The sequence below is a fragment of the Nicotiana sylvestris genome, chromosome 9 (assembly GCF_000393655.2).
Source record: "Nicotiana sylvestris chromosome 9, ASM39365v2, whole genome shotgun sequence".
NCBI lineage: Eukaryota > Viridiplantae > Streptophyta > Magnoliopsida > Solanales > Solanaceae > Nicotiana > Nicotiana sylvestris.
In genome coordinates, this window is record NC_091065.1 from 20699213 (window position 1) to 20771301 (window position 72089).

Below are 72089 nucleotides of genomic sequence, written 5' to 3' on the forward strand. Positions count from 1 at the left end.
TTTCATCGATTCGGGATTAAAATTGGTGACTTGGGACACCTTAAATCTCCCAAGTGGCGACTCTGAAATAAATAAACCAATCCCGTTTCGATTGTCCTTTAATTGGAAAAAACTCCCTTGTGCCCCCGCGGGCGCGGAAAAAGGAGGTGTGACACACTAGATACTAGAAGTGCATAATAAGGCTCTTGAGGCCTAGGAAGAGTTAAAATACCACTGGATACTGGAAGAGCTGAATGAACGAGGCGATTCACATAATCCCTACCATGACGAACTGCAACTGGAGCACGGGCACCATAATAATGGCCCGACTCTCGAGACCTCTTGGCCTCCCTCTCCTCCCTCTCCCTAGCATGCATACCCTCTATCCTCCTAGCAGTGCTCACCACCTACTGATAAGAAATATCCATCTCCAACTCACGAGACATGCTAGACCTGATGTTGGGAATAAGCCCATTAATAAACTGACGAACCCTCTCGCGAATAGTAGAAACCAAGGCTGAGGCATGTCTAGCCAAACTAGTGTGACGGACAACATACTACGAGACAGTCATAGTACCTTGGAGCAAATGCTAAACTCTACGCTCCATGCGTCCCTAAGGCTCTAAGGAACAAACTCTCTCAGGAACATTTCTGAAAACTGAGTCCAAGTCAGTGAAGCTGCCTCATCCGGACTGTCTAACTCATAGGTATGCCACCACTCATAGGCGGCTCCTCGAAGATGGAAGGCAGTGAAAGAAACCCTACTCGATCTTGATATACCCATAGTGCGAAATATACAGTGACACCCCTCCAGAAATCCCAAGGCATCGTCTCATGCTAACCCACTGAATACAGGAGGATTGTACTTCTTGAACCACTCAAGCATCCGCTGCTCATCCTCTGAAACCGCTGCCCTGTCCTCGGGCTGATCTGGGACTACAGGCTGTACAAGAATAATATCTGGGACCTGATCAACATGCACTCCTGCTCAGGAGTGCGGGCAGCGGGAGTTTGTGCTCTTCCCCCGGCCTGAGATGTGGCTGCAGCAAGGGGAAGCAACCCTGCCTAAGCCAGAGTGGTGTACATGCTCATGAACTACACAAGAGTCTCCTGGAGAGCTGGAGTAGTAGTAGCAGTAGGCGTATCAGGTGCCTGGACTCCGGTTGGAACTGCTGCTAGTACCTTGGTGGCAGCTCGTGCAGGTGCTCTGGCTGCACCACGTGCGCATCCTTGGCCTCTACCCCAGCCCTGACCTTTGATGGCTGTAGTAGGGGGTGTGGGTGTCTGATCATCTCGGGTATCACGTGTCCTCACCATCTGTGAGAGAATAGAAGACAAAAGTTTAGAGTTGTGATATCAAAAATCTCGCACGACAAGGAAATCAAATGAAGTGGAATTTTCCTAACAGTTACATAGTCTCTCGTGGATAAGTACAGACGTCTCCGTACCGATCTGCGAGACTCTAATAAACCGACTTGTGATTCATGACTCCTATGAACCTAGAGCTCTGATACCAACTTGTCACGACCCCAGTTCGCCCTTCGTGAACTATCGTGATGATACCTAGTCTCTACGACTAGATAAGCCTAACAAATGTGGAAATAAACAATTTGCAGAAGAAATAATTAAAAACCAAATAACAAAATGAAACGGTGTTTAAGATGCCGCTCGGCATATAAAATACAAACTCTCGAAACTAACAACATTTCCCAAAACCCAGAATCTCATGAAATCACAAGCTTTTGGATGTCTACAAGTATCTAACTCCAGAATATCTAATAAAAGAAAATACACAAGGGCTAATACTTAAAGAGAGAATAGAAAGGGACTCCTCAGTCTGCGGACGCAGAAGATATACCTCGAAGTTTCTGGAAAAGTCGCCTCGCCTCAAGGGTGATAGGACTGAGTCGAAGTACCTGGATCTGCATATGAAAAACATTCGCATAAAGGGCATGAGTACACCACAGCGGTACTCAGTAAGTGTTAAGCCTAACCTTGGTCGGGTAGTGATGTGGAAAGTCAGGGCCGTACTAAGGTTAAATGAAATACAAGGATTAACAGTGTAGAACAAAACAGTATAAATAAGTGCAACAATAAAAGTAACACAAGATAGAAAGAACAACAACAATTACTATAGAGGCAAAGTAAACATAGAAGGAAATACAGCTCAACAAAGAGATAACAACCGGGGATCTCCCAAGATACCGTCCTGTAGTCCCAAATATAAATATCCAGTGGATCTCCTGGGATACCGTCCTGTAGTCCAACTTATAATGCAAGGGGATCTCCCGGAATACCGATATGTAGTCCCAAATGTAAATACTCAGTACAGGGGGAATCTACCGAGTGCAGTCCCTAGTTCCAATGTAAATGTGCAGGGGGGATCTCCCGGAATACCGTTCCGTAGTCCCAAAGTAAACATACAGGTGGATCTCTCGGGATACCGTCCGTAGTCCCAAAGTAAAGACACAACAACAACAAGAAGAATACACAGTTCAATTCAAATTCCATACCAAGGTAAAATAGGCGTTTCTAGCCTAGCATGATGCATGTAATCCACATAAGGTAGTTTGAGCAAGTAAGGCAATTAAGTCAATTAGACATGCTTCCTTAAGCTAACAATAGGCTTAAATTGCAAGTAGTATAAATTGGAAAAAGAAACATAATTGTAATTACTTAATGAAAACTGGATTTTCAATAATTAGCACAAGTACGCACTTGTCAGCTCACGTACAAGGCATTTCAAATATCAATAATACCAAATCTTAAGGGGAGTTCCCCCACACAAGGTTAGGCAAGCCACATACCTCGAACCGGCTCAAAATTCAACCCGAAACCACGTTCTTGCCACAAGTATTTGACTCCAAATAGCCCAAATCTATTCAATCCAATTGCATAATATAAAGAACACTTCAAGTAACTGATTTTACAAATAAATTCGAAGCTAATACGCAAAATTAGGAAATGACCAAAATCCCCCTCGGGCCCACGTCTCGGAATCGGGTAAAATTTACATTTTCAGAATCCTCATACTCTCACGAGCCTAACCAAACCAAAATTATCCAATTCCAATGTCAAATCCCCAATCAACACTCGAAGTTTAGGTCTAAGAACTTTCCTCCAATTTTCCACCATAAATTCGAAATTAAAGGATGGATTTAAGTGTAGATTCATGGAAATTAGTCTAAATCGAGTAGGAATTACTTACCCAAATTGCCCAGGTGAAAATCTCTTCAAAAATCGCAATTTCCCGAGCTCCCAAGTCCAAAATATGAATTATGACTTAAACCTTCAATTTTGGGTTTTTAAAATCTGCCCAGGTATGTATTCACTGCGATCGCGGAAGTCCAGCCGCGATCACGAAGAGCAAAAACCACGTGCCTCATATTTACTCTACGTGAACGCGGAAACTCGTACGGAAATGCGATGCTTTAGTTCTCTCAGACCTACGCGATCGCAGTTGATCACGCGATCGCGTAGAGAAACACTTAAATTCACTACCGCCTTATTTCTTCTACGCGAACGCGGCCTAGCCCACGCGTTCGCGATTCAGCACTACCCATAACTTCACGTTCGCATTCATCTTCACGCAAATGCGAAAAGCAAAAATTTCCCTGTCCCAGATTAGCCTATACGATCGCGATGAAGGGAAGTTTGCAACAGAAAAACCAGAAAATATGATCTTTCTCCAAGTCCAAAATTGGTTCGTTAAGCATCCGAAACACACACTAGGCACCCGGGACTTCAACCAAACATGCCAACAAATCCTAAAACATCATTCAAACTTGTTCCAACCTTCGGAATGCTCAAAACAACATCAAAACGCCAATTTAACATATGATTCAAGCCTAAGAACTCCAAAATCTCTCAAATTACGCTTTCGATCAAAATGTCTGTCAAACCTCGTCCGAATGACCTAAAATTTTGCACACACGTCACATTCAACACTATGGAGCTACTCCAACTTCTGAAATTCTATTTCGACCCTTAGATCAAAATCTCACTATCGAACCGGAAACTTAAAAAATTCAACTTTCAGCATTTCAAGCCTAAATAAGCTACGGACCTCCAAAACACAATCCGAACACGCCCCTAAGCCCGAAATCACCCAACGGAGCTAACGGAACCGATGGAATTCCATTTTGGGGTCATCTTCAAATTGCTCCGACTATTGTCCAAATTCTAAAGCTTAAGATCTCATTTAGGGACTAAGTGTCCCAAAACACGTCGAAACTAAAAACCAAACATCCCGGTGAATCAAAATAGCAAAAACAAACACGGGGAAAGTAGTTAATAGGGGATTGGGGTGTAAATGTTTAAAACAACCAACCGGGTCGTTACAGTGTCCCAACTCACTGGTTTATTTTTAAATCCCAAATTGAGGAGAATGTTGACTTTACTTAAAAGTCTGCGAAACCAGAAATGCGAAGTAAGGAATTCTATTAACCCGGGAGAAGGTGTTAGGCATTATCAGGTTCTATGATTCTAGCACGGTCGCTGAACTATTAATAATTGGCCTAATTATTTGATTTATTACATGTTTTAAACCTATTATGCATTTTTAAATTTATAACCGTTTTTTTAGGATTTATAGAATTATTTTTTGAACAAGTTACGATTAGCGTACACTTGCCGTTTTAGAACACATTGCAAACCGCGCTACATGAAATGCACCCATGATTTACAATATGTTTATTTTATTATTTTTCAAAGTTGTAACGATCGGGTCACATGAAATGCACACCCGAATTTGGGAATTAAGTATCACGACTATGCCACGGAAACCGTACCCATAGTCTTGATGATTTATTATCTAAACGGGCCTAAAGCAAACTACGAATGTTTAAGATATTTTTCTACACTAGTTTTTACATTAATGTAAGGGCCATAGATTATGCGATTTGTTTGTGGATGGCATGCCTCAATTTATTTCAAAGGATCGTATTCAACTAAAACAAACTACGGATGTTCATATTTAAAACTAATTTGAAGTTCAATATAAGGCTACTAATTATATACATGCTTGGGGTATATATGTTGGACCTTTAATCATTCTTGATAAGGGAATTTGGGCCAGCAGTAGCCCATTGGGTTATTCGGTCAGGGACAAATGAACGTTGAAGCTGCATAAGGCTCAGAATTTGGCACAGAAGTGAGGAACTCAAAAGCCTTTACCAAATCCGATTTTTTAAACCATGGCTGGATCATATTGGTCTCACATTAGGCGGACCACTCGCAAATATTTACTGGCTGGGCCTATCTACTTTTGCATTTTAAGACAAGCTCACATAATAAACACGTTTTGTCAAAAGTTATAAATCAATTCACTTTTATCAAAGGAGAATCAAAATACAAATCCAATTTTTGAGAGTATGCTACGCATGATTTGCAAGACATGAAAAAGGAATGTGTTTATACTATTATTCACAAGGAAAATTTATAACTAGGGGGTCAAACTGCTGAGTTTAACGCTCATGCCCATTCGCCTGGGCCCAGACTTGCTCAGGTGATTCCCAGATTGGGCCTCGTTGCAAGTCTGCCCAACTTGTATTACAGAAAATAGGTTTCTAGCTTTTAAAGATCTGGCCCATAGCCTTGGCCATTGCACCATTATGCTTACACTACGAAAATTTAATAGAAACATAATCACTTAAATCATTCCTAACAATAGTAGTTTTAATTGCAATATATAAAATCAGAAAACTAATTAACTACAGTGCATCAGGCAAAAACAAAACTTTTCATAATCAGAAAAAATTACATTATGGCCTATTAATACATAAACTACTACATTAGCAACTAATCTATTACATTAGAATCTTATGAGAAAAATACAACAGCTGACTCTATCACAACTTCTGGGAAGAAACTAACAGCCCAATGAACATCCACTCCCTTTGGATATAGTTGATCCATCAAGCTTAGTTCACTGATATGAGGCCCTCAATTCAGTACAACGACAACAAGCAAATCCAGCTTTTGAGCTTTGACACATGCTGATTTGGCCAATTAGTGGCCAAATCCACAAGTTACAGCCTATAGGCCACATGACCTCAAACAAACATTACGCTTGAATTATTTGTGAGCAGAAGAGGGATGAACAACAACTTCAATATTCACAGTTTCAGAATCAGTGTTAACAATGAAGAACATTTAACTGAAGAGGCATCTTCAAAAAAAGTTACTTTTAAGAGGAAAACTAAAATGCATCAAAGTATTTAACCAAACCGATCACACCAGATTATTTCAAACTTAAACTCACAGAATAGAGACTAATCATATCCATATCAATGCAATCAACAATTAACATGAGAATACACTCATTTATCACATATAATTTGCAGCTTTAGTCTTATATCATTTAAACAAAGCATTACACGGAGAAAAGCTGAGGTCAGTACCTTGAACAAAACAACAACAAAAACAAGCAACAAACAAATGAAGAGCTGGCTGAAACTTTGAAGAGTGAGCAGCAAACAGAACCAAACAACAGCAGTAAGGAAAATAGCCCAGAAAAACCAAGAATCAACACTCAATCTTCCAGAAAATCAGAGTACTCGAAGAACTAACCTAGAAATCTAGCTAGAAAAACTGAAGTTTTAAGGCCAGAAAAGTTTCAAAGGTTTTTTCTTTTGTATTCTGAAATTTTTTGTCAAAATGTGCTGATTAAAATCTGTGGAATGAAGGAATAGCTTTCCTTTTATAGGGGATCCCCAAAATAGAATCAAAATAACATATTCTAACCTAAATTACCTAAGGGTCAGATAGTACAACATCTTTTGACAGTTGTATGTCCTTTTCTCACCCAATTTCACCATCTTTTGCTAAAAATGGGGGCAAATGTCCAAAATACTAGAACCGTCTGATATTAACCCTATGTAAAATCCAATTTTACCCTTTTATTTACTGACTATTCCAATTCTAACCAATTCTGATCCTATTCTGATTTTAAAGACCTTTAGGAAACCTCATAAGCATTGTTTCAAGTGTTCTTTTAATTCCAAAATCAGTCTTTAGCTTAAGGGCATTCAGGGTTTAAATAAAAAAAGTCTATATATAATTAGTAAATTAAACAGGCTCGCATAATTAACCTAAAACAAAACAAGATTCAAACAACTAACACAACTAAAAAGTAAACAAACCAGAATTATAATGAAACTGCAAAGAAACCCTAGAAACTAACCTACTCAGTTGCCAAGTTAAACAATTTAATCAACTAATTTTTCTAACAACTAACCAAAAATAGACTGAACAGCTCATTAATCAACTTAAGTAACATTATTCTAATTAACTTGAACTAAAAACGAAGCATAAAATAAAACAAACATAAGACAGAAATATGAAAGAAATAGAAAAATCATGCTATTTATCAAACCTAAAAGTTAACCCTAATTAAACTAAGTTTATGTAATTGAAATTAAACTTCAGATGGTGAAATCCTAACATGCTTTGATTAATCTAATAAACAGATGCAAAATAAACAAACAAAACAGTCATGAACAAAAGAAAAGAACTAAAATTGCAAACCTAAAACATGCGGCTAAAAAGAAGAAAGAAGATGAAAGAGACGAAATCAAAAGAAAAATAATGAAAAAGGTTTTACCAAGGACTTGCTTCACATTTGGACCAGTCAAGAATTCGGACAGGCTTCAACGGGGCGAGATGAACTTGGACGACCATTAATCAATTGTTCTCACCAAGAACAATCGACTAATGGAAGTCTTAGGTTCAAGCAAACCAGAAATTGACCAAAAAAATCAAAAAAGGGAAAAAGTTAGGGTTTTGTGATTCCATGGTGTTAATTTGGCACTGTTTGAGGATGCTCCGCTGCCGTAAAGCGATTTTCGGGCGGCGAAGATGGGCGGAGCCGGGAGGGAGTCCTAGGACGGCTAGGGTTTTCTCTGATTTGGGGTGAGAGACGAAGTGAAAGGGGGTCTATGGGGGGGATTTAGTTCGAACAGTATTATACAAAAGGGGCGATCAATTCCCAGCTGTTAGATTCATAGTGATCAACGGCTGAGATTAAGGAGGGGCAATACGGGGTCGTTTTGGGGCTAAGGAGATTGGACCGGTTTTATGGGATTGGGCTGGGTCTGGACTAGGCAGATTAGGACATTAAATTTGGCCCAATTTCAAATTAATCCCTTCTTCCAATTTCTTTTTCTTATTTTCCTTTTTTTATTTGTTTTATTTTTCTTTTCTTTAATTAAAATCCTAAATTAATCTAATTTGTAAAATTAAACTAATTATCTATCTATAATATTTACAAAAAATTAGATGATCCTAAATTAAAAGAGAAAACTACTAATCTAATATTAAAAGCTAAAATGTAAAAATGAGCAATATATTTTGTGATTTTATTTGAATAATACAATTAATTAATCCTAAACTATAAACACAAAGTTTAGTATGCAATACATGATGTTTTTGACATTTTTAGAGGCATTTTCATGATTTTAATAAAAATTAAACGTGCACAAAAATGTGAACAATTAATAAAATCCTACAAAAATCCTATAAAATTGCAAACAATTTGGAAAAAATCTTTGTAGGAGCATTTCTAATAGGGCAAAAATTACATGCTCACAACTGCCCCTCTTTGCTCGAAAATACGAAGAGTTTTTGGGCAAAGATAAAATGATCAATTATGAGCGATTTTTGCCCGTCTGGATACTCCCTAGGAAGCATTTTTTGGGAAAAGTCTGACCGAACCTTGCTTCGGAGGTTGCCTACATATCTTTGGCTATAAAGGAATCAGGTCAGTGTAGTTCTGAAATTTTTGGTAGCTAGACTACCGAGAAACTATGATTTCAGTGTTGTTGCTGCTGTGTCTGCTTGCTGAGCTCCTTATTACACCAAAATGAAAGATAAAAAGCTAAACTAGCTAAGCCTTCCTGCAGACTCTGATCTGAATCTTGATGCTCGTTAGCTGCAACCGCTGATTCATTCTTCTTCATTTTTCCGGATCAAGGCGGGACATGCAAAGCTTGTGACTTCAATCATATCTTGAGTAGTCCGCATTCATTCTTCTTCATTTTTCCGGATCAAGGTGGGACATGCAAAGCTTGTGACTTCAATCATATCTTGAGTAGTCCGCATCTTTTTTTCGCTTCTACATTTAGAGTTCAACTTCTTTTCTTGTTTTTCTTTTCTTTTATTTGGATTGAGACTTCTTCTTTTGGTCATCTCAAACCTTGTGCCTTATGGTAAAAACCTGTTCAGGAACCAAAACAAACAAACGAACAAAATTTTTCTGCCCCAGTTTTCACTAGGAAAATTTCGTGAACATTGCAACAAAAATCTAAACTATTTCTTTATTGAAAGCAATAAAAATCAGGATTGTGTATCCTTGTGAAAAAGAGATTAGGGAGTGGAACCGTATATCTAAAATGAAATTAAATTTGGGATCGGAGGCCCTAAGTTGGAAAGATTACCAGGTTATGCTGGCATCAACTAAGGAATGAGACCCTACATTTGAAAAGATTACCAGGTTATGCTGGCATCAGTCAGGGAGTGGGACCCTATGTCAAAAAAGATTACCAAGTTATGCTGGAAAAATCATCGGATTATGTCGGAAAGGTCTTCGGGTTATGCCGGAAAAGTCATCGAGTTATGGCGGAAAGGTCCTCGGGTTATGCCGGGGAAGTCATCGGGTTATGCCGGAAAGGTCCTCGGGTTATGCCGGGGAAGTCATTGGGTTATGTTGGAAAGGTCCTCGGGGTATGCCGGGAAAGTCCTCGGGTTATGCCGGGATCAACTAGGGGGTAAGATCCTATGTTGGAAAGATTACCAGGTTATGTTGGCATCGACTAGGGAATGGGACCCTATGTTGGAAAAGGCATAGCTAGAGACTGGAACCCTATGCTACCATGATTTTGATATTTTCTTCATCTTCTCTTCATTTTATTTTTGGTATTTTTTTATTTAAAAAAATGAAATGAAATGCAGGAAAGAATCTTGGAAGAGACTTCCCTTTTGGATTGATTATTGTTGCAGGGCTGTTTCCAAACCTTGTGCAATTTCTTTTGGTTGCACCTGCTTCCTGCAAGGTCGCTTTGGATTGCACCTGTTTTCCTGTTTTTCAAACAAAGAACAATTTGTCAGTTTGAAATGGTGGTTGGTTTTGTGGCCTTTATTGTTTCAATCACTTGATCTCGGCCCAGCTCTTTCAATAAAATCTCCATTGCTTGCTGGCTTTCTGGAAATTGGCTTCATTTCTACACCCGGGAACCTTGACTTTTCCCAAGTTCCACTAATCAGTGTGGGGCTTAGCCTTTTCCACCTTATTTTGCCTTTGTGGTCACTTGACTTTAATTTCTTTTCTTTTCAAGAGTTTTTAACTTTAGAGCATCGGCCATCATGGCCAGTCGAGGTTGACTTGATGTACCTGTTGAGGCCGGGTGCTTTCTTGAATATTAACTTTTGTCAGACAAAACCCTGTAAAACCAATCTTGCCATCTTTTCTTTATATTAGTTTCGGAGGAGAGTTAGACCGAAAGGGATTTAAAGAAAAGTGAACAACGGACATGATAATGAATTTAAACGAGAAGTGTCCCTTTCGGGTAAAGGAAAGAAGGACTTATCTAGAGTGCATGCAGACTTCAATAGACATGACATTCTTCTTGGACTAGATACCTGATCTGTGCAAACTATCCAAATCTCATAAACCCATCATAACTTATATCTCAAAATCGAGAAACCTTGCCTGGACTATATCAATGCTGAAGGTTGTAAGGGATCCCTTTTTCGATTAGTGGCGCCCTTTGCGGGTTTTCACCAACCGACCTCTCTCATTTGTCTTCTCACCATTTCCTTGTAGTTCTCTTTGAGAGTTTTCACTAACAAGACTCTTAATTTCAATTTCTCTGCTCACCATCGCCTTACGGTGCCCGTGTGAGTTTTTACCAATAAGACTCTCTCATTTAACTGTATCAGATCCAAGTAACCTCATCCTCCAATTTTTAACATCTTTACTGATTGATCGGAAGGGCTTGAACAGGATTTTGGGGTAAAAATAATTTGGATTGAATTTCAACTTTGGAACCTTTCAGGCGAACCATTACCGAACCATTATAACATCTGCCCCAGTTTCAACTTTTGGGGAAATGTGGATTTTTCTTTTGGTGTGACTGGACCCCAGAGAGAGGATACCTACGTATCCTTTTGGAATCAAGTCGAACGTAGTTCAGGAAAACTTTGTTTTTGATTTTTTATTTTACAATATTTTCGGGTTCCAAAGAGGGTAATCAAAGAAAGGTACCCAGCTCAAAGGGTTCGCAAAGGGTTAACAGTGTTTGGGTAGCAAGAATGAAAGCATTCGTCATCCCAATCGGAGAACATCTGTACTGTAGAAGGGTTAAACATAATGCCTTTTGACCGCGTCTGCATTGACAGCTATTTCGAGGTCGTTTCCTTCAATGTCTCCTAAGTACAACGCCCCTTTCGGCAACAATTTCCTTATGATGTACGGACCTTTCGAGTTTGGAGCGAACTTTCCTTTTGCTTCTTTATGATGCGGGAGAATACGTCTCAAGACGAGTTGCCCAACTTCAAAATTTCTAGGTTGCACTTTCTTGTTGTAGGCGCGGGCCATTCTTTGTTGATACAACTGCCCATGGCAAACTACAGCCATCCGCTTGTCATCAATCGGGGTTAATTGTTCTAGACGAGTCTTGACCCATTCATTTTCCTTAATCTCAACTTCAACAATGATTCGAAGAGATGGAATTTCAACTTCTGCGGCTATTACGGCTTTAGTGCCATAAACCAATAGATAGGGTGTTGCCCCAACTAAGGTGCGCACAGTGGTACGATATCCCAACAATGCAAAAGGCAACTTTTCATGCCATTGTCTAGAACTTTGAATCATTTTCCTGAGGATCTTCTTGATGTTTTTGTTCGCTGCTTCAACAACACCATTAGCTTTGGGGATGCGTGATCTTAAATTGTTCGCATATCTCCCTCATGAAATGACTGTTCAAATTTGCAGCATTATCCGTAATGATAGTTTTAGGAATACCAAAATGGCACACAATGTTGGAATGCACGAAGTCCACCACTGCTTTCTTGCTAAACGCTTTGAGAGTGACTGCGTCAACCCACTTTGTGAAGTAGTCAATGGCAACTAAAATGAATCTGTGCCCATTTGAAGCTTTCGGCTCGATTGGCCCAATGGCATCCATACCCCAAGCAACGAACGGCCACGGTGCTGACATAGGATGTAGTTCTGAAGGCAGTGCATGAATCAAGTCACCGTGTACTGGACACTAATGACACTTTTGGACAAAACTGAAGCAATCCTTTTCCATGATCATCCAGTAATAACCTGTTAGAAGGATTTTCTTTGCAAGGAAATATCCATTCATATGGGGTCCACAGACACCTATGTGCACTTCATTCATGATTCTTCCGGCCTCTTGGGCATCCACGCATCTTAAAAGGTTCAGATCTGGAGTCATTTTATACAGGACTGCTCCGCTCAAGAAGAAATTACTGGCGAGCCTTCTAATGGTTCTTTTTTGGTCTCCACTAGCTTGTTCGGGATATTCATTTGTTTTCAGGAATCTTTTGAAATCATGATACCATGGCTGAGCATCTGGTTCCATCTCAATTGTACTACAGTAACCATGCCTTTCTCGGATTTGGATTTCCAATGGGTCAATGTGGACATTGCCCAGATACGGGAGCATCGAGGCCAAAGTAGCTAGTGCATCGGCTAACTCATTGGGAAATCAAGGAATGTACCTGAACTTGACGGATTTGAACCGCTTGCTAAGATCTTCCACATGTTGCCTATATGGAATAAGCTTGATATCCCGTGTTTCCCATTCACATTGAGCTTGTCGAATGATCAAGTCAGAATCTCCCATGATTAACAATTCTTCCACATCCTGATCGATTGCCATGTTCATGCCCATAATGCAGGCTTTATATTCGGCAGTGTTGTTCGTACAAAAGACCGAAGCCGAGCCGTGGCTGGATAGTGCTGACTAATGGGCAAAATTAAAATTGACCCAATCCCGACACCTTTTGCATTCACAACTCCGTCAAAGAACATTTTCCAAGCATTGGTGTCTTCTGGAATCACTTAAACTGAATTTACTTCCTCATCCAGAAAGTAGGTACTCAAAGGATGATATACATCATCAATTGGATTCTCAGCTAGCTGATCTGCCAAGGCTTGAGCTTTCATTGCCATGTGGGTGACGTAGACTATGTCAAACTCGGTGAGCAGGATTTTCCATTTCGCAAACCTTCCTGTGGGCATCGGCTTTTGGAATATGTACTTCAATGAATCCAATCTGGTGATGAGATAGGTGGTATAAGCAAACAAGTAATGCCTGAGCTTCTGAGCGACCCAAGTTAGGGCGCAACAAGTTCTTTCCAACAAAGTGTACTTGGCTTCATAACTAGTGAACTTCTTGCTCAAATAGTATATGGCTTGTTATTTCTTCCCGGTCACATCATATTATCCAAGAACACATCCAAAGGAATTCTCCAGCACTATCAAGTACAGGAACAAAGGCCTTCCAGGCTCGAGTGGAACCAACACTGGAGGATTCGACAGATATTCTTTGATTTTGTCGAAAGCGTCCTGACACTCATCTGTCCATCTAATCACTACATCTTTCTTCAACAACTTAATATGGGCTCACACGTTGTAGTCAGCTGCGCAATGAATCTGCTGATGTAATTCAACCTTCCAATAGGCTCATAACCTCTTTCTTAGTTCTCGGAGGGGGCAAATCTCGAATAAACTTTATCTTTGTTAGATCTAGCTCGATGCCCCTCTGACTGACTATAAACCACAAAAGTTTTCCAGATGGAACTCCGAATGCACATTTAGCTGGATTTAATTTCAAATCATACTTACATAGACGCACAAAGAACTTCTTCAGATCCCGCACATGGTCATCTTGGGTTCTTGATTTAATGATCACATCATCCACATACACCTCAATTTCCTGGTGCATTATATCGTGAAAGATGGCAGTCATAGCTCTCATGTAAGTTGTCTCAGTGTTCTTCAAACCAAATGGCATGACCCTGTAACAGTAATTACCCCAAGGTGTGGTGAAAGCCATCTTTTTGCGTCTTCTTCTTCCATCAGAACCTAATGATACCCAGCATAACAATCCATGAAAGGCTGTATCTCATGTTTGCCACAGTTGTCAACAAGGATGTGGATGTTTGGCAATGGAAAGTTGTCCTTGGGGCTTGCTTTGTTCAAATCTCGATAATCAACATACACTCGGGTTTTCCCATCTTTCTTTGGCACCGAGACCATATTAGCCAATCATGTGGTGTATCGGACCACTCGGATCACACCCGCTTTCAACTGTTTGGTGACCTCTTCTTTGATCTTGTCACTAATGTTTGTTTTGAACTTTCTCGGTTTTTGTTGGACAGGGGGGGGATAATCGGGGTAAGTTGGCAATTTGTGCACCATTAAATCAACACTCAGTCTTGGCATATCATCATAGGACCATGCAAACACATCTTTGAATTTGAACAAAAGTTGGATTAATGCATACCTAGTTCTTTCATCAGTGTGGATGCTTATCATGGTTTCTTGGACCTCTTCCGAACTACCCAAATTAACTGGCTCAATTTCATTTAAGTTTGGCTTAGGCTTATTCTCAAATTGTTCCAGTTCTCAATTTATTTGCCTAAAAGTCTTACCTTCATCATATTCTGGTTCTTGATTCATTATTTCAAAGTTAGACAGCGTGTTAGGATCTAGGCATGAAGTCCGCAAGCATGTCATGTTATTTAAGTCCGCATTATAAGATCTGTAAAGAGAGATAAGAAAAAAATAACAAAAATTAGAAAGAATAAAGAGAGATATTCATAGATGATGAAATATTGATTTCATTCATTGAATTTAAAGATAGAAGGGTTTACATAGGAATTTAAAAGACAGTAAACTAAAAACGTTCGAGTTACACCCTGAAATAACTCAGAATGCAGAAAAATGGCAAGACTGAACTACCGGGATTCCCACCTGACTGGGACTGGAGTAGCCTTCAAATTTTGAAGCTTGGCATTTAGCCCCATATATTACACCTCAACAGTGCTTGAGCCTTCACCCGGCTGGACTATGTGAGCCTCGTATAACATCTACCTCATTGCTTCACAGATGTCTTCAATTTCTTCAGCCATGAAGGCCTCTTTTTCTTCTTCTATGTAGCTTGGATTAACAAAGGTTTTGGCGAGATATGGGACCGGCTGAGGCAGAACACACCCATCGTTCTTACATTTATTAGCCCATTTTACGTCGGCTTCTGTAGCTCGGAAACCGACACCAAAGAAGTTCTCACTTGCAGTCAAGGTGATGGGCTCTACAATGCCTTGCAAAGATGCCCCTAGCCCTTTCCCGGGCTTGTAGTCATGCTTGATCATCTCACTAGAGACCATGATTGACGCATTTGACAAGAAAGGTTGAGGACACGGGGTTCCTTCCTCACACTGGTCCGCGACCACAATCTCAAAATCTTGGTAGACTATGTGCTCGCTACCTTCTCTAGACTCCAGACATGGGACTGATGGGTCCCTGTAGATTGATTTCTCATCCTCTCCGTAGACCACGATTTCTTGGTATTCATGTTCACACTTAACCATTTGGTGGAGAGTAGAAGGTATGGCCCCTGCCGTATGGATCCAAGGCCTTCTTAGGAGAAAATTGTAGGAGGTGTCCATGTCCAAAACCTGAAATGTTACTTCAAAATCCATAGGGCCGATGGTTAGGATCAAATCAATCTCTCTTATCGCGTCCATTTTGACTCCATCAAAAGCACGTACATAAACATTGTTGGGTCTGATCCTTTCAGTCCTAATTTCCATTCTCTGTAAGGTCGAGAGAGAGCAGATGTCAACCCTAGATCCTCCATCCAACATAACGCTTTTCACGTAGTATCATTCACATTTAACGCTCAAATGAAGAGCTTTGTTGTGGGAAGCCCCTTCTAGTGGCAAGTCATTTCAATTGAAGGAGATCCAGTTGACTTCAAAAAAATCATTCCGCCATTCTTTCCAATTGTTCAATGTTTTCTTGACTGGAACATATGCTTCATTAAGCGTCTTTAACAACACTTTCTGATGCTCATTCCAGCTTATCAGCAGGGACAAAAGTGAGACCTGAGAGGGGGACTTCCTGAGTTGATTGATCATAGTGTAGTCTGATGTTTTCATCTTTTGAAAGAATTCCTCTGCCTCTTCAGCACTGACTGGCCTTTTAAGCGAAAAACGCTCCTTTTGGTCTTATTCAATTCTTCCAAATTGAGGTACTTTCCAGACGGGTTTGTTTCATTCACTTCCCCCGTGATTTCTTTTCCCTTGTACATCACTACTGCTTTGTTGTAGTTTCAGGGGACGTTAGTGGGGTCCTTCATGGGCTTCTATGGTATGCGGCTGATAACCATAGGCTTAGTCATCTTGGGTGAAATTATCGGCCCCCGCGCCACATATGTCCCCTTCGGTACGTACATCATTGGTACCTTCAGTGTAACCTTGTTTTTCTCGAACCTTTTGGGAGAACTCAACCTAAACTATTCTTTTCTGGGGCCCTGGGAACATAAAGAACGACATCTTTAGGAGGTACTTCCCCTGTCTTTGCTTCCACAACCTTTTCTATGCTTTGAGGAGTGGAGTTGCTCTTCTTCTCATCCTTAGCTTGATTTGTTGCCACTTTGGGCTTCTTTTCAACATCAACAATGGCAATGATAGCTTTCAACGCTGGGTCGAACTCGCTGTCCTAAAAAATTATCTCAATAACTGGCTTATTGTTGTGAGCTAGCAATGGGTTATTGGTTACTTTGGGGGACCTCCCCATCCCTTAACACTACCCGATTTTACTCTATTAGATTTTTGACCACCCTTTTAAGGGTCCAGCAATCCTCAGTGTCGTACCCTTCTGCCCCTAAATGATAAGCACATCGGGTATCAGGTCGGTAGGAGGGTGACTCTGGGTTTTATCTGTTTGGAGGTACGGGCTGCAGTAAACCCATTTGGACCAACTTTGGGAAGAGGATGGAATATGATTCACCGATGGGTGTGAAGTTAGTTTTTCTGGGTGGTTCACGGGCACGGGCGTTATATGGAAAATTATTCTCCAGTGGACGGGGATTATATAGACCTTGGTGAGGAGGGTTATTTCTAGGAGGTGGAGCTCGGTTCTGGTTATAGTGTTGTTGCGGCCGAGCATATGGCTGGGCATTCATCACTGCATAAGGCTGATGAGTCATGGCATAAGTCACATCTTGGTGAGGGTAGTAATGTTTTGGGGTGCTGGAAGAAGAACCAAAGTAACCTCGTGGTTGACGGGGGTTTCTCAGACTTGAGACCATCATTATTGCTTCTTCTTTCTTTTTCCTATTTGCTGCACCACCGACCTACTCTGGATTTCTTGAGAGGTGGCTCTTATAGCCGACTGGCTCAGGATGCGACACGTTTTCAAACCATTCTCTACCATTTCCCCAATTCTTATGGCTTATGCAAACGACTTACCCATAACAGACATCATGTTCTGGAAGTAATCAGCCTCTTGGGCTTGCAAGAAGACACTGACCATCTTGGTCTCATCCATTGGGGGTTTCACTTTGCCAGCTTGTTCACGCCACTTGATGGCATACTCCCGGAAGCTCTCTAAAGACTTCTTTTAGAAATTGGATAAAGTGTTTCGATCTAGAACTATGTCCACGTTGTACTAGAACTGTCTGACATAGTCTCGGGCCAAGTCATCCCATATGTGCCAGCGGGAGATGTCTTGATCAATATACCATTCGGATGCGATTCCGGCTAAACTCTCCCCAAAGTAGGCCATCAAGAGTTCTTCTTTTTCGCCCGCTACCCTTAACTGGTTGCAATACCTTTTTAGGTGGGCTATGGGGTCTCCATGTCCATCATACTTTTTAAACTTGGGAGTCTTGAAACCGATGGACAGATGAACATGCAGAAACATGCACAAGTCAACATAGGAGACACTTTTCTAGCCACTCAGGCCTTGTATGATCTTGACACTTTGTTCTATGCTCTTTATTTTCCGAGTCAACATAGGATTCTTTACAGTTCTCTCTTGTCTCGTGTAAACTCATACTGAAGTTGTTGAGGGTAGGTGTTTGGGTGACATGAGCCGTGTTCGATGGGAATGGTGGTGTTTGGAAAGTAAAGGATGACGGCTCAAAACTTGGCCTGGGCAATATTGGTTGTACCGTAACCGAGGTTGGTGGTACGGTGAATATGTTAGAAGACACTCCCGAAACCAGTGCCTGGGGGCGAACTTCAGAAGGTGTTCCGGCGAAATGGGCTGACATAGTGGGGTATCTGAATGGGATGGTCGTGTAATTTATAGGTATGTTGGAGGTCCCACTTGTTCTGGGAATTAGTTAAAGAAAACCAGGTATTGCACTAGGCGACTCTCTACCGTTAGACCAAGCACCCCACATTTCCAACATGCGGAAGCGCAGTGCCTTATTTTCTTCAGCAGCTGCTGACTCTGACATCGGGATAACTGACAACGAGTTGTCCTCTGAGGGGGAAATTGTTGGTAGATGACTATCTGACGTCATTTCGACACTTCCTTTAGACCTTGTAAAGTAAGGGTGCGAAGTTAGGTTACCACAAAACCAACCACCTTAAAAAATAGAACTTGTTCTCAACATCATACACAACAAACCGGTTAGTTTGAGACAATTAACACATAAGGAATCGCACGTCTGGGGAATGTAATGCACCTAAACAGTCAAATGTTATTCTACATGTTTTGCAACGGTTGCATGTTTCATCCCGGCTTTTGTGACCTCCTAGATCTTTGAATCTTTTCTTTTCTTTTGTGCTTTTCATTATTTGCTCTCTTTTCTTAGCACTCTCTTTTTTGCAATGTTTTCTCTCTTATTCTTGTTTTCTTTTATTTTCTCTCTTATTCAAATTATCTATAGCTATGATCGGATCCAATAGGGATTGCCTACGTATGGTGACGCCGCGTGAATCAGATCATTACGTAGTTCAAGGGATAAATGCGAAATAAAAGAAAGACGCAATTTTTGGTTTTTTTCAAATTTTCATTAAAATAAAAACTTCTATTACAATGACTCCATCATACATACCTAAGAACTGAAAAACTAAAAGAGACTTAGAATAGACTGTAAAAGGAAACTGAAATATAGACTCGAAAAGAAAAATTAGGAATACATAAGTGCTTCCAAAACTACTCTAGGGGCCCGCGGGACATCAGTCGGTCTCGATGCGGGCCTACGTTCAAGATCTCCTTGGAGGTGATCCAGGTCGTCCATTATCTGGCGAACAAAAGTTATCACTACGGCGAAGAAAGTGGACCTAGTCATATCCTCACACTCATGGCATTTCATGACAATATAGTCAGCAATTCCTCTAATCCTTTCTCTAATGATGCCTTTCTATTGGAGCAGGCACCTAATTTGTTGAGATCTAGCTTCCAGAACTTGGGCGTCATGATGGCTATGCTCCTGCAATTGTTGCATGTCCTCTTCCAGTCGAGACATCAATGCACAACAATGCTACCTCTCTGCCTTAAAGTTCTTTGTCTATTTAGCCATTTCATTCTCCAGGGTAGCTAGCTTTTCCTTTAGATTTGCGACTTCTCTATCATATTTTCCTTTTAATTGCTGAACAAACTTTGTCCGTCCTTCTGCGTTCTTTGCCAATTTTTCCCGGGCTCTTGCCAATCTACCTTTGGACTTTTCCAAATCATCCCCATACTCACATACTTTCCGCCTAAGACTGTTTATAAGTCTTTCATCTACTTGCCTCCTTCCTGGGTTTTCATATCGGCTCCTAAGATTTCTGTTAAGGCCAGCATAGCCTGCTATCTCCTCAAGTGTAGGGGTTAACTCAAAATCAGAGAAATGGAACACATTGTGTGTCGGGTCCCAAAAAGGTATTAAGGCTTCAATTATGTCCAACCTTGGTTTAATCTTCAAAAGACAAATGAGCCCGCCAAAGCTTTTATCGCAGCACCTCTGCTGAACTCCCCTAAGTCATTCCACCACATATGGAGTCCTATCGGGATTTCCTTTAGAACTTTAAAAGGTTCATTTTCAATAGTGCTCATCCTGCATATTTATTTAAAGTGATCGGTTCAAAAAATATGATTTATTTTGACCCAAAAAGGAAGATTATTTTTTTTTTCAAAATTGCAACTAAAACAACTGGCTCAAAACAAAATGCCTTTGCAAATACGACCCTTCAGCACTTCAGGAAATAAGATTTAGGGTTGTGTTTGCTAATTGGTCAAAAATTTGAAAAAAGACCATAGGTGGCTATTCTTGCAAAAACAGCCTTCCGGCGGCCTGTTGGGACATTTTGTCTATTTAGACAAAAACGGCATCACCTAACTTTACTTACGACAAAAACGACAGTTTCATATTTTTGGGTTTTTTTTCCAAAAATGGGGTTGGACCTGATGAGGGTTGCCTATGTATCCCACATCCGGTGAGAATCAAACGTGCGTAGTTCGGGAAGTTTTGACGCAACAGAAAAACATGAAATTTTTTTTGAAACAATTTTCCCTTTTTCTCTTTCTTTTTCTCCCTTCTTTTTTCAAAATTTCGGCAGAGGTTCGGTATATTTTGGACACCAGATTTTTCAAAGGCGGGTAATTATCTCTCGCCTACCTCAATTTGATTTTTTCAACTTTTCCCCCTTATTCTAGAAGAAGGTCAACATACAATCCGAAGCAAATAAGTGTACAAGTAGCAAGTAAAATGCATGAAGATGGTATATTGATTTCGAGTGTACCTGTCCTAGAGGGACTCAACCCCTGTGTTGAGTCCCCAAAGTCAAATGCACGTGATGCAAACAAGCGTTCCTACTAGGGATCCGACATGAGGCTATGTTATTCTAAGTTTGAAACCTGAGTGTATTTTTCTAGACCTGGCTTACCCGAACGGACAACTCGAGTCGGGGGAGGGGGCAGCATAGCGGGAATATAGAAGCTTCACCGGCTTTGCAACTTGTCCGAACCTCGTTCTAAAATTAGGATATGACTCTAACAGAAAAGAAATCACACAAAGTGCACACTTCCCAGATGATTTAGAAGACTCAGAGAGAAGAAGGGTTTCGTAACAGTTTATATACAATCTAAACAATATCAAAGCGGTAAAAAAATGACATTTAACACATTAGGCTCAAACATGTAAAATCAGATAATAAATAAAAGCCAACTATAACAGTTATTTTAAGCTCGAATTCTGAACCCTGAACCAGAAGTTCTAGGTTCTTATCCCCAGCGGAGTCGCCAGAGCTGTCACACCTCCTTTTTATACCCGCATGGGGGGATATAAGGGAGTTTTTTCAATTAAAGTGACATAAATCGAAATGAGATTATTTATTTAATTTTTCAGAATCGCCACTTGAAATAGTTTATTTGGTGTCCAAGTCACCGGTTTATTTTTAAATCCTAAATTGAGGAGAATTTTGACTTTATTTAAAAGTCTGCAAAACCAGAAATTCTAAGTTAAGAATTTTGTTAACCTGGGAGAAGATGTTAGGCATTCCTGGGTTCCGTGGTCCTAGCACGGTCGCTTAACTATTAATAATTGGCCTAATTATCTGATTTATTACATGTTTTAAACCTATTGTGCATTTTTAACTTAATAACTGCTTTTAATTATTTTAACCGCTTTTTTAGGATTTATAGAATTATTTCTTGAACAAGTTATGATTGTCGTACACTTGCTGTTTTGAAACACATTGCAAACCGTGTTACATGAAATACACCCGTGATTTACAACATGTTTATTTTATTATTGTTCAAAGTTGTTACAATCGGGTCACATGAAATGCACACCCAAATTTGGGAATTAAGTATCACGACTATGCCACGGAAACCGTACCCATAGTCACGATAATTTATTATCAAAACGCGCTTAAAGCAAATTAGGAATGTTCAAGGTATTTTTCTACACTAGTTTTTGCATTAATGAGAGGGCGATAGATTATGAGATTTGTTTGTGGATGGCACGCCTCAATTTATTTCAAAGGATCATATTCAACTAAAACAAACTACGGATGTTCATATTTAAAACTAATTTGAAGTTCAATATAAGGCTACTATTTATATACATGCTTGGGGTATATGCGTTGGACCTTTAATCATTCTAGATAAGGGAATTTGGGTTAGCAGTAGCCCATTGGGTTATTCGGTCAGGGACAAATGATCGTTGAAGCTGCATAAGGCTTAGAATTTGGGCCAAAAGTGAGGAACTCAAAGGCCTTTATCAAATCCGATTTTTTAAACCATGGCTGGATCAAATTGGGCTCACGTTAGGCGGGCCTAGTCGCGAATATTTACTGGCTGGGCCTATCTACCTTTGCATTTAAAGCCAAACTAACATAATATATACATTTTGTCAGAAGTTATAAACCAATTCACTTTTATGAAAGGAGAATCAGAATACAATTCCAATTTTTGAGAGTATGTTGCGCATGATTGCAAGACATGAAAAAGGAATGTGTTTATACTATTATTCACAAGGGAAGTTTATAACTAGGGGGTCAAACTGCTGAGTTTAACGCCCAGGCCCGTTCGCCTGGGCCTAGAATTGCTCAGGTGATTCCCAGATTGGCCTCGTTGCAAGTCTAGCCCAACATGTATTACAGAAAACAAGTTTCCAGCTTTTAAAGATCTGGCCCATAGCCTTGGCCATTGCACCATTATGCTTAAACTACGAAAATCTAATAGCAACATAATCACTTAAACCATTCCTAACAGTAGTAGTTTTAATTGCAATATCTAAAATCAGAAAAATAATTAACTACAGTGCATCAGGCAAAAACAAAACTTTCCAAAATAAAAAAAATTACATTATGGCCTATTAATACATAAATTACTATATTAGCAACTAATCTATTACATTAGAATCTTATGAGAAAAATACAATAGCTGACTCTGTCACAACTTCTGGGAAGAAACTAATAGCCCAATGAACATCCACTCCCTTTGGATATATTTGAACCATCAAGCTTAGTCCACTGATATGAGGCCCTCAATTTCAGTACAACAACAACAAGCAAATCCAGTTTTTGGGCTTTCACACATGCTGATTTGGCCAATTAGTGGCCAAATCCATTAGTTACAGCCTATAGGCCACATGACCTCAAACAAACATTACACTAGAATTATTTGTGAGTAGAAGAAGGATGAACAACAACTTCAATAATCATAGTTTCAAAATCAGTGTTAACAATGAAGAACATTTAACTTAAGAGGCATCTTCAAACAAAGTTACTTTTAAGAGAAAATTACAATGCATTAATGTATTTAACCAAACTGATCACACCAAATTATTTCAAACTTAAACTCACATAATAGAAACTAATCAGATCCATATCAATACAATCAACAATTAACATAAGAACACACTTATTTATCAGCAACAAACCAACAAATGAAGAGCTGGCTGAAACTTTGAAGAGTGAATAGAAAACAGAATCAAACAACAACAGTAAGGAAAACAACCCAGAAAATCAAGAATCAACACTCAAACTTCCAGAAAATTAGAGTCCTCGAAGAACTAACCTAGAAATCTAGCTAGAAAAACTGAAGTTTTAAGGCCAGAAAAGTTTCAAAGGTTTTCTTTTGTATTCTGAAATTTTTTGTCAAAATGTGCTGATTAATCTCTGTAGAATGAAGGAATAACTTTCCTTTTATAGGGTATCCCCAAAATAACATCAAAAGAGCATATTCTAACCTAAATTCCCTAAGGGTCAGATAGTTCATCATCTTTTGACAGTTGTATGTCCTTTTCTCATCCAATTTAAGCATCTTTTGCTAAAAATGGGGGCAGCTATCCAAAATATTAGAACTTTCTGATATTTACCCTATGTAAAATCCAGTTTTACCCTTTTATTTACTGATTATTCCAATTCTGATCCTATTCTGATTTTAAAGACCTTTAGGGAACCTCCTAAGTATTGTTTCAAGTGTTATTTTAATTTCAAATCAGTCTTAAGCTTAAGGGCATTCAGGGTTTAAACCAAAAAAGTCTATATCTAATTAGTAAAATAAACAGGCTCGCATAATTAACCTAAAACAAAACAAGATTCAAACAACTAACACAACTAAAAAGTAAACAAACCAAAATTATAATGAAACTGCAAAGAAACCCTAGAAACTAACCTACTCAGTTGGCAAGTTAAACAATTTAATCAACTAATTTTTCTAACAACTAACCAAAAATGGACTAAACAGCTCGTTAATCAACATGAGTAACATTATCCTAATTAACATTATTCTAATTAACTTGAACAAAATTCGGAGCATAAAATAAAACAAACATAAGACAGAAATATGAAAGAAACAGAAAAATCATGTTATTTATCAAACCTAAAAATTAACCTGAATTAAACTAAGTTTATGCAATTGAAATTAAACTTCAGATGATGAAATCCTAACATGATTTGATTAATCTAATAAACAAATGCAAAATACACAAACAAAACAATCGTGAACAAAAGAAAAGAAAAATCTAAAATTGCAAACCTATAACATGCGGCTAAAAAGAAGAAAGAAGATGAAAGAGACGAAATCAAAAGAAAAAGAATAGAAAAGGGTTTATCAAGACCAGTCAAGAATTCAGACAGGCTTCAACGGGGCGAGATGAACTTGGACAACTATTAATCGACTGTTCTCACTAAGAACAGTCGACTAATGGAAGTTTTAGGTTCAAGCAAACCAGAAATTGACCAAAAAATCAAAAAAAGGGAAAAAGTTAGGGTTTTGTGGATCATAGATTTAAGATTCGAGGAGTTCTGGATTTGTTTGAAAGAAATGGTTTGGATATATAGGAAGAGGAGGGTGACGTGATTCTATGGTGTTAATTTGGGGTTATTTGGCGATGCTCTGCCACCATAAAGCGATTTTCGGGCGGCCGAGATGGGCTGAGCCGGTGAGGGAGTCCTAGGACGGCTAGGATTTTCTCTGGTTTGGGGTGAGAGAAGAAGTGAGAGGGGGTTAGGGGGGCTTTAGTTCGAACAGTATTATACAAATGGGGCAATCAGTTCCCAGCCGTTAGATTCATGGTGATCAACGGATGGGATTAAGGAGGGGCAATACGGGGTCGTTTTGGGCTAAGGAGATTGGACCGGGCTTTATGGGATTGGGATGGGTCTGGACCAAGCGGATTAGGACATTAAATTTGGCCCAATTTCAAATTAATCCCTTCTTCCAATTTCTTTTTCTTATTTTCCTTTTTCTTTGTTTTCTTTTTCTTTTCTTTAATTAAAATCCTAAATTAATCTAATTTATAAAATTAAACTAATTATCTATTTATAATATTTACAAAAATTAGTTGATCCTAAATTAAAATAAAAAATTACTAATCTAAAATTAAAAGCTACAATGTAAAAATGAGCAATATTTTTTGTGATTTTATTTGAATAATGCAATTAATTAACTAGTTAGGCCTAAACTATGAGCACAAAGTCTAATATGCAATGCCTGATATTTTTTGACATTTTTAGGGGCATTTTCAGGATTTTAATAAAAATTAAACGTGCACAAAAATGTAAACAATTAATATAATCCTACAAAAATCCTATAAAATTGCAAACAATTTGGAAAAAATCTATTTTCTTTAATTTTGTAGGAGCATTTCTAATAGGGCAAAAATCACATGCTCACAACTAGAACACTTTTAACTTGAATTTTATTTAACTAAATAGAAATTACAAGGGCATCATCTGCGGTTGATATATGCCTTCCGCTTCTTTGTCATTGAACGATAGGATGCCCTCGGGCACATAACTTCGAGTCCGTTTTTCTCTTGTGATCGACACCTTGGTGCGTTTAAATATAGGCTCTTATGGAACATCGACACCGCCAACGACCATATGAATTACATGTTGGGGTTCTTCCTGCTCATTTTTTTTGTTTGCATCTCTTTCCCTGAAGTGGTTAGCTCGATTACTGAGAAACTCTCGAAGATGACCCTCGTTAAACAATCGAACTACTTCCCCCCTTAGCTGCCTACAGTCTTCAGTCCTATGACCATGTGTGCCAAGATATTTACACATTAAGTTTGGATTCCTTTGAGAAGGATTGGTTTGTATAGGCCTGGGCCACCTGGTTTCTTTGATTCTTCCAATAGCTGACATGATCCCTAATGCATCTACGCTGAAATTATACTCCGACAACCGAGGTACTTCCGCGGGGTCGATGTGTTTATCAAAACCATGCTTACTCATAAGTCCCCGAGGATTCACTCCTCGATCGTTTCTCTGATCGTTCCGAGGAGGATTGCACCCCGAATCATTCTTTCTTCGTTCCGAGACATATGGCTGATACTGTTCCCTATTTGATCTCGGTTCCCTGTCTGTATCCCTCGAGGCTTTAACCGCCAATCTATTTGGATGAACTGAGCCCAGGGGCTCTCAGATGGTCGTCCTCGACCTTGATCTTCGACTAATAACGATTATGTACATCTGCCCAAGTCACAGCAGGATACTCAACCAAATTTTGTTTCAACTGTCGTGATGCGATTGAAATCCGCTCATTTAATCCCTGCATAAAAGCTCGTACTGCCCAATCATCCATGACCGGTGGTAATTCCATTCGTTCCATTTGAAATCGGGATACGAACTCCCTAAGCATCGCATCATTCCTCTGTCTTATCTTAAAAATGTCTGATTTCCTTGTCGCAACCTTTATGGCCCCGGCATGTGCTTTTACGAAAGCGTATGCTAACATAGAAAATGAATCGATAGAGTTCGGTGACATGTTGTGATACCAAATCATGGCTCCATTTGACAAAGTTTCACTAAATTTTCCAACAATACTGACTCGATCTCATCATCATTTAAGTCGTTTCCTTTAATCCCACAAGTGTATGAGGTAATATGCTCATTAGGATCGGTTGTCCCATTGTATTTGGGTATATCGGGCATACGGAACTTTTTAGGAATGGGCTTCGGAGCCGCACTCGGAGGGAATGGCTTTTGTATGAATTTCTTGGCATCCAAACCTTTCAAGATCGGGTTCCCCCAGTATTTGATCAACACGGGAGTTATAAGTCTCCACTTTTTTGTCATTATCCTCAAACTTTTTCTCCCCGGACTCGATTCTCTTAATGAGTTCCTCGAGCATCCTTATAATTGTGAGATCAGTCCCCGAGCCATTACCGTTTGATATTTCTGGCACCGGCTCAGTACGTCGAGTGTTTTCTGGTTCGACTATACTTAGAGTTTTGTGTTGACTTTGAAGTTGAGCGATAGCAACCTGCTGAGCTTGTAGCATCTCGAATATTACTTGGAGGTTGACTCCCCCATCTCCTGTACCTTATGTTCCTTGGCCACCAGATCGGGCTTCCATGCATGTACTTCCTCCGGTGTTTGCACCTAAATCCGCATTCAAATCAATGTGTGAACTAACATCGACTGTCAAACTCACAAAACACACCCATACACGGCGATGATGGTCTTGGATTTCATGGGGAAAACAACAATGTAGGGGTCGATGTACCACCGATTAACCCTGGGAAAGTACCGATTGCAGAACCAGTCGATGATAGTTCGCACATTTCTTTGAATACGGACTTAGGTGTAGACCTCAAAGGAAGTATACATAGGGAAGTCCGATCTAGCGAATAAGGAACACAGGGTGTAGGAGACGGGGGAGTTAGGCTCCAGGTAATATTCGAGATGCTACAAGCTCAGCAGGTTGCTATCGCTCAACTGCAAAGTCAACATAAAACTCCGAGTGTGGTCGAACTAGAAATCACTCGCCGTACTGAGTTGGTGCCAAAAAGGTCGAACAATAATGGATTGGGGACTAATCTTGCAATTATGAAGATGCTCACCAAAAAAAATCAAGCCGAGAGAAAACAAAATCGAAGATAATGACAAGAAAGTGGAAACATACAACTCCCGAGCGATCCTAATGAACACATCACTTCGTACACATGCAGGATTAAAGGAAATGACTTAAATGATGATGAGATCGAGTCGGTTTTGTTGAAAAAATTTGGGAAAACTTTGTCAAAAGGAGCAATGATTTGGTATCACAATTTGCCACCTAATTTCATCGACTCGTTTGCTATGTTAGCAGACGCCTTCGTAAAGGTGCACGTCGGGGCCATAAAGGTCACAACAAGGAAATTGGACATTTTTAAGATAAGACAGAGAGGTGATGAAATGATAAGGGAGTTCATACCCCGAATTCAAATGGAGCGAATTGAATTACCACCGATCACAGATGATTGGGCCATTCAAGCTTTCACCGGGGGGTTGAACGAGTAGAGTTCGATAGCATCATGACAGTTGAAGCAAAATCTGATCGAGTATCTAGCTGTAACCTGGGTAGTTGTGCATAATCGTTATCAATCGAAGATCAGGGTCAAGGACGACCAGTTAGGAGCCCCCTCAAGTTCAATTCATCCAAACAGATTGGAGTTAAAGCCCTGAGGGATACCGACAGTTCAACCATATATCAATCGAAGAAATAATGGTTCGAGGCGCAATCCTCCTAGGAAATATAGAAGGCAAAATTTTTGAGGACTTATGAGTAAGAATGGTTTTGATAAACTTACCGATCCCGCGGAAGTGCCTCGGTTGTCGAAGTATAATTTTAGTGTCGATGCATCGGGGATCGTATCGGCTATAGGAAGGATAAAAGACACTAGGTGGCCCAGACCTATATAAACCGATCCTTCTCAAAGAAACCCAAACTTGATGTGTAAATATCATAGCACACATGGCCATAGGACCGAAGACTGCAGACAGCTGAGGGAGGAGGTAGCTCGATTGTTCAACGAGGGCCACCTTTGAGAGTTCCTTAGTGATCGAGCTAAAAATCACATCAGAGAAAGAGATGCTAATAGAAAGAATGAGCAGGAAGAACCGCAACATGTAATTCATATGATCGTTGGCGGGGTCGATGTTCCGCAAGGGCCTATATTCAAACATACCAATATTCGATCACTAGAGAAAAGCAAACTCGGAGTTATGTGCCCGAAGGCATCCTATCGTTCAATGACGAAGAAGCGGAGGGCATTTCTCAGCCGCACAATGATGCCATGGTAATTTCTATTTTGTCAAATAAAATTCAACATAAACATTTTCTAGTGGATCCAGGTAGCTCAGCAAACATAAACAGATCAAGGGTCGTAGAGCAGCTCGGCCTGCAGGACCAAATTGTGCCTACATCTCGAGTCCTAAACGGATTCAACATGGTAAGTGAAACAACGAAGGGGGAGATAACCTACTAGTAAATGTGGCAGGGACCATCCAAGATACAAAATTCCATGTTATCGATCCACAACATGAGGGCACTACTATCGACCATTCATCAAATAATAAAATTCCCGACAATGGGTTGTGTTAAAACAGTTTACGGGGAACAACACGCTACAAAGGAAATGTTTGCAGTCAATGAGGTGACATCGATATCAGCACTTTCAACCTCAGAAAAATCGAGCACCAAAGATAAACAGATGGTCAAATAGCAATCACCGTCCCCAGCCTCAACCGAATCAGAGAAACAGGTAATCAAAGAAGAAGATTAGGATTTCCCTACTCCTCAAACTTTCATCGTTCCCAAAGAATCGGATGCAACCACATCAGCGGTCGAGGAGCTAGAACAGGTTATACTAATCGAGTACATGCCCGAGCAAAAGGTATACCTAGGAAAGGGGTTAACCCCCAAACTCAGGAAAAAACTCATTCAATTTCTCATCGATAACATGGATTGTTTTTCTTGGTCCTATTTAGACATGACAGGGATCCCACCGAAAATAACAACACACCGGCAAAGCCTTGGCTCCAGATTAAAACTGGTGAAGCAAAAGAGTAGGTCGTAGTCCGAGGTGAAGCATGTATTCTTAAAGGATGAGGTAACTAAACTTCTTAAAATAGGGTCCATTCGGGAGGTAAATACCCCGAATGGTTAGCCAATGTAGTTGTAGTCCCTGAAAAAAGGGAACAAACTTAGAATGTGCGTAGATTACAAGGATTTAAACAAGGCATGCCCTAAAGACTCTTTTCCAATACCTAACATCGATCGTATGATCGATGCCACGGCTGGCCACGAGATCCTTAGCTTTCTCGACGCCTATTCCGGGTACAATCAAATTTAGATGAACCCGGAAGACTAGGAGAAGACCTCGTTTATCACCAAGTATGGAACATGATGTTACAATGTGATGCCCTTTGGGCTAAAAAATGCAGGAGCTACTTACCAACGCCTAGTAAATAAGATGTTTGAAGAACAAATAGGTAAGTCAATGGAAGTTTATATTGATGACATGCTAGTTAAGTCCCTATGCGCAGAGGACCATTTGACTCATTTGCATGAAACATTCGAAATCTTGAGGAAATACAACATGAAACTTAACCCCGAAAAATGTGCCTTCGGGGTCGGCTCGAGTAAATTCCTCGGCTTTTTGGTGTCAAATCGAGGAATCGAAATCAACCCCGATAAGATTAAGGACAATAAGGATATCGCTGTCGTAGACAGTGTGAAAGCCGTACAAAGGCTAACCGAACGGATAGCTTCCTTGGGCCGATTCATTTCGAGGTCATCAGATCGAAGCCACAGGTTCTTTTCCTAACTCAAAAAGAAAAATAATTTCGCATGGACCCCGGAATGTCAGCAAGCATTGGAGGAATTAAAGTGATACTTATCGAGCACACCTCTGCTCCATACTCCGAAGGCAGAAGAGAAGTTGTACTTATACTTGGCAGTGTCCGAAATAGCGGTAAGTAGTGTACTAGTTTGAGAAGAGCAAGATATATAGTTTCCTGTTTATTACGTAAGTCGGACCTTAGGGGATGCTGAAACTAGGTATCCACACTTAGAGAAATTGGCACTTGCATTAATAAGCGCATCTAGAAAGTTGAAGTCATATTTATAATGTCACCCCATATGTGTGATAACCACTTATCCTCTCCGAAATGTTTTGCACAAGCTCGAGTTATCGATCTGGTTGGCTAAATGTGCCTCGAACTTGGCGGGTACGTTATCGAATATCAACCACGAATGACCATCAAGTCTCAAATCTTAGCAGATATCGTGGTCGATTTTATGCCAACCCTCGTACCCGAAGTGGAAAAGGAACTTCTACTAAAATCGGGTACATTGGGGATATGGACCCTTTTCACGAACGGTGGCTCGAATGTGAGAGGGCCTGAGCTTGGCATTGTTTTGAAGCCACCCACAGGTAACACTATTAGATAATCTATCAAAACTTCTAGGTTGACTAATAATGAGGCTGAGTATGAGGCCATGATTGCAGGTCTCGAGCTGGCTAAAAGCTTGGGGGAAGAAGTCATTGAAGCCAAGTGCGATTCTTTATTGGTGGTGAACCAAGTAAACAAAAGCTTCGAAGTTTGAGAGGATAGGATGCAAAGGTATTTGGACAAGCTACAGGTAACTTTGCACCACTTCAAGGAGTGGGCTCTAGAAACAGTGAGGCCGATGCACTTGCAAACTTGGGATCATCAGTCGAGGAAGATGATATCATCACGGGGAATGTCATCCAATTATCAAGATCTGTGGTCGAGGAGGGTCATGCCAAGATAAATTCTTACAAGTCTAACTTGGGATTGGAGGAATAAATATATCGAATACTTGAAAAATGAAAAGCTCCTATCGGACCATAAAGAGTCGAGGGTGCTACGAACCAAGGCTGCTCGGTTCACATTGGATGAAGATGGAAGATTATATAGAAGGACGTTCGATGGACCTTTGGCGGTATGTTTAGGGCCAAGAGATACCGATTATGTTTTACGAGAGATCCACAAAGGCACTTGTGGAAACCACTCCGGCGCCAAGTCTTTGATTCGCAAAATTGTTAGGGCAGGGTATTACTGGGATAACATGGAAAAAGACACTAAGGAGTTTCTTCGAAAATGTGATAAATGTCAAAGATTTGCACCGATGATTCATCAGCCCAGAGAGTAACTTCATTCAGTCATATCCCCATGGTCATTCATGAAATGGGGAATGGACATCGTCGCCCTCTACCAACGGCCCCGGGTAAAGTTAAATTCATTTTGTTTATGACTGACTACTTTTCTAAATGGTGGAAGCACAAGCCTTCGAGAAGGTTAGAGAGAAATAAGTTATAGACTTCATCTGGGATCACATCATGTGTCAATTCAGGATACCTGCCAAAATCGTAAACGACAATGGAAAGCAGTTCATCGGCAAAAAGGTAACAGAATTCCTCGAAGCACACAAAATAAAAAGGATTTTATCAACTCCATATCATCCGAGCGGAAACGGACAGGTCGAATCGACAAACAAGACTATCATTCAAAACTTAAAGAAAAGGTTGAGCAATGCTAAAGGGGAAATGGAGAGAAGTTCTACCTGAGGTTCTTAGGGCATATCGAAAGACATCAAAGTCCAGTTGTTCTCTTTAGTGTATGGCTCCAAGGCCTTAATTCCAGTCCGGGAACTCAGCGCCAGGTTTCGACATGCATCGGAGGAATCAAATCACGAGGCTATGAATACTAGCCTCGAGCTATTAGATGAAAAACGAGAAGCTGCACTTGTTCGGAAGTCTACACAGAAGCAAAAAATCGAGAGATATTATAATAGAAGAACCAACCTTCGCCACTATGGGATCAGAGACTTAGTTCTAAGTAAAGTCACCCTCAATACTCGAGACCTGAATAAAGGGAAAGTAGGCCCAATTTGGGAAGGACCATATCGAGTCATCGGAGTCATCGGAAAAGGATCTTACAAACTTGGCACGATGGAAGGCGAACAATTGCCAAACAATTGAAATGTATCACTACTCAAATGATATTATTTGAGGTATTATCTTCTCCCTTTTTCCATTTGTATTTGATACTAACTTATTGCAGGTGTTCGATCGAAGACGTTTAGAGAACCCTTCTACATGAAGATCTTAGTTTTTTTTTAGATCTTAGGTTTTAAAGCACGTGTTCACTCTTTTTTCCTTAGATCGGGTTTTATCCCAAATGGGTTTTTCCGACGAGTTTTTTAACGAGGCAACAACTATGTGCTACCTAAGGAGAAATCAACAGTATCCAAGGCTTCTTTTCAATCAACCTCGAATACATGGGGGCATCACCCTTGGAGGTTATATTTCAAGAAAAATACTTCACGCCAAAGAGGGTCTCGATAGGAAAACTTTGTAATGGCCAAACTGTCGGATGAACCATGTCCATATAGAATAGTCGAGTCCCCATGGAAAAAGAAGCATTCTTTCTATATCAAACACTGTGTCTCAAATAAATTTGCTACTATACGAGCTCCATACTTATGATTCTGCGAGAAACGGCTCAAGGGCCAAAACAGAAATACACCTCGAATACTCGAGAACCTAAACTCGGATTCATAAGAACTCAAAGAGGCACCCCTCGACGTAAAGGTCAAGGCCAGCATACTCGAAGGCTACGACCATACTAAAGGCTACGACCGAAATAAAGGCTATGGCCGAAATAATGCGGCTCGGAGACGTCCGAATCCCCCAATAAAAACAGGCCTTCGAATTCTCTGAAATTCGGTTAGTAGAGGCTACCCTCGGCAAAATAATCAAAGGGCTTCGATAAAATCATCCCTCGAAAAACCTTAAGAGGTATCGAATTATCCAAATGCAAAATTGTGCTAAGGCACACAAAACAAAAGAGTTCAGATAGACACTAAACCCTCAAAAAGTCCAATAGGTAAAAAATGCATGCCAAGGCATAAAGAAATTTTTACTAAGTATTTAAGCCGAAAAAGGAAAATAACAGCCATCTCTTAAAGGCCATATCGGCCCAACCTAAAAGAACCTAAGGGCCAAAACATTTAGAGTTCGAGACCGTATTCTCACTCAGCTCAGACCCAAGGTTCCCACCATCCCGAGCTCGCATAAAATAGACTTAAACATAGCTCGAGGATTCATCAAAAACCCTTAAGAGGTATTCTATTATAAGATTGCCCATCGATTACTATAAAGCCTACGTGTTTGCTTTACTCTGAGTCCGAGCCAGTGCTCACTTGATTATTAAAGTATAACATCAACAAAATTTCATAAAACTAAAACAAAGAAGACTTCACAACAAATCGGAGATGGAACGGAAAGAAAATGAATCCTTTATATACATGAAAAGTATTTACAATGCCCACAAGGAGCATTACACAAAAAAAAATCATAAGGGCCTAGTCTACTTTGGGAGCTGCATCTTTGGTAGCCACATCTTCGAGAACCTCCTCCTTGGGGACTTCATCCTCATCTCCTCCACTCTCGGAACCACTAGCTTACTCTTCATCATCGAAGAGTAAAGCGGAAGCCTCGTCCTCCAAAGTTTTTGCCTTTTCGATATCAGCTGAGAGGTCAAAGCCACGAGCATGCACTTCCTTGAGAGTCTCTCTCCGGGATTGTCGCCTAACGTGGTCAACAATGCATGACAATTTGGCTTCAACAGCAATAGAGATCTCGTGTGCCTGAATATTGGCAGCCTCGGCGTTAGCTCGATAAGAGGCCACAAACACCTCCGCCTTAGATTTAGCCTTTGCAAGTTTGGCGGCTGACTTAGCTTCGCGCTCCTCTATGGGCCAAGCTTTTCCCCTTCACATTTTGAAGTTGGAATTCGATCGAAACCAGCTGGGCCCAAAGTGTGTCTTTCTCCGAGGAAAGACGATCCATATGCTGCTTCCACCCCAAGGTCTCGGCCTCTTTTGCCTTTACCTCCTCTCGAAGCTGCTCCACCAGCTCGCCCTTCTGCTAGTCTTGAAAAGTTTAAGTGTTAGTCGCTATGTCAAATAAACACATAACAAACTCCTAGAAAGTTACATTACATGCTCAATAAGCTTAGTCTGTTCTCGATTAGCCTTCGTCAAGTCGGCTCGAAGGTCCCTGATCTCCTCCTCTTTTTGAACGTAGAGGAGTTTGAGGTCGTCCCTCTCCTCCACGAGCTTCTTGATTTTGGCCTCGCATCGGGCAACCTCGGCTCGAGATTTGGAAAAATGAGAATATCATTCCCTTCGTGAGTCATCCCCACATCGGGAGTCTTCATGGCTTGGGCATCTCGGAACTACCCTTCAGAGAACATAGGGCCGGGCAGCAATTCATCTATGTTAATTATCCCAAGTGATTCACTTGGGACATTCTCTTCTCTTTGGAGGGCCTCGGAATTATGCCCTTCGGGCTCACCCGCCTGATGTTCTTCACAATGAGGTGTGCTTTTATAACCTAATGGCTCGGGGACTCCGCTCGAGCTCCCCTCCGAGATTTCTTTGGTTCGAGATTGAACCGCATCAGCCACCCCCGGTTCATCGGCCTTTGAAGCTTCAGTGTTTCCCTCTTCCGAGCTACCAGCAAGCAGTCGGCATGCTCTCCTTCTTCTTTGTCATCCCGAAGTTGTTGGACTACGTCAACAGATAGGGCTGCAGGATTGGCCCTAGGCTTTCGAGTCCTATTTTTCCTGAGCTTCGGGGAACTTAGTGGCAAAGCCCTTTTCCATTTCTTCTCTTTGGTTGGCTTCGGAATTTCCTCTTCAGCGGGCGAAGGCGACCTCATAACAATAATGTCTCTGAGGCCTGCGTAAGGGGAAAGTAAGTATGGACAAAGGACCTCACCATGGTTTTTAGCTTCCTACTGACCTTAGGCCAAATCACGCCAACAAAGTTCAGCATGTGAAAAAGTGGAGGCCAGTTATCGAACCCAACCTGCTAGGTCCGGAATCGCACCAGGAAACCAAGAGAAAGCTACACCATCAAAAAGAAATTAGATCGAAGAAGAATAGAGAAAGTAGAGTAGTAAGCATCATCGATGGGGTTGTACTTAAGTTTCATGTTCCATTCCTCGGGGAATGGCATCCTTTCGACAGGAATTAGGTCAGAGGTCTTGATTCGGACAAATCGGCCCATCTATCCTCGGTCCTTGTCCTCATCGATGCTAGAAAATAGCGCCTTCGAGGATCAACACTAGAGCTTTATCAACCCACCTCGATAGAGACGAGGGATGTATAGCCTGATTCGATGGTCGAGGGTAAAGACATCCCCTTGACCTTGCTCGAAAAACCTGAGCAACTTGACAATGCACCAGAAAGAAAGGGTAGATCTAGCTAAGGGTCACCCAATATTGATGACAGAAATCGAGAATCACTGGGTCCATGGGGACCCAATGTGAAAGGATAAGTATACACGCTTAAATATCCTTCCACATGGGTGGTGATGTCCTCCTCAGGGGAAGGAATCACCACCTTCTTATCCTCCCAATTGTTGTCCTTTTTCACCTTCTCGATATTGTCTTTACTTATCGAGTAGATGTATCGAGACATGGGCCTGGAACTGATATAGGCTTATCGATTTTGAAATCGAAAGATAGCTCGCATAGCTCATGAATGCACTCCTCGATACAAGGTGCCACCATTGTCCTACCACCGACCGGGCGCAATGATGAGGAGGCTTTTTCTTTCTGAGCAACCATTTTAGATGTTTTAGCCATCACTATTGTGAAACTCAAGAGAAGAGAAGAAGTTGGTATTGTAACAAGCACAAATTGAAAAAAATGATGGACTCAAAGAAGATGAAGAAGCTAATAAAGATTTGGAAAAGGTTTGAGAAGTAAAGATTGTAAAGGTTGCGAAATTGACCTATTTATAGTGGTCGCTTCAATGGTTTGAGGAAGCCAATGACTGACTATCAGCCGCCTTCAATTAATGACCTTGGGAACTATGTAGATGCGACCTTTCAATCACTTCTATCGCTGACGTCGCGGGATTGATATCATGATCGAGGCATCAGAGGATCGAGGATCAAATCGTTTCTTATCATCTTACTCTAAGAAACGTGAGGACTATCTGTCTACGGTCAAAATCAGGTATGCCCAATTCCATAGGCTCGAGGGGTCGCTTCGAGAACAAGTTCAAAATAGACTGGCTCTAGCCCGATGGCGGAGTACAAGACTCGAAGATCGAAGTACTCGATGAACACCAAGGCCAAGCATGACCAACCTCGAGATAATACTGTTATGGTTTCATAACAGAAAGAGCGAGATTCCCGTAGTGGCCCTAAGATCATGGCGTAAATTTCGGAACGGATTTGTACTAGGCGGTTAGACAATTGTATAATAAGATTCCCTAATACAATTAAAAGTGTACCTTATTTAGGATTCCCCTACTATATAAAGGGGATCTCAATCATTTGTAACACATCAATCATTGACAAGAGAATATACATATATCACTTTCTTTCTTACTTTTCATCTGAATTGTCTTACTATTTTATTCTGACTAACCTACCTCGAGGCTGCCATAGCTCGAAGTTGAGATTTGCTTGCACACTGGTTTGACATATCTTTAAAACTACAATACAAATTTAATTGTTACTCGGATTTTAGGGTAAACAATCGCATTGAGCCAATTTCCCCTTGTCATACTCTGATCTCGCATTATTCTCTTGACTCATTTATATGTTTGATAATTATTTATGCCTTTTAACAATAGCATTAAGACTAAGGTGGCATATATTTTTACTAACCATTTCTTTCTTCTTTGGTAAGACACCACTATCCATAGAGTTTTTTTCTAAAAGCGGATGTCGCAATTTGGATCCAAATCTATTGGAAGTTTACGCATACGAAGTGTTTTAGAAGGCACTGTTTGGAAGAATTTCAAAGATGACGTAAATTTTAAGGGATACCTAACACCTTCCCCTTAAAATAACCTGAATCCTTATCTAGAATCTTACCGGTTTAGCATACTATAAAGATATTGATCCACATCTGACTTATGGTGGCAACTCTTCACTTTTTATGAACCTCAGAGGAAATATAAGATGTAGTTTGTTTTGATTTGTGCAAAATAGGGTGCAACGGTACTGGTTACAACTACCATAACCATGTTTAAGGGATTGAACGCTGTTAGGAAAACAAAACCCCTGTATTTCATTATGAATCCTTGTATGTAATATGTTAGTCTTACCATGTAAATTAAGGAACTTTTAATAGACTTAACATGTAGAGGCAAAGTTTTTATTGATAGAGATGTTAGGAAACATTGATCTTTTTAACCTACTTACAATGTACACGACCGCAAGCAGTTTTGCATCCTAACGACTGCTCCATACTGCAGTCTTTCTTCTTTCCATCACCGCTGCTACTATACCTCCCTCAATTGTCCCAATAAAGCATATCCAATCATGAGGGAGACCCCAACGGGATAGGTCCGCGATGTGATCATCTAGGCATAGAACAATACTAGAGTAAGATTTTTTACTTATTCCTAATAACTTATTTGTAACTAAGTTCTATCTTTACCGGCAAAATTATAAAGCCTGCCGAACTCAAGCACCCACTTTATTAGCAGGAACACCTTTAATAAAATGATTTGAATTTGGGTTTATCCCTCCACTTTGAGATGCATGATTAGGCTTTTCTTTTGTCTAAAGTTCAAACACAGGGCCTTGTACCAGAATCTTTATCAGTACACCACCAAATGTGGTATTGGTACCAATTAGCTTGGCCATGCTGCAGGGACTTTTAAGATTCATCGTCTCAAGCCTTAATAAACAAAATATGTGCAAAAAGAATTAAAATTACAATAAGTACCCCTTGATACACAATGTATTAAAGAGATTAAACTAGCCCATGTAATAGCCTTGAATATATATTGTAGTTGAGTGGCGGAAACAAGAAATATTAACTGATACTAACTAAGAGTGTAAATCACTATGTATGTATATTACATTGTAATAGATTTTTAAGTGTTTAATTTAAAGCTAGCTACAAAGTGTGTATTTGAATGAGACAGGGTATAATTTACCTACATATGCAGGTCATTATTAAAGTAATGGTAGGAATAACGTTGTACATTGCAGATCCAAAAGTTACTGTTGTATCTTTCAAGCCTAGAGAGAAGAAAATCTGGCCAATAACTGGCATGTTGGTCAAGAGAAAAATGTTTAATTAATACTGATTGCATGGGGAAAAAATATTTTTTTATGTTTGAGACTTACCCCAGTATGCTAAGAGCTACAATTTTAGCAAATATTGCACGCGCCATTTTTAGTCTTGCATTCATGTGAAAAGATGTTCAGCTTGTCTGTTAGTTTTTGTTTTTTTCTACTCATAACTAGGCTAGAATCAAAGTTCAAACATGTTAAGTGAACACTGAACATAAGAAGGGAGGGAGAGAGAAAAAAAAAGCATACTTGTCCAAAAAAAACCACAAAATGAGCAATAATTAGAGTAGTCATTGTCTGTCGATAGAAGGCAAATACATAGGAGATTAACCCTTCATGCAGAGTAAGTTTCGACAAGATATCAAAATATGCTAGCACACATATTGCATAAAGACTGAAGCAATGAAAGATCTAGCTCTGTTGAATAAATTCCTCATTTGAATGATTTCTGTTATGCAAAGGTATTCAGTGTTGGAAATAGGAAGAGGAGACGACAGATTTCTGTTATGCAAATGTCATGACGACCAGCTTCTCTATATATATAAGAGAATCAATTATAGGAGATAGTGGAAAAGAACGGGTTTGGGGGCGGATAATACAAATTCAGAATTCGCTTGTGATTTTGCTAATAAATAATTCCTATCTGTAAAATCATTAACGAAAGTAGCAGAGAAATATATGATGAAAGCTTTATAGAAAATATTCTCTGAATTAGACAAAGGTATAATTTACCTGCATATCTGCCTTTCATCCAAATGAGGAATTCATCCAACATTGAAAACCTTTGCAGAATAGAAATCATCCAAATGAGGAATTTATTCAATAGAGCTAGACCTTCCATTGCTGTAGTCTTTCTGCAATATGTGCTAGCATGTTTCGATATCCTGTTGAAAGTTGCTTTAAATGAAGGGTTAAGCGCTTACGTGTTTGCCTTCTATCGACATGCAGTGACTACTCTGGTCATTGCTCCTTTTACGGTATTTCTAGACATGTATGCTTCCCCCGCCCCCCCCCCCCCCCTCTTCTTATGTTCAATGTTAACTTCACATGTTTGAACTTTGATTCTAGCCTAATTATGAGTAGTAAAAAGAAAAATTACAAAAACTAACAGACAAGTTGAATATCTTTTCACAAGAATACCAGACCAAAGATGACTTGTACAGTATTTGCTAAGATGCTCTTAGTATACTGGAGTAAGTCTCAAACATAAAAAAAATATTTTCGCCCATGCAATAAGTATTTAATTAAACATCTTTCTCTTGACCAACAAGCTAGTCATCAGCCATATTTTCTTCTCTCTAGGCTCGAAAGATATAACAGTAACTTTTGCATCTGCAATGTGCAACGTTATTCTTGCCATTACTTTAATAATGGCCAGGATATGTAGGTAAATTATACCCTTGTCTCATTCAAATGCACACCTTGTAGCTAGCTTTAAATTAAACACTTAAAAATCTATACAATGTAATATTACATACGTAGTGATTTACACTCTTACTTAGTATCAGTTAATATTTTTTGTTTCCGCCACTCAGCTACAACCTACATTCACGGCTATTTGAGATCTAGAATATGGAATTAAAGATCTCTATAGTGTTGTTGCATTGCATGGGCTAGTTTAATCTTTTTAATACACTGTGTATCAAGGGGTACTTATTGTAATTTTAATTCTTTTTGCACATATTTTATTTATTCAGGCTTAAGACGATGAATCTCAAAAGTCCCCGCAGCTGGATGAGCTAATTGACACCATTGCCACATTTGGTGGTGTTCTCATAATGATTCGGAACAAAAGGAAAGCATAATCATAATCATGCATCTCAAAGTGCAGGGATAAATCCAAATTCAAATTATTTTATTAAAGTTCCTTCCTGCTAATAAGTGGGTGCTTGAGTTCGGCAGGCTTCATAATTTTGCTGGTAAAGATAGAACTTAGTTACAGAAAAGTTATTAGGAATAAGCAAACAATCTTACTCTAGTATTGTTCTATATCTAGGCGATCACATCACGAACCTATCCTGTCAGGTTCTCCCTCACGATATGGATATGCTTTCTTGGGACAACTGAGGGAAGTATAGTAGCAGCGGTGATGGAAAGAAGAAGGACTAGTATGGAGCATCATTGGGATACAAAGCTACTTGCGGTCGCGTACGGTATAAGTGGGTTAAAAGATCAATGTTTCCTAACATCACTATCAAGAAAACTTTGTCTCTACATGTTAAGTCTATTAAAAGTTCCTTAGTTTTAATGTCGCAACCCAGGGGATATATTGTTCACGACTAACGTATTACATACAAGGATTCATAATGAAAACATGGATCCTGTTTTCCTGACAGCGTTTGATCCCCTAAACATGGTTATGTTAGCTGTAACCAGTACATTACTTCTCCAAGAACAAATTTACCTTGGAAGATAATATTTTAACCATAAAACTCATATAAGAGTTGCAACCAAAACTAAACAAATGTACACTTTTTTGTAAGATACTTGGTGCTACTGTGATTGTGTTAGGTAATCGATGTTGCTGGTCCCGATGTTGCTGGTGCCGACGAAGTAATCGATGGTCGGCTATCTTTTAAAGATATGCTTTGTAGCCTATATTTGCAACAACAGGTTGCAACCCTTAAAGAAGTTATATCCCCTCGAACATGCTGATAGTGCCCTGAATATCTCTATCAACAACATCGGGACAAGAGTGACCCGTGAATTCTCCCGGAATGTGGCCAAGACTAGAGGTAGCACATTGATGTTGATCTGCCCCTTCTGTTATGAAAATACCAGAAGTCCCAACAATGCCAAAGAGAACGTCAAAGGATGGGGGTTCTCCCACATTTCCCCGTCACATTGAAATTTCTCATGATTCAGATAATAGCTATCTAGATGTCCAAACTATCGAACAGCTGATCTAGGTTTATCCACCCGACATGATGACCGGCAGTATGGCAACTCAATAAAGCTGGTAACTTCCTCGAGCGTTAGTGTTAGCTCACAGTTGACAAACTTGATAACCGCTTTGGCTGGATTCCAAAATTCTATCAACAACCCGGTAAGCACTCTATTTACTCGAACGTTAATTCCATTCTTTATTTTTCCGGCTCCCCTCCACTCTTTCTTCTCCCCCCCCCCCCTCCCCTTCTTCTCCCCCTCCCTATTTTCTTTCACAACATTCCCAGCACAACTTTTTGGTGACTCATGAATTTTGTTTTATTTATTGAATACGAGGTCTTTCATAGAAGCACAAAGGTTGTGCTGGGAATGGGTGATTGTCACACCATTAATGAGACTATTAAGAAAAAATTAGTTGTACCTGTTTTGCTCATTCTTCTTTTATTAATTGTCTTGTCTCTAATTTCATAGGAAACAATTCGATAATCCTGCAGAATTCATTTTGGTTCCCTTTTAAGAGGGGTTTAGTCTAAGAAAGCATTTTAGCTCGTTGTGTTTGTTGGACTTTGGGCAGAAGTAGTGAGCTTTTGAAAGGTGTTCAAAGAAAATCTTGATATTATTTAGGCAAAAGAAAAATAGCTTGCGAATGTGTTATGGAGTCTCAATTTTGTCCAGAGATTCACTAGGCGATGGAATGAGCGGGGTTTTGGGGGGGGGGGGGGGAGGTGGATTTATAGTTATTTTATATATAAAATAAAAATAAAAATAAATGACATTTAGCTAATGTGGACGCTAATGTGTTATACATATCAGCGCAATTGAGCAACACACATTGATAAAGTGTTTATATTATTTTGTTGAGTTGAGGTATTAAAATGGGACTTTCCAAGTTCATTTACCGGGATGACAAATCGGTGCAAGTTTAAGTGGCTACGAGGTCGTTTTGCCTTTTATTTTATATGATCTAACTCTCTTAAACATCTTGAAACTTAATGAAAAAAGTTGTAGGAAAAATGCGTAAGAGAGTATTAAGTAAAATGTTTGATCATTTAAAAGTTGTGCGAAGTAAAATATTTTGATGCTTGAATTATATGAATTGCAAAAGCATGCTGAAATCATAACGTAATAGTAAAAGTTGTCTTGGAACATTTAAAAGGGTGACATATAAAGTTAGAGAATAAAGGAAGTAACGAGTTTGCCTTTTATAAACGTACCTGTCCCACTTGGGGTGACGACTCCGCTCGATCGTATGTTGTACTTGATCGCTTGCCATGGTCGATCCGATTATGTTCTCCGGTGTCTAGCTATGTCCGCCGATGATGGCTCTGCTTGTTTTGAGCTCCATTGTGTGTCATGGTGGAATCCCAAGTGACATCACAAATAGATCGTAGTGTATATGTAAAGAAATATCAAAGAAATGAGGCACTCTTTAAAATTCATATTAAATTTTGTCAGCAGACTTAAATTAATTAAGGTGTAGACAATAAATTTGTGTCGGGAAAATAAAATCGAGACAGAAAAATATCGCAACAATCGTAATTTGATTTCGAATATTTGAGTGTACAGTCTCTATGAATCCTCTATTTCTTCTTTCCAGTAGTAAATAAATTCAAGGACCTTTAAGCTTGATTTTGAATATATATTTGTTTCCACGAACGATGATCTTGAATTCAATTAGCCCGAACTTTGATTCGAACTCGTACTCCATGAATCTTGACTTGTTCTTCGTTCTTGAGGTTGAACTTGATTTCTTGAGCTAAGTTGTTCGTTCTTGAGTTTGAACTTGATTGCTGAAGCTTGAAACTTGTAAAGAAATTTGCGACGTTTGATTCACGAGCTATCTCTTGCTTCTTGTTATAACTTTTGGTGTCTTCTCTGGGTTATGAATACCCCTATTTATAGTTGTGGGAGGGAAGAGTTGTGGTGAGAACAAACTCTTTCCGACCAATCAGATTGAAGAGTGACAAGATCCCATTTGATTGGTCAGAACATGTCACTTTTACACGTGGCGTGATTTTATTGGCATTTTAATTTGACTTGGCATGCCTTGTTATTTTGACATATGGCATGATCTCATTGGCTCTTCTGTTTGACTTAGCGTGCCATGTCATTTCATGCGTGGCACCAAACTGGGGCTCTAGGAAGATGATATCTTGAGCCTAGTGAAGAGGGCTGATCACTTTAGCTTAATTAAATGGGCTAGCCCAATGGATTAAGACGTATTTATTTAATTTATATATATTGTATTTATATAATTAATTCAATTATATTAGCCTATAATATTTATTTGGCCTAATATATCTTGCATTTAAATATAGTCCAAATTATTTATTAAATTTAATTCTAATAAAATTTATATGCCTACAAGACTTGTCAAGATCTTTAAACTGTTGAAGACTAGACTTGAAGTAATAGTAACGAAAAACGTTTCTTCCCTTCTTTTTTTTTGGAACTTAAATTTACTCTCCATGGTCATGAAAATGTTTGTCATTGGCTTATTAAATAATGAGCTTCATAGATTTGAGCGTTGGATGCCAACTGTGATTCACTTGAAATAGTGATGATATGCCTTTTTGCCTTATTACTACACGCTGAATTGCAAGATAACTTCTAGCACCTTAAAATAAGGAGAATCTCAATAGAGTTGTTATTTAAGTCAAAACACTCAATTACTTCATCGCGTAGGAATGAGAGACTTTCTCTTGAATTTGTTGTTCTTTATTAAATTGGACTCCGTAATTTGTACGAACTTGGAGCTGATTTTCTTATTTGAATTCCTTTTGACGTGTGATAGCTATCCAAGTCCATGTTGGAGACAGATTATTACCGCCGCCTTTTCAACTGATCCCGCCTCAGGACTATATGTTCCACAATGCCTTTTGCAAACTCTATAAATACAATATACTTTATTCTATTAGTATCACTTTTAACGTTTTCAAACCACTTTGAGTTTACTTTTGACGATTTGAAATCATTGACGCGTAATTTCTTCTTATTTTCTTGTGCTTTTCTTATTTTACTGATTTTTTGGTAGGTCAACGAGAAGGATATGTTCTTGCTTAGCAAGATGATCCATGCATTAGAAGACAATCACGGGGTGTAGGGGATGGGTACTCATCCTTGCCCGAATATCAGAGAGATTACTTTTATGGTCCAATTATCGGAGAGATTACTCTAAATGTGGCTCGACTACCGGAGAGTTTACTCTCAATGTGGCCCGACTACCGCAGAGATTACTCTCAGAGTGACCCGACTATCGGACAGATTACTCTCAATGTGGCTCGACTGCCGGAGAGATTACTCTCAAATAACCCGACTATCGGAGAGACTACTCTCAATGTGGCTCGACTATCGGAGAGATTACTCTCAAAATGACCCGACTATCAGAGAGATTACTCTCATAGAGGCCCGACTACCGAAGATATTACTATGTGGCCCGACTATCGGAGGCCATTTCATCCATTTAGACCTTTGTGCCCATTCTAATATTCTTGATTTGGATTTTGATGACCTTTTTTTTGCAGCCTGAAAAGATGGCAAATTTCAAAGACCATACCTTACATTCCTCCAAACTTAGATATCTCATAATCGAGACTGAAGATGGCATAGAACAAACTAAGCTTTTGGTTCACACCTCACAAGCTAGCTGGTATGCAGCCTCACGGCCTTCTTTGAGGAACTCCCTTCATGTAGAAAACTGGACGTTGGAGTACAAATCAACATCTAATCCATTGTCCAAGATGTGGTTTCTCCAAGCGCCAATCCATCACCATGTAAACATTACTAGCACCCTTTCAAACTTAGGACGTTGCATAATTCAAGACGAAGTACGTTAGGGAAACATAACAACAATCGAGGGTGAGTATCGTCATACTCAAGGAAAAGAAGTCCGCGCGCCTAAAGTCGACACATAATCCTAACAGAGTTATTCCTGAGACAACTAGCTGGTCGAGTGATCAAGAATCTATATTCTACAAGCTTAGGGTGAGGCCTGACAAGAAAGATGAAACATATATAGCAGCATTCTTATCGATTTGGCTATGTGCCTTTGTGTTTCCCAAGGCAGAAAACTTAATTCATCCTGAGACTTTTAAGATGGCAAGCATGATGGCAAGCGGACGAAAGATTAGCCTTGCGGTACTAGTTTTGGCGAGTATTTATCATGGTTTGAATAAGATTTCGTGTTCCTTCCAACTTGATCAAGTCAAAGTTTGTTTTCACATCCATTAGGTTTATGGCTGGCTTGCACATTACTTCAAAACCCAATATCCACTTGCTAAGGGTCTGTCTGTCCCTTTGATGGTGGTATACTCAGGAGAGGGAGCTGCAAGGTACTTTGACGAGAAGGATGCAAGAAAACGCATCCACAATGGGGAGGATATAGTTTGAACACCAACAATGTTAACCAATTCTCGTCCTTATTATTATGTGGATAATGATGCCCATCAAGAGTTGAAGTCAAATTACTTCATGAGCTTTTGTTTTAATGACCTCCTTTTGTGGTACAGTAACTCATTTATCATTGATCCATATAGCCCACATCAGTTTGGTCGTCAATTTGGGTTTTACCAGAACGTCCCCGGTTTTTTAGAGAATGATATCTGTAGCGCCTCTCAAGATGAAGGACTCAAATTTTGGAGGATTTGCACACTTTATCGGTCTGTGTCACATGCGGCTTTTCCTCCAACGGGAGATCCTGTGGAGAAGCCTTTCTCCACCAATTATTTGTCTTGGTGGGAGAAAGCGCATGGGAAGTTTTTCGAGAATAATTTACAAGCTTTGGTATATAATGTTGGGCTAAAATCTACTACTCCTTTAGGAGGTGAAGATCAAGGTGTTGGAAAGATGCTCTCAAAAGTCAAAGAACCACCTACTCTGATCCCAAAAGTAGTTATACAACATAAGAAAAGGAAGATTAAATCCTCAAAGGCAGCTTTGAAAGATGTGGTGTGCACTTTAACAGATATAGAGAAACACCCTCCAGTTCTTCCATTTAGCAAGCAAGTTCCTCAAGATTCAAGCCAGAGTACCAATGAAGATCAAAATTGGAAAAGGAAACGGCCTATCCCGGTAGAGATCGTAGAGTTTTCAAGTGTCGATGGTCCCTCAAGAACGCATACGGCTTGTAACAAGGAGGTAAAAATACAATCACCTTGCCCTTTCTTTTTATTTTTAATCAAACGAATAGCTTCACCAAAAAGTTATTCACTTTCTTTGCCTTTTCCTTATGTAGTTAAATGCCATTGGGCATCCGGTGGTATCCCCACATGATAAGCCTTAAGTGAGAGATGAATCTATTGGAGGTCCAACATCTAAAGTGAAGTCGTCTTCAAAGGCATCATCTCTTCCACATGACGAAGCCCTAAAATGACAAACTCCACCAATGACAAATACAACAGTATCTATTTTTGAAGGAAAGAGCATTGTCTTTAATCGCAAAAAGGAATTCATCTTGGGACTTTGGGAGACTCTCCAAAACTCGTGCAGATCAACACTCATCTTATAGGGAGCAAGTCACTGAGATTTTCAATGATATGAAAAAAGCGAATATCTTAGCTCTTTCTCCATTAGAGTGTTTACTGGATTCTCTTTTCGAGCTTGTTGCTTCATATGACCAAGAGCGATCCAATTTTGCTGATAAGACGAGTCAAGATGAGAAGCTGGAGCTAATTTCCAAAGCTAAGGAGCGTCTTGAATTGTTCAAACTTAAAGCAAGTGAGAAAGTCAAGAAAGTTTCGTCTAGTGAAAAGAAACTGAAGAGAGTTGTGAAGAAGTTGCATACATTAAAACAAGAGAGGGAGAACCTCGAATGTGTTATAGAAGTGACTCAAAAAGATGTTGAAGAGATTTAGGAAAAGTTTCAGCTGCCGAGACTGAGGTCTCTTCATATGGCAACGTAAATTTGCTGACTGATGAAGATTCGGCCGATTTGGAGGAGAAGAAGAAGAACCTGGAGGCTAACTGTCAAGAATTGATCAACTACAAGTTTTGTTTAGATTAGGCTAATCTCCCCTTTTATCTTTATGTTAAATTGACCTAGTGGATATTTATTTCATCTTAAATAATATTGCTTCTCTTTTGCTTTACATTGCCCAATATTTATCTTAGTCGCATCATTTTTGGCTTTACGCGCTTGTAACGAAAGATTCATATCTTGTCGTGGGAGAGTCCAAATAACGAACCGTTTAATTTTTTGGTAACTTAACTTACAGATCTATAACATATCCAAAATTCAAAATTTAATTCCTTAAGGATAGTTTTCGATAATAATTCGAAATCAATAATAAATTCTAACACGGCGACGATTTCAAAATTGCGCGACTTCACCAAAACTTTTGTATCTTGATGTAGGAATGTAGAAATCACGAACCGTTTGATCTATTGGACACTAAACTTCAAACTAAAACATATCCAAAATATAAAATTTAAAACATTAAGGATAGTTTCAGATGATAGTTCGAAGTCAATACTAAATTCTGACACGGCGACGATTTCAGATTTGTGCGACTTTATCAAAACTTTTGTATTTTGATGTAGGAATGTCGAAATCATGAACTGTTTAATCTATTGGAAACTAAGCTTCAAAATCTAAAACATATCCAAAATATAAAATTTAATACCTTAAGGATAGTTTCAAATGATAGTTCAAAGTCAATACTAAATTTTGACACGGCGACAAATTCAAATTTGTGCGACTTCATCAAAACTTTTGTATCTCGATGTAGGAATGTAGAAATCAAGAGCCATTTGATCTATTGGAAACTAAACTTCAATATCTAAAACATATCCAAAATTTAAAATTTAATATCTTAAGGATTGTTTCAGATGATAGTTCGAAGTCGACTTTGGTTTCTAATATGCCGACAGTTCCAAATTAGCTCGACTTCACCAAATTTTTGTATCTTGATGTGGGAAGCCTCGAGATGCCAAGACCTTTTTAATTGCCAGAAGTTTAAATTCAAGAGATTCATTCTCACCAAATGTCATGGGTTCAAGTCTAACTGAATTTAAAAAGGCATGAAGGCTTGCCAAAAAAAACTTGAAGGTTTGGATAACATGAAGGCATAATGAATTCCCGAACTTTAATGCAAATGTTTGGCAGCCTCCTAAAAGATATTAATCATTTTATTAAAGATACCAATTTAACATAGTGGTTGCCCCCTTTAAATCAAACAGGATCCAAAGTTTAACAAAAGAATGGTATCTCAGCTTGATTTTCAAGTGTTGATTGAATGAATTACACGCCATCGTACTTCATTTGAACAGCGATTGGGGGATTATGTATCTTTTGAACTTATGCGACTGAACTCAGAATGAAACTCTAAGCTGCCTACGTACCTCGGTAAAGAGGATCAAGTCATACCGTAGTCCAGAATTGGTAGAATTTTTTTTTAACTTTTTTTTTATGTCCTAACTTTTGCCTAGGCCGCCTCTTTTGAGGTTTTCAGCATATCAGACTCTTTTTTTTGGGTCGTACACAGTTTATACTCTTGCGGGCTAGGAGTGTAGGAACGTGCAATTTATTCTCATGCATCAAGGAGCGTCCGAACATGCAGTTTAGGCTCATGTGTCAAGGAGCTTTGCAACTTCAAGGATAATACTTCTTTAGAAACTTGCCATTGATCGGATCGATTCTCATGCCATCTGCATCAACCAGCTTGTAAGCCCCACTTGAGTAAGATTCTTGTACGACATATGGTCCATCCCATTTTGAAGTGAACTTCCCTACAGGTTTATGGGAAGTAATAATGGGTCTTCGTATGGCAAGGGCTTAATCTCCTACTTGAAAGAATCTCGGGCGAACTCTTTTATTGAAGGCGCGCGACAATCGAGCTTGATAACATTCAAGACTCTGTTGAGCTTCCAAACTCTTCTCATCAAGAGCCTCCAACTCTACTAATCGAAGTCGAGTATTTTCTTCATCAGTGATCTCTTCTTGAATAGCCAGTCGTAATAAAGGTATTTGACGCTCAAGTGGCAAGACGACTTTAACTCCATAAACAAGCGAATAAGGAGTCGCTTGTGTTGGCGTGCGGTGAGTCATCCTATATGCCCATAGAGCTTCTTCCATACGGTCGTTCCAATCTCGTTTGGATTTGGAGATGACTTTCTTTATCAAGTTGCATAGAGCTTTGTTGAATGCCTCCGCTAGACCATTGGCGACAAAGTCATGTTGCTTAAAGCCAAAGAGATCACAAATCTTGTTCATAAACCTATTATCGAATGACTTTTAATTATCCGTTATTATGTAACGAGGAACGCCAAAGCGATAGATTGTGCTTACTGGGATGGAACTTGCAACGTTTTTCTTCTTTACCTCCTTAAGAGCAACAACTTCAGCCTATTTTGAGAAGTAGTCAGTTGCAGCTAAGATGTATAGGTGCCCACCAGAGGACTTTGACAGTGGTCCAACAACATCTAATCCCCAAGCGTCAAACGAACAGGATGCAATAGTTGGGTGCAACACTTCAAGAGGTTGATGAATAAAATTCGCATAGAATTAACAAGCCTTGCATCTTCGAGTGTAATCCAAGCAATCTTTTACCATCGTTGGCCAATAATATGCCATCCTTTTTATATGGAAGTGGAGCTTTGGTCTAGACTGGTGTGACCCACATACCCCAGAATATGCCTCTTGCAAAGCTTGGAGTACTTCATCTTCCCCTAAGCATCGGAAGAGTACTCCCTCGAATGACCTTCTATATAGAGTATCTTTGTAGTAAAGGAAGCTAGGCGCACGATGACGGATTTCAGTCCTTCTCTTCGGATTTTCTGAAAGTATCTCATAGCATAAGCAGTCGATAACAGGTTGTCTCCATTCTTCTTTCTCAATTTCAGAAACAGCGACAAGATGCTTACGTTCATTTTCTTCACCTTTAGCCTCATTTGGCAGCGGTACTACCCACTTTTGATAGACAGTAACTTGCGCTTGATTAGGCAGGGTTAATGATGAAGCTAGGGCAGCTAGAGCATCAGCCTTCTTATTTTTTTTCCTTGGCACATGCTGAATAGTCACATCACCGAGCTATCCCATTAATTTTTAGCGTAATCATGGTATGGGCGTAGTTCAGGCTTCTTGACCTCATAACTACCTAGAAGCTAATTGACCACTAACAGAGGTCACCAAACACTTGCAGTTGCAACCGCTTTATTTCGACAGTCATTTCAAGCCCAAGTATTAGTGCTTGATACTCAGCAACGTTGTTAGAGTAGAGTTGTGTCAACGTAAAAGAGTAGGGCAGAACTTCACCTTGAGAAGTGACAAATACTACACCAGCACCAACACCAACCCCTCCACGATGTGCAGCACCATCAAAGTACTTCTTCCATGGAGGTTGAACTTCAATGACCATTGCGTCCTCATCAGGTAGTTCGTCAGTTAACTCCCAATCATCAGGTATAGGGTAGTCTGCCAAAAAATCCGCTAACACTTGTCCTGTTATAGCCTTTTGAGGGATGTATACGATTTCAAATTGTTGAAACTGGAGGTACCACCTTGCTAGTCGATCACTAAGGACAGGTTTTGACATCATGAACTTGATAGGATTTTCTCTAGAAACAAGACGAACAACATGAGCTTGAAAGTAGTGCTTCAACTTTTGAATTGAGAAGACTAGCGCCAAACACAACTTTTCAATTGGCGAATAATTCAGCTCGTTTGGTGTCATCATCCTGCTCAAGTAGTAAAGAAAGTTTTCTTTCCCCTCACTATTTTCTTGGGCCAGGAGCTCCAACTGACCTTTCTTGTGTCGAAATATATAGTATCAACGGCTTTCCAAGTATAGGGGCTACTGAAATCGGAGGCTTTATCAAGTAGGATTTAATGCTCTCGAAGGCATTGCTACACGCTTGGTCCCATTTGAAAGGGACACCTTTTTCATAAGGCAACTGAATGGTTGGAACCTCCCAGCTAGGTTTGAGATGAATCTCCTAAGGTCCGCCAACTTTCCTTGCAAACTTTTCAATTCATGAATATCCCGAGGCTCAGGCATTTTCAAGATTGCATCTACTTTAGTTTGATCAATTTCAATCCCTCGATGTCAGACAACGAAACCAACAAACTTCCCGAAAGTAACTCCAAAGGCGTAATTCAATGGATTCATCCTAAGTTGGTACCTCCAGAGCAACTCAAACACCATCCTCAAGTCTTTCAAGTGGTCTCCCCTCTTTCTCGATTTTACCACCAAGTCGTCCATATAGCATTCGATATTTTTGTGGAGAAGATCGTCAAAAATATTCTGCATAGCCCTTTGATAAGTAGCACCAGCGTTCTTCAAGCCAAAAGGCATTACCCTGTAGCAATAAATACCCTTGGGGTGTGGAATGCAGTAAGCTATTCATCTTTTGGTGCCATACGAATTTGGTTATAGCCTGATGAACCATCCATAAATGACATTGCCTCGTACCCAGTAGTAGCATTGATCATCAGCTCTGGAATAGGAAGCGGGAACTCATCTTTCGGGCACGTATTGTTGAGATCCCTGAAGTCAACGCATACTCGAATCTGGCCATTTTTATTGCTTGAAACCCATGTCGGGTTTTTAAATTCACGAATAAAGCCAGCTTCAATGAGTTTGTTAACTTCGGTTTCAATCAAAGGAACCAAGTCCGGCCTAAAGCACCTTTGGGCTTGTTTGACAGTACGAGCACCATTTTTGATTGCAAGATGATGGACTGCTACTTTCGGGTCCAAGCCAAGCATCTCTTTGTAACTCCAAGCAAAGACATCCTTGAAATCCTTGGGTAACTCAATATAAGTGTTTTCTTCATCAACTTCTAGTAAAGCACTTAAGTAGGTGGGTCTTGGTTCTTCATCAGTGCCAAGGTCAACTTCTTTTAAGGCATCAACTATCATCTTCACTCCTTCTTCAAGTTCAGGTGGAGCATCTTTTGCACCTCCATCTTCTTGAGGTTCCCCATCGTTGAAGGATATGTGATAACACAGTGAAACATCCTCCAATTCTGCATTATCCTCTATTGAAGATGGAACACCATTCTCGCCTTGTACAATAACATGATATGAAGAACCCACACTTTCTTCATTTTCGTCACATTCCTTAGTGTAGACCACAGTATATGGTTTACCTTCAGTACCTCTTTACATGAAACCACAAGTTTTTTTGTCGCCTTATTCTAGAAGGAACCAAACTTTGGAAATCCTTAGAGATCTTCTGGATTTTGGGTGAAGCAGATGTTTTTATGCTTTGAAAATTTCTCTGGAACTTGTTACCCTTCTTTAATGGACCCAATCTCTCAAACACGAAAGTCCTCACAGTTAATTTTCCAAGTCAATCAAAGACAGAAGGCTTGTTAGAAGCGACAGATGCATCTTCTACAGTGATATAATTTCTACTCGCCTTTCTTATGGAGATGCGTATTGGTGACGGTTGCTTGTATCCCAAACCTTCACATGATTGCCTCGTCGCAGCTTTTGATGGGAGCTTCCCTAAATTTGACAACTCATTGGGATTGTATCCAGCTTTTGCAAATAGTTTGTAAGCGTTACGGTCAAAACCTTCATCTGTTCGCTTTGTAGGGAGTGCCACATTCTGCAAACGATTTTGGGCTACAGACCATGCAAGTGGCTTCGAGGATAACTTTACTGCCCCAATTCGTTTTACCGGAAGAATTAACTCCTTTAGCGTGTTAGTTTGGAGATTAGATGATTTACCCTCATCTTTAAAACTATTCTGGATTGAATGAGCCAAATGTGATAGAGACTTGGTTTGCGCTTGTTTTCTTATCTTCAAGCACGATCTTCTTTTCGCGATTCAGGTCCATAACTTTGTCCTTGAAGACAAAGCACTTCTCCATAGGGTGGCTCACAAATCGATGGTATTTGCAGTAATTTAGGTCATTTGTTTTCCCAACTTCATTTGGTCTCTTCATCTCCGGAAGCTCAATGACATTTAACTCGAGGAGTTCTTCAAAAATAGTTGGCACATCAGAATCCAAGAATGAGTACTCCTTCTCTTGCATTTCTTTTAGAGTCAACTTTCCACTTGGCTTATCTTGAAAAGAAATGGATTTCGTACTATGCTTCTTGCTCACCTTCATTGTGAACTTCACAGGTGATGTGTTGACATTCATAGCTTCTTTGTTTTCAGATTTGGGTACAAACTCGCTCCATTTATTGACTTCTTGCTTGTCGTTCCCTTTGCGAGGCTCATAGATAGGCAACCTTTCATTTCCAATGGAGGCCATGCTCAACTCCATGTCATGGGCATGAGTCACTGTGAGCACGTGATTTTTGCCTTACGAAAACTACTCCAAAATAAATCAAAAAATAAAATAAATTTCTTTTACTGTGTAATTCTTGAATTTGCGTGGTGTTAAATATTTGTGTTATGTCCGTAAATGTTTACTTTGTCATAATAAAATGAAAATTAAAATAAAATACATGTTGCATGCATATAGGATTTAATTATGTATTTGAAAGATAATTTAAATAAAATCACCAAAATATGCATTTCGTTCTATTTTTTATATTCCACTGTGTGATTAATGTTTTATCTACGCGTTAATGGTTATTAAAAGATAATTAATATTATTGTAATGATAATTTTGTTTTTATAATTTTTTATTAGGATTTTATTAATTAATAATAAAATTAGAAAATAAAAAATATACAAGTTGTAAAATAAAAATTGGACCTGGATTAAAATCCAGGCACAAATCAAATTACCCCCCTATAGCCCAATCCAAACAGCCTGTCCGGTCCAATTCAAAGCCAAGACCAAACGACAACGTTTGGTCACACTTTATCAAGACCGTTGGATCAAAGCCAACCAACGGCTGAGATCCCACGAACCGTAACCCATAGCCCATACCCGATCCGATACCCGGTTCAACCCGTCCCCCCAGCTTAAACCAAACGACATCGTTTGGTTAAGTGAATAAATCCTGACCTCTCATCCTACTAGATCTAACGGTCAGCATCAACCCACCCCGTCCCTATATAAGCCCATAATCCTTACCCCGGCCCCCCTAACTAAACCCCTCCTTTCCACTGTTCATCATCATCTTCCTCAGACCCACCCCTAACCCTAGCCGCCCTAGAATCCCACCGCCTGAAACCCGGCGGCATCAACGCCGCCGGTCACCAAAATAACACCCTAGAACCCCCTGAACATCCTCTACACAAATCTGACCTTAGTTTCCTTCGAATCAGACTCCAGCTCTTCGAATACTAAATCGAAGGTGGGTCTGAAAACCCAAACCTTTCCAATGGCTTCCAAAATAACACCATAGTATCCCCTAGCATGCCTCGTTATGGATCTGAAGTTTGTTTGGTTCGAATCCCCTCAGAACTCTTCGAATCTTCTTTTGAAGGTTCGGACCAAACAAGAACAAATTCAGATCTGTTCTAAACTGACACCAAATGACCCCTAGGCTACCCTCACCCGTGTTTTGTATTTGGTCCCCCTCGAATCTGACCAGAAATGGTTAAGTCCCAAATTGAACCTTCAGGAACCCTGGAAATACCAAACTTCTGGATTCTGTCCAAATTGAATAAAGATTGAGGTTTAATCGACCTTAGTCGAAGTATTTTCAGTGGAAAATACTTCGACTAAGGTCTGTTTGATTTCAAACAAAGTCCGAATCCAAAATGAGTCCGAGTCTGTAAATTTAAAGATTCAGAGGTATTTTTTCTTATTTTCTTTTTGTATTCTACGTGTGTTTTGTGTTTGTTTCATTAGACTGTGTAATTTTCACATCTTTTATTTAGATTCTGTCTCCTACCCGTCTATATGATATAATAAGTGAATTGTTTCTGTTGGTATGATTATTTACAATATGTGTAATCGACTCGATTAAGTTCGTCGATTAGTTATATTATGAATTCTCGTTTAATACTGATTGAAATAATCTGTTTCTATAGACTGCTTGTTGACAATTGTTGTAGATAATCAGTTTAATTAATACTCGTCAATTAAATCACCTTTGTTTACATTTCAATGAGTCTATCAAAATGAATGCTGTGTATATGTTGATTTCTGAATCAGTGAGTTTCAGGGCATTGTCAGTATATTGACAATGCTCCTGTGTTTGTTTGATTTTTGTTCAAATTTAAAGTTCAGTTTGAATTATTATGCTGAACTCAGTGTAATATTGTTGTAATGTTAAGTTTGAATTCAATTTTACAAAAGTTGGTCAAATACAATGGTGTTAGGAGGTTCATAGGATTGGTTATAGCTGTAAATCAGAAGGATAATTAAGTTTATACAGATTATAGAATCTGTTTTGCAGTAGGTTCAGATTTTTCAGTAATAACATTAGGATTTCAGGGGGTACTATTGGGATTGAAATAATGTGATAAAATAGTGGACTGAAAGTGGAATGTTAATGGCTATAATTTAAGATACTAATGGGGAACAAGGGATAATGGGCTGCTTAAAATCAGGATAGGATCATTTAAATTATTCAAAAGCAGTTTTTAATGAAAACTTTCTGATTTTAAAAGGAGAAAAGGGTCCATCCAGCACTAAAAGAGTACAGGACAGCCCTGTATAAATAGAGGGGGATTGAGACTGATTTAGGGGAGCTCTTTGAAGAAAGAAAAACAAGGAAAAAAGAGAGCTTCCAGGCAGATTTTAAAAGAGAAAAAGATCAGTCTTTGAGAGAGAAAGAAAGGAGAGAAAGACAGAAAGAAAGAAAGAAAGGAGAAGAAAAATCAGATTTTAAGAGGAGAGTTTTAAAAAATAGGAAGAAGAAAACAGAAACAGAAAAAAGAAAATATAGTCAGAAACAGGAATCCGAAACAGGAAGAAATTGAAATCTGAAAAAATGTTATCCTTCTAGAATCTGTCCGTTGTTTGTTTTTTTTTGTGGATATTATTCAGTCTGAATCTGAAATCTTTCCCTCAAGTTTCTGTCACTGTTCATCTGGGTTAACGGGTCTTGTTCAGACTTGCTGTGTTATTGGTATATTCTGCTGGTTTTGTTACTACTGCAACTGCTGAAAATTTACTTCTTCTACCTTCATTTCCAGGTACTTATCTTTTAAATTCTATGTTGGAAAGAGATTCAGCATGACAAATCGATGAAGAATGAATTGCAATTCTATTTTTCATTTATCTAAGTTGTTATTATAAATTTCAGTTTTGTTTCATGTCGCTTAATATAGTAGCATGCCTGACATGTTAATATTCAGTTAATCATTCTCTTTTGAAATTCATATAAGTGTTGTAATAATATTATCTATTCTAGAATTTCATTAAAGTATATGATTGAATTGTCAAGGCAGGGAATAGGGCATGAATGTTGGCCATTATTTAAATTTCTTGGTGTTGCTAGCTAAATGAAGAGTAATGTAGAAATATCAAGAAAACTACATTAGTAACATCTATTATTAAATAAGGTTAAAATGGTGTTGGTGGTGTTTTTCATGTACAAAATAATAAGATGTGTGTATAACCATTAGCGAAAGGTGATATGATGTAGCTTGTTACGATGTTTACGACATACAGTTAGATTGCATGTAAGGCAATTTTATTGAATTAGCTTGTATAATAATTTCTTTCTTATCAACTTGATGCCTATTCACCCTCATAAATAAATTAACCAAACAATTATGCCAATTAGATCAAAAGCAAGTATATGAGAATAAAATGAGGTGTACAAGCATAAATTGCAATACTTTATATCAATGGTAAGTAGAAATAGAATTTGCACTAAATAAAAATAAATAATGAAAATTCTTGGAAAATATTTCTTCCCATTATGAATCATTTTTTATGCAATTCATTCTTTGGTAGATATATATGTTGTATTTGCCGAAAATAGTGTTAATCATATTTTTATTTTTCTTTGAATTTGAATAGTCTGGGATGAATATAATTTATACGCAGGAATTATAATCGACTGGCAACATTTAATAAATTGTGAATCCTTTCTTTTTTAAAAAAAAAAAATAATAAAAAATTTAAAGGCATCCTAAAAATGTGAATTTCTCAGGATTTTCATATAAAATGCGTAGATATAATAGACAATTTGTGGAAAATCCATAATACCATTACAAATATTTTGCACAATTAGGGATGCGTTCGCGCACCTGATTATATAAAAAAAAAGAGCAAATTCGGATTATGCGTACGCGCAATTTCGAGCGAATATTTTAATAAAAATGATTTCTCCGCGGATGTCAAAATAATTTCATATAACCCGAGGTGTGCAGTTCATTATCTAAATAAAAAGGGTGATGATGTTCCTGATTTTATTTTTAATTTTCGAATATATATTTTTTATAAAAACTATAACATGGACAATTTTATTGTGTACACGTACGCGTGGCACGATCCCCGGTAATTATAAAAAGTATATAATACGAATATACGTACGCGTAATTCGTCCATATAATTGTAAACAATAAGTAAAAAGCGGTAGTAAAATCATGCAATAAAAACGTATTTAGTAAAATCAAGATAATTAAGCCAATAATAAAAACAGTTAAGCGACCGTGCTAGAACCACGGAATTCGGAAATGCCTAACACCTTCTTCCGGATTAACAGAATTCTTTACTCAGGATTTCTGGTTCGCAGAATAATAAACAGAGTCATATTCTCCTCGATTCAGGGATTAAAATTGGTGACTTGGGACACCTTAAAATTCCCAGGTGGCGACTCTGAAATAATTAAATAAATCCCGTTTCGACTGTCCTTCAATTGGAGAAAACTCCCCACACGCCCCGCGGGCGCGGTAAAAAGGAGGTGCGACAGCTCTGGCGACTCTGCTGGGGACAAAAGTGTAAACTGTAACCCAGAACCATTGGTTCAGGGTTTAAAGAATTCGAGCTTAAAATATCTGTGTTAATTGGCTTTATTTACTATATGATTTTCAACTATTTATATGCTAATATGCTAAATGTTGCTTTTTACCGCTTTAATATTATTTGAATTGTGAATATATACAACTGCTACGAAACCCCCTTCTTTCTGAGTCTTCTGAATTTATGGTGTACACGTGTGCGTGACCCACCTTTCTGTTAAAGTCATACCAAATAAGACGGAGTTGGGACAAGTAACTAGGCCGGGCAGACTTTCGTGCTCCCGGTACGTTGCCCCCGCTTCGGCTCAAACTGTCCGTTTGGGTAAGCCAGGTTTAGAACAATCAACCTCAGGTTTTACACTTAGAATAACTCAGCCATGTACCGGATCCCTAGTAGGAACGAATATTTGCATCATATACATTTGGCCTTGGAGACTCAACACAGGGGTTGGGTCTGTCTAGGACAGGTGAACCCGAAACAAAAAGACCATCCTGATGCATCCTACTTGCTACTTGTGCATTCATTTGCCTCGAACATGCTTGTTGACCAGCTTAAACGAAATCATGGTGAGAAGAGAGGAATAAAATGGGTTGTTTTTTTTAATCTTGAAATAAATATATTTAATAAATAAAATGATTTTTTTTAGTGTAAATTTTCAAAAAATATAAAATTCTAAAAATAGTTTTTTTTTTATTTTCAAAATGAGTCTTAACTCAATTAAATTAAACTTCAGATACAAAATGAGCACCACACAAAGCCCCTCATCCACGAGTACAGAAGAATTTCTCTTTCACCTTCAAATGTAGTGGTATGATTTAGGCGAAGACGGTCAAAAATGGGTCGTCAAGCATTTGGGAAATCTCACGGACATTATGAAAGTTAAATCCCGTGATGATCTGATTGCGGCGTTAATAATTTTTTGGGACCCTGTTCACAATGTCTTTCGTTTCTCTGACTTCGAGCTAACTCCTACATTAGAGGAGATAGCTGGATATGCTGGTTTTGACGGAAGTCTAAAAAATCAAAGCCTGATATTCACAAAGGCTCCTTCGGTACTTCGATTCTTCGGTCTTCTGAACATCAGTAGTCAAATCAGGAAAAGCAATGTCATCAATGGATGTTGTTCCTTCAACTTTTTGTATTCAAGGTTCGGAAATTCAGATGGGTTCGAAATTCATGAGAAAGGCCTTACCAACAAGCAAAACAAAGACACTTGGCAGATTCACCGTCGCTTTGCCTTCATGGTGGCTTTTCTAGGAGTCATGGTCTTCCCAAACAAAGAGCGAACAATTGATATTCGCACCGCGAAAGTTGTGCAAATCCTCACCACCAAAGAAAATCACACCCTTATCCCCATCATTCTATCAGATATTTATCGGGCTTTGACTTTATGTAAATCAGGAGCAAAAGTCTTCGAAGGATGCAAAATTTTGTTGCAAATGTGGGTGATGGAACATCTCCAACAACAGCCCAAGATCATACAGTATGGGTCAAACAATGATAATTGCATCGAGAGCTATGAGGAAAGAACAAAAAATTATCAGGCTCCAGAAGGGATAGAAGCATGGGTATCTCATCTAAAGGCTTTAACGGCAAATCAGATTGAATGGACTTTGGGATGGCTCCCGATGAGGGAAGTAATACACATGTCAACCTCAAATAGTTATCTACTACTATTGGGATTGAGAAGCATTCAGCCGTATGCGCCACTAAGAGTCCTAAGGCAATTAGGGAGATATCAAGTAGTTCCTGATGATGAAGATTTGAGTATGCAAGTAATCGAATTACACCCAAGAAGCCACTATTCCCGAGGCTCTACTTCAGCAGATGTGGAATGGATGTCGATACTTAAAAAGTGATACTCAAGTCCCAGACACTACAAAGGGTGAGATAAATCCTGGATATGCAAGGTGGTTTGAAAAACGGTCTCGCGTGGATGATGTACCAGAGCCTGAGCTAAGAAGGCCAACAAAAAGACCCCATGTTCAAAACTTCAATGATAAAATCCAAGAGCGGTTGATCTGGGGAGAAAAGGAAAAAGGGTACAAAGCAACTATCCATGCCCTAAAAGAAAATCTGAGAAGCCTCAGTTTGGAGAAAGATTTGCAAGCACAAGAAGCCGAAGGCGAGAAGAAGAGTCTAGCTTGTGAGAATGAAAATCTTCATGCTCGATTCCAAAAAATGAAAAGAGTTTCTGAAACACCAAAGAGGAGCTGGAAGGATCAAAAAACCATCGCCAATCTTTTTGAAAGAATGCAAGATTATGATTCTATTCTTGCAGAAAACGAAAGGACGTTGAGCAAAGCAAAAGAAAGGATCCAACGATTAAACGAAGAAGCCATGTCTAATAAGGAACGCCAAGATAGGCAATCCGAAAAAGACAGGGCACAATTCAAGAAGGAAAAAGACCATTGGATACGATCAGAAAACCAGCTTCGTGCACAACTAGAAGAGGCAAGAAGATGCAACAGAGAACATCAACAAGCAGACCTCGACAGAGAAAGAGCGCAAGCAAGATTAGAGCAGGCCAGACTCCGAGCTCTGTTAGAATCAGCTCTAGATCGTGAAAACCGTGTCAGAGATATAGCCACCACTCGTCAGCAGCAATTGCAAGACCAAGACCAACGTCTCCAAGGTTTCAGGGCACAAATCCACGACCTAGCAGTCTTCACATCTCAAAGTTATGTAAACTACCAAGGAATGGATTATGAAAGGTTTACAGAGCATGCGCCCACTTTTGCTCGTCATCTAGCAATGGAGTTGGAAAGGATGTATCGTACGCTGGGAGGTCATCCAGGTCAAGCTCCACATTGAGCAAATAGTCTAATAATATACAACACAAGTGGAAAGTGGGGCACGTTGTGAGATGTTAAGAATTGTATCTTTTATTTTGATTTAAGTGTGTGTGTTTCAAGACATTTTCTTAAAAGTTTTCAAATGTAATTCCATCTTTGTATAATGAATAAAAGTGATTGCCTTTAGTCCGAACTACGCAAGGTCTGATTCATGTAAGGGCATGATACGTAGGCAATCTCTATAAGATTCGACCACCACGATAAAAGATATATATAATAAATAGAAGTGAATAACAATAAAAATTTCAAGAAAGCTGGGACGACGCAAGCAGCCGAGTAAATGCATAATAGAAAGGGATTATTTGTTTAGGAGCATTGCATCTCAACGTGTGATTATATATGTTTTAAACTCTCAAAACTAACAAGTTTGTTCATTGCCAGAATTCAAGCAGTTAGTTTCTCTAAAGAGTATACTGGCATATTATCACTATCACACAAGATCAAAAGGACCAATACCCGAAAGTATGTCTATCCCAGATGTTGACACAGGTATGGAGCTAGAGGAGATGGATGTCGGGAAAATGAAAGAAGAGATGTTTAAACTCAAGCAGCAAATGGCTGAGATGTACCAAGCCTGGTCTACAGGACAGTTACCCCCATCTTACCCAAATAACCCTGCTCCATCAATGACCCAAACTCAGGATAATATTACCACTGAATTATCCCCAAATTTCCCCATTTACCAGCACTACCGAGGCACCACCTCTCAGACACCACAGTCTCCACCTCCGAAACCAGTTCCATACTTTCCTCCACCTATGACTCCTGTTTTCGTAGCACCTCCCCCTGCTACATTTCACAAATCTCCTAGTGAGCCTACATTCCAGGCCCAGGACAACCAATATTACCCCCGGAGCCCACCCTCAAAGCCTCCAAAATTAATTCAACTGCTCCTCATTTTGATCTCCCAACAGAAATTGACAAGCCAACCAAAAATGCTGAACAAGAAGAGATGTTCAGGAAGGTCAAAAGTCTAGAACAATCATTCATAGACATGCGAGGATTAGGTGGACAAGTCAGTGTAGCATACAAAGATTTGTGCTTATTCCCCAATGTACAATTACCAGTTGGCTTCAAGATGCCCAAATTTGACCTATACAACGGGCACGACGACCCAGTAGCCCACTTAAGGGGTTTCTGTAGCAAGATGCGAGGAGCTGGGGGAAAGGATGAATTATTGATGGCTTACTTCAGTCAAAGTTTAAGCGGATCAGCTTTGGAGTGGTATACACGCCAGGACCATGGGAGATGGTACACCTGGGATGACCTGGCACAGGCATTCGCATACCATTTCCAATACAATCTGGAAATCATCCCAGATCGATTATCTTTGACAAAATTTGAGAAGAAACATAATGAAAGTTTCAGAGAGTATGGTTTTCGGTGGAGAGAACAGGCAGCAAGAGTGGATCCTCCTATGAAGGAGAGCGAAATGGTAGACTACTTCCTCCAAGCCTTGGAACCGACTTACTATGCCCACTTGGTTTCAGCGGTTGGGAAATCATTCAACGAAGTGGTGAAGATGGGAGGTATGGTGGAAGAAGGTCTCAAAACAAATAAAATTATGAGCTATTCAGCAATTAAGGCAACTACTCAAGCTATTCAAGGCGGGGTAGGAGGAATCGGAAGAAAGAAGAGGGAGGAAGCAGCGGTAGTTGATTCAGGAATTTGGTCGGGACCCAGAGGTTCACCGCTTTACTATAATCAACAACGACCTCGCCAATCAGCTTACCACCATGATTCATCCCAACACTACTATCACCCTTCGGAGCCTCATTTCTCCATTAACCATGCTCAAGCATACAATCAGCCACCTGTTCACACCAATTGGCGTGCTCCTGCCACACCAAGTACTTACCCACGAGCCTATCCCGGACCAGGTTTCAGGCCGAGGCCAGCGTTCAGGGGGGAAAGAGAACAGAAAAAGAAAACTTACACTCCATTGGGAGAGTCTTACACTAGTCTGTTCCACAGGCTGAGACAGCTAGACATGCTGAGACCAATACAATCCAAGCTACCCAATCCTCCTCCAAAGAATCTGGATTACACCATTAGCTGTGAATATTGCTCCGGTGCACCAGGCCATGATACGGAGAAATGCTGGCATTTAAAAAATGCAATACAAGAGCTGATTGATACTAATAAAATCGAGGTTCAAACCCCCGAAGCCCCAAATATCAATAGAAATCCAATGCCAGCCCATCAAGAGGCCAATATGATAGAAATCATACAAGCTGATGGGGAGACAAAGTAGCCGTCACAAATTGTCATGATGATAAAGTCTCATGAAGCTAAACCAGATAAGCAGTTAACAGAGGAGAAGCCGGTACCTAAACAGAGCAGAAATGGCGATGAATCATCTGTGGTAGACAAGGAGGGATCATTGAGCAAAGTTGCCCCAAAACAAGAAAGGCCGAAAGTGATAGTACCAGGGGTTGCTAACAAACCCATTGTATTCGTGGAAGGAGCCCGTACAGATCGGGTTATTATCACACCTGTAACCCAGCTGCCAGTCATCAACAACAAAGCCATCCCATGGAACTATGAACGGGTGACTGTAATGTACAAGGGAAAAGAAGTCAAGGAAGAAGTGTGTGAGGTGCAAGGCTTGACTCGTTCGGGAAGATGTTTTACGCCCGAAGAGTTAAGAAAAACTAAAAATAATCCAACACCAATAAAGAGAGCTGTGACGGAAGAAGAGGCGGAAGAGTTTTTAAGAAAAATGAAACTCCATGATTATTCTGTTGTGGATCAATTAAAGAAGACGCCCGCTCAAATTTCATTGTTGTCATTACTGATTCATTCAGAGGAGCACCGTCTGGCTTTGATGAAAATCCTGAATGAGGCTCATGTTCCTGAAAAGATCTCCGTAAATCATTTAGGAAGAATAGCCAACAGAATCTTTGAGACAAACAGAATTACATTTGCTGATGATGAATTACCTGTGGAAGGTACTGAGCACAACAGAGCTCTTTACCTCACCGTGAAATGTGAAAACTCCGTAGTAACCCGGGTATTGGTTGACAATGGGTCAAGTGCAAATATCTGCCCTCTCTCCACTTTAAGCAAATTAAAAATTAAAGAGGAGAGGATCCAGAAGAATAGTATCTGCGTACGGGGGTTTGACGGTGGAAGCAGAGATTCATTTGGCGACATAGTGTTGGAACTAACAATAGGGCCAGTTGAATTCACAATGGAATTTCAAGTGTTGGACATAACTGTCTCTTACAACTTGTTGTTGGGCCGACCATGGATCCATGCTGCTAAAGCAGTCCCGTCAACACTACATCAGGTTGTCAAGTTTGAATGGGATCATCAAGAAATAGTTGTGCATGGGGAAGAAAGTTTAAATGCTCGCAGCAGTACCATTGTACCAGTCGAGGGAACAGAAAATGACCAGGGACCATGGGTATACCAAGTGTCCGACACAGTGTCGGTGGAGAAAATTCCAGAGGGGAAATACCTTCCGAATCCAAAGATATCCTCTGCATCAGTCATGGTAGCTTATGAAATGTTAAAGAATGGTTTTATACCCGGCAAAGGTCTGGGCTTATCTTTGCAAGGAATTATACAACCAGTATCTCTCCCCGAGAACTGGGGAACATTCGGTTTGGGGTTCACACCCACTGTAAATGACGTAATAAAGGCCAGGAAGTTGAAACACCAAGCATGGGTTCTTCCAAAACCAGTCCCATGTCTGTCAAAGTCTTTTGTCAAGACCGGTGTTAAAAACCGCCCGATAACAACAATTCCTAAATCCCGGGTCAATCCTGAGGAAGAATTAATTGAATGATTCGAGAAATTGTTTGATGATGTGAATATGTTGGAAAATGGAGAAGGGTGTAGCGACACAAAAGTTCAATTCGTTGGGCCAGAAACAAAGCTTAATAATTGGAAAGCCACTCCTCTCCCAATTCGAAAGGAGTCTTGGTAGTTTATTTTGATTTTCTTTCAAGTTTGTTTGGGTTACTTCAGGGTTGTAATCCCAAAGCTTATCTTACAGTTTGTTTGAAGTGTGCAAACCTTGTTATCTTTCATCATCCAATAAAAAGCAGTTTCCTTTTTATTATCATTCCTGATAGTTTTCTTTTCTTTTTCTCTTTTTTCTGTACAGTTCTTTTTACGCTGGCTCTAGTGATATGGCATGCATGAGGAATCCTCAGCCCAGTCTTAAAAATCAATCTGGTTCCGAAGTAATAATTCAAGAAATATATTGTGATTATGAATCAGAATATGATGAAGATGAGGTTTTTGAAGAGATTAGTAAAGAGTTAATTCACTTTGAGGAAAAAATCAAACCTAACTTGAGTGATACCGAAGACATCAATATAGGGGACACGAGTAATGTCCGGGAAACCAAAATAAGTGTCCATCTCGAACCAAAGATCCGAGAAGAGTTAATTAAAGCACTCATAGAATTCAAAGATGTTTTTGCATGGTCATATGACGACATGCCGGGCCTGAGCACTGATTTAGTAGTTCACAAATTGCCCACCGATCCAACGGTGCCTCCTGTCAAGCAAAGGCTGAGAAAATTCAAGCCTGACATGAGTGTGAGAATTAAGGAAGAAATCACCAAACAATTGGAAGCAAAGGTCATTCGAGTCACTCGATATCCTGTTTGGTTGGCTAATATCGTTCCTGTACCAAAGAAAGACGGCAAAATCAGAGTGTGCGTCGACTACCGCAATCTCAACAAAGCAAGTCCGAAGGATAATTTCCCATTACCCAATATCCATATTTTGATCGACAATTGTGCCAAGCATGATATAGGATCTTTCGTGGATTGTTATGCCGGGTATCATCAAATTCTAATGGATGAAGAAGACGCAGAAAAGACGACATTCATCACACCATGGGAAACTTATTGCTACCGGGTAATGCCATTCGGTTTAAAAAACGCCGGAGCAACCTATATGAGAGCAATGACCACAGTGTTTCATGATATTATACACAAGGAGATTGAGGTATACGTGGACGATGTGATCATAAAATCAAAGCATCAGGCCGACCACGTTAGGGATTTGAGGAAGTTCTTCTTAAGACTTCGAAGGTACAACCTCAAGCTTAACCCTGCCAAATGCGCATTTGGAGTTCCATCTGGAAAATTGCTGGGATTCATAGTCAGTCGACGAGGTATCGAGCTAGACCCATCAAAAATCAAAGCCATCCAAGAATTGCCACCTCCCAGGAACAAAACTGAAGTAATGAGTTTGTTGGGAAGGTTGAATTATATCAGCAGGTTTATTGCTCAGCTCACAACAACTTGTGAGCCAATTTTCAAATTGTTGAAAAAGGATGCTGCGGTCAAATGGACCGATGAGTGTCAAGAAGCGTTCGATAAAATAAAAGGGTACTTGTCGAACCCACCCGTGTTGGTCCCGCCAGAGCCAGGAAGACCTTTGATTCTTTACTTAACGGTTTTGGAAAATTCATTTGGTTGCGTATTGGGGAAACATGACCTCACTGGCAGAAAAGAACAGGCCATCTACTACCTCAGCAAGAAATTCACAGCTTATGAGGTTAAGTATACTCATCTGGAGAAGACATGTTGCGCCCTGACTTGGGTAGCTCAAAAGTTGAAACACTATTTGTCGTCCTATACTACTTACCTCATTTCTCGTCTGGATCCATTGAAATATATTTTTCAAAAGCCTATGCCAACGGGAAGACTTGCAAAGTGGCAGATATTGCTCACAGAATTTGACATCATCTATGTGACTCGAACTGCAATGAAGGCCCAAGCATTGGCCGATCATTTAGCCGAAAACCCGGTCGATGAGGAATACGAACCATTGAAAACCTATTTTCCTGATGAAGAAATAATGCACATCGACGAGGTGGAGCGAATTGAAAAACCTGGCTGGAAACTTTTCTTTGATGGAGCCGCTAACATGAAAGGAGTCGGGATAGGAGCCGTAATCATTTCTGAAACAGGGCATCACTATCCTGTTACGGCTCAATTGCGATTTTATTGCACCAATAATATGGCTGAATATGAAGCTTGTATTTTGGGGTTAAGGCTAGCCGCAGACATGGGTATCCGAGAAATCTTAGTCATGGGAGATTCAGATCTTTTGGTACATCAAATTCAAGGAGAATGGGAAACCCGAGACTTGAAGCTCATACCATACCGACAATGTCTACATGATCTTTGTCAGCGGTTTCAATCAGTGGAATTCCAACATATTCCAAGAATCCGTAATGAGGTTGCCAATGCATTGGCTACCCTAGCATCAATGTTGCATCATCCGTACAAAGCTTATGTAGATCCGATACATATTCAAGTCCACGATTAGCACGCTTATTGCAATATGGTCGAAGAAGAATTTGATGGTGAACCATGGTTCCACGACATCAAGGAGTATATCAGGATGGGGATATATCCCGCACAAGCCACAGGAGATCAAAAGAGGACCATTAGACGATTGGCAAATGGATTCTTCTTAAGCGGAGGAGTTTTGTATAAAAGAACACCAGATCTTGGATTATTAAGATGCATAGATGCCAGACAAGCTACAGCTGTCATGTCTGAAATACATTCGGGAGTTTGCGGACCCCACATGAGTGGATATGTATTAGCAAAGAAGATCCTCCGTGCTGGTTACTATTGGCTTACCATGGAGCGAGATTGTATCAGTTTTGTGCGCAAGTGTCATCAATGCCAAATACACGGAGATTTGATTCATTCTCCACTATCCGAATTGCACACAATGTCGGCACCATGGCCCTTTGTTGCTTGGGGCATGGATGTGATTGGACCAATTGAGCCGGCAGCATCTAATGGGCACAGGTTCATTCTGGTAGCCATTGATTATTTTACCAAATGGGTTGAGGCCAAAACATTTAAATCAGTGACCAAGAAAGCTGTGGTCAATTTTGTCCACTCAAATATCATATGTCGATTCGGAATCCCAAAGGTGATCATCACAGATAACGGTGCTAATCTTAACAGCAACTTAATGAAGGAAGTATGTCAACAATTTAAGATTACACATCGCAACTCTACCCCATATCGGCCCAAGGCGAATGGAGCAGTAGAGGCAGCCAACAAAAACATAAAGAAGATACTTCGGAAAATGGTAGAAGGTTCAAAACAATGGCATGAAAAATTACCATTTGCATTATTGGGATATCGCACTACTGTTCGCACTTCAGTAGGAGCAACTCCTTATTTGTTGGTATATGGCACTGAAGCAGTAATTCCTGCAGAAGTTGAGATTCCTTCCCTTCGGATCATCGCCGAAGCAAAGATTGATGATGATGAATGGGTCAAAACCTGTCTGGAACAGTTAAACTTGATTGATGAAAAACGATTGGCCGCAGTATGTCATGGTCAATTATATCAAAGAAGAATAGAAAGAGCATACAACAAAAAGGTGCGTCCACGGAAGTTTGAAGTGGGTCAGCATGTGCTGAAACGTGTTCTTCCACATCAGGTTGAGGCGAAAGGCAAATTTGCCCCGAATTGGCAAGGACCATTCATTGTGACCAGAGTATTGTCGAATGGTGCACTATGCTTAACAGATATTGAAGGCAAATGCATAGACATGGCGATCAATTCTGACGCGGTAAAGAGATATTACGCATAACTTTTTGAATGTTTGTATTTAGCATTATTTCGAAGATTGGAATGACAAAGGCAATTTATTCTACTATCCAAACACTATACCCTTTGTTTCCCCGTTGAGCCATACTTGTTTCTTTCCTACCATCTCTAGGAATCAATGAAAAAAAAATCACTATTATTTAGTGAACTACGTTTGACCTGATTCCTCAAAGAAGGATACGTAGGCGCCTCACGGCTCGGTCATAGGGTGCACAACATACACAATGTGCACGAAAAGAAACATTAAGAGACCCCAATCAAGAAACTGGGGCAGGAATTGTATTGGAAATAAGAAAAGATTCCAAGAGTTGTAATTTTAAACCCATACCAAAGCTATTTAGCTTTTAATACCTTTTCCATTTCTAACCCCATACCAAAAAGACCTTTCGATCAATCTTAGAAAAATGCTGAGACAAGCAAATGAAGATGGTTCATAACACTCTGGTACAAACAAGAAAAGAAAGTAAAAATGAGAGAGTCTTATAGGTGAAAACCCACACGGGCACCATAAGGCGACGGAAGTTGAGAGAAAAGTAAAATGAGAGAGTCTTATTGGTGAAAACCTTCGTAGGCACCATAAGGCGAAAAGGAAGTGAGAAATGAACAAATGAGGAAGGTTTATCGGTGAAAACTCTTTGAGACATTACAAGTCCAACAGGTCTGTGAAATGAAAAATGAAGTTGGACTACGGAAATTTTGGAAGAAAATAAAAATGAGACAATTGAAAGGATATTGATTAAAAGACTGGGTTGATTAATCCAAAATGCATACCCTGATCATTGGCGCCAGTAACTCCAATCAGATAAGTTTTTATTCTTTCTCCAACAGTCATCCAAACTTGGATTTTTCTTTTCATTCTATAAATTGTCGAAATCAGCGCGTTTCGTCACTAATAATCTTACTTTTCTAAAGCTTTGAGATAAGTTTTATTCCAAACAAATAAGAAGGAATGTCAAGGTATACTACCAAGATTCAAGGTTACATGATGCAAAATACGGCCATGAAAGGCGGGAGATAAAAAGATATTGGTGTAAGAAAAGTGAAATCAAAAGTGGATCAGCAAAGTCAGAAGGGACATATGATTACAGTTAAAAGGATTTGAAGGAAAACATACAGAGGGAAATCCTATAGTCAAGGATCAATTACAAGGACAAAACGGTCTTTTTCAACCATTCCAAGACGATAAAACAAGACGAAGAAGAAGCCTCACCATCAGCAAGAATACCCCAGTTAACCACCCTGCTTTGAACTAACAAAGTTTTCTTTGATTTAAAACAGGGGCAAAGACAATATTTGTGTCAGGAAATACCTGATAAAGAATTAAAGAAGTCAGGCGTCCACCTGGAGAATGAGGATGAGAATTAAAGAAGTCAGGCGTCCACCTGGAGAATGAGGATGAGAAAAGAAGAAGTCAGGCGTCCACCTGGAGAATGAGGATGAGAATTAAAGAAGTCAGGCGTCCACCTGGAGAATGAGGATGAGAAAAGAAGAAGTCAGGCGTCCACCTGGAGAATGAGGATGAGAATTAAAGAAGTCAGGCGTCCACCTGGAGAATGAGGATGAGAAAAGAAGAAGTCAGGCGTCCACCTGGAGAATGAGGATGAGAATTAAAGAAGTCAGGCGTCCACCTGGAGAATGAGGATGAGAAAAGAAGAAGTCAGGCGTCCACCTGGAGAATGAGGATGAGAATTAAAGAAGTCAGGCGTCCACCTGGAGAATGAGGATGAGAAAAGAAGAAGTCAGGCGTCCACCTGGAGAATGAGGATGAGAATTAAAGAAGTCAGGCGTCCACCTGGAGAATGAGGATGAGAAAAGAAGAAGTCAGGCGTCCACCTGGAGAATGAGGATGAGAATTAAAGAAGTCAGGCGTCCACCTGGAGAATGAGGATGAGAAAAGAAGAAGTCAGGCGTCCACCTGGAGAATGAGGATGAGAATTAAAGAAGTCAGGCGTCCACCTGGAGAATGAGGATGAGAAAAGAAGAAGTCAGGCGTCCACCTGGAGAATGAGGATGAGAATTAAAGAAGTCAGGCGTCCACCTGGAGAATGAGGATGAGAAAAGAAGAAGTCAGGCGTCCACCTGGAGAATGAGGATGAGAATTAAAGAAGTCAGGCGTCCACCTGGAGAATGAGGATGAGAAAAGAAGAAGTCAGGCGTCCACCTGGAGAATGAGGATGAGAATTAAAGAAGTCAGGCGTCCACCTGGAGAATGAGGATGAGAATTAAAGAAGTCAGGCGTCCACCTGGAGAATGAGGATGAGAAAAGAAGAAGTCAGGCGTCCACCTTGAGAATGAGGATGAGAATTAAAGAAGTCAGGCGTCCACCTGGAGAATGAGGATGAGAATTAAAGAAGTCAGGCGTCCACCTGGAGAATGAGGATGAGAATTAAAAAGTCAGGCGTCCACCTGGTGAATGAGGATGAAGAATTAAAGAAGTCAGACGTCCACCTGGAGAATGAGGATGAGAAAAGAAGAAGTCAGGCGTCCACCTAGAGAATGAGGATGAGAATTAAAGAAGTCAGGCGTCCACCTGGAGAATGAGGATGAGAATTAAAGAAGTCAGGCGTCCACCTGGAGAATGAGGATGAGAATTAAAGAAGTCAGGCGTCCACATGGAGAATGAGGATGAGAATTAAAGAAGTCAGACGTCCACCTGGAGAATGAGGATGAGAATTGAAGAAATCAGGCGTCCACCTGGAGAATGAGGATGGAGAATTGAAGAAGTCAGGCGTCCACCTGGAGAACGAGGATGGAGAATTAAAGAAGTCAGGTGTCCACCTGGAGAATGAGGATGAAGAAGTTAAAAAGAAGTCAGGCGTCCACCTGGAGAATGAGGATGAAGAAAGAAAAGAAGCAGTCAAGGCACCCAACTGGAGAACGAGGGAATGCAATTGAAGTTTTTAAATCAAAAGCCCGCTCATATGATAAAGGAGCACATTTAGAATCAATAAAGCAGAGGAGTCCAACAAAATCCCCAGCAAGAAACAACAAGAGTCCCAAAAGAAAATACGGGACACAATGAAAAGGAATACGGAATAAGCCAAATGCCCAAGAGTCACCAAGATATCAAGACAACAAGAAACGCAAGGGCATGATCTAGA

General features: G+C 39.7%; 2 protein-coding genes across 2 annotated transcripts; both read right to left on the reverse strand.

The window, feature by feature from the left end:
- Positions 1-13066: 13066 nt before the first annotated feature.
- On the reverse strand, positions 13067-15822 carry LOC138877315 (uncharacterized). The gene is made up of 5 exons (XM_070156915.1): positions 15104-15822; positions 14662-14771; positions 13698-14092; positions 13494-13609; positions 13067-13280 (listed from the first exon to the last, which is right to left on the reverse strand). Exons 1-5 carry the CDS (start codon positions 15820-15822, stop codon positions 13067-13069), a joined length of 1554 nt encoding a protein of 517 aa, XP_070013016.1.
- A 33521-nt stretch (positions 15823-49343) lies between these two features.
- LOC138877316 (uncharacterized) lies at positions 49344-52044 on the reverse strand. Its single transcript, XM_070156916.1, has 6 exons — positions 51872-52044; positions 50887-51307; positions 50376-50759; positions 50040-50096; positions 49598-49931; positions 49344-49480 (listed from the first exon to the last, which is right to left on the reverse strand). The coding sequence occupies exons 1-6, from the start codon at positions 52042-52044 to the stop codon at positions 49344-49346; spliced, it is 1506 nt and encodes a 501-aa protein (XP_070013017.1).
- Positions 52045-72089: the final 20045 nt, after the last annotated feature.

Coding starts and splice junctions, on each gene's coding strand:
- LOC138877315 (XM_070156915.1), bottom strand. CDS start 15,822: ATGGAAATTAGGACTGAAAGGATCAGACCCAACAATGTTTATGTACGT. Junction 13,610..13,697: donor CTCCGAGAACTAAGAAAGAG/GTTATGAGCCTA, acceptor AAGTTGTTGAAG/AAAGATGTAGTGATTAGATG. Junction 13,281..13,493: donor CCTGGAAGGCCTTTGTTCCT/GTACTTGATAGT, acceptor TCTCATCACCAG/ATTGGATTCATTGAAGTACA.
- LOC138877316 (XM_070156916.1), bottom strand. CDS start 52,044: ATGCCTTTTGGCTTGAAGAACGCTGGTGCTACTTATCAAAGGGCTATG. Junction 51,308..51,871: donor GTGTTTGAGTTGCTCTGGAG/GTACCAACTTAG, acceptor TCTTGTTTCTAG/AGAAAATCCTATCAAGTTCA. Junction 49,481..49,597: donor AGCTCAACAGAGTCTTGAAT/GTTATCAAGCTC, acceptor ATAAACCTGTAG/GGAAGTTCACTTCAAAATGG.